At 34.7% G+C, this 72,089-nt stretch overlaps 4 protein-coding genes across 8 annotated transcripts; 1 reads left to right on the top strand and 3 right to left on the bottom strand.

The window, feature by feature from the left end:
- Nucleotides 1-34,691: 34,691 nt before the first annotated feature.
- On the top strand, nucleotides 34,692-40,609 carry LOC114760724 (translation initiation factor eIF-2B subunit delta). Its single transcript, XM_028950019.1, has 7 exons — nucleotides 34,692-35,448; nucleotides 36,057-36,203; nucleotides 36,514-36,857; nucleotides 38,490-39,234; nucleotides 39,318-39,414; nucleotides 39,499-39,553; nucleotides 40,074-40,609. Exons 1-7 carry the CDS (start codon nucleotides 34,920-34,922, stop codon nucleotides 40,134-40,136), a joined length of 1,980 nt encoding a protein of 659 aa, XP_028805852.1. The 5' UTR covers nucleotides 34,692-34,919; the 3' UTR covers nucleotides 40,137-40,609.
- Nucleotides 40,610-41,786: 1,177 nt separating this feature from the next.
- Nucleotides 41,787-45,424, bottom strand: LOC114760713 (probable transmembrane ascorbate ferrireductase 2). The gene is made up of 4 exons (XM_028949996.1): nucleotides 45,184-45,424; nucleotides 44,447-44,495; nucleotides 42,386-42,585; nucleotides 41,787-42,280 (listed from the first exon to the last, which is right to left on the bottom strand). Exons 1-4 carry the CDS (start codon nucleotides 45,328-45,330, stop codon nucleotides 41,990-41,992), a joined length of 687 nt encoding a protein of 228 aa, XP_028805829.1. The 5' UTR covers nucleotides 45,331-45,424; the 3' UTR covers nucleotides 41,787-41,989.
- A 2,827-nt stretch (nucleotides 45,425-48,251) lies between these two features.
- On the bottom strand, nucleotides 48,252-56,056 carry LOC114760718 (uncharacterized). Of its 2 annotated transcripts, XM_028950008.1 has the most exons (10): nucleotides 55,977-56,017; nucleotides 55,628-55,825; nucleotides 54,654-55,296; nucleotides 53,572-53,653; nucleotides 53,175-53,250; nucleotides 52,684-52,764; nucleotides 50,992-51,128; nucleotides 49,948-50,200; nucleotides 49,508-49,571; nucleotides 48,252-49,354 (listed from the first exon to the last, which is right to left on the bottom strand). In XM_028950008.1, the coding sequence occupies exons 3-10, from the start codon at nucleotides 55,195-55,197 to the stop codon at nucleotides 48,711-48,713; spliced, it is 1,881 nt and encodes a 626-aa protein (XP_028805841.1). In that variant the 5' UTR covers nucleotides 55,198-55,296; nucleotides 55,628-55,825; nucleotides 55,977-56,017; the 3' UTR covers nucleotides 48,252-48,710. The 2 variants fall into 2 exon arrangements, with proteins under 2 accessions (XP_028805841.1, XP_028805840.1); XM_028950007.1 differs by having other exon boundaries at nucleotides 55,628-56,056.
- Nucleotides 56,057-57,341: 1,285 nt separating this feature from the next.
- LOC114760697 (3-isopropylmalate dehydratase small subunit 3) lies at nucleotides 57,342-64,199 on the bottom strand. 4 transcript variants are annotated; one of them, XR_003742076.1, is made up of 4 exons: nucleotides 63,987-64,199; nucleotides 59,896-60,788; nucleotides 58,507-58,883; nucleotides 57,342-57,645 (listed from the first exon to the last, which is right to left on the bottom strand). XR_003742076.1 is itself a non-coding variant. In XM_028949981.1 (3 exons), the coding sequence occupies exon 2, from the start codon at nucleotides 60,684-60,686 to the stop codon at nucleotides 59,910-59,912; it is 777 nt and encodes a 258-aa protein (XP_028805814.1). In that variant the 5' UTR covers nucleotides 60,687-60,788; nucleotides 63,987-64,199; the 3' UTR covers nucleotides 57,342-57,645; nucleotides 59,903-59,909. The 4 variants fall into 4 exon arrangements, 2 of the variants coding, with proteins under 2 accessions (XP_028805814.1, XP_028805813.1); XR_003742077.1 differs by having other exon boundaries at nucleotides 59,903-60,788; XM_028949981.1 differs by lacking the exon at nucleotides 58,507-58,883 and having other exon boundaries at nucleotides 59,903-60,788.
- Nucleotides 64,200-72,089: the final 7,890 nt, after the last annotated feature.

The following is a 72,089-nucleotide window of genomic DNA, read 5'->3' as shown; positions in this document are numbered from 1 at the left end:
TTTTAAATATGGATAACTTTGAAATTTTATTTTAAATTTTTAAATACATTTAATGACTAAACCATTTTTATAAATTTTGATGAAAGGGTCGGAGATGCCTTGTAAAAAAAAATTAAAAGGAGTTTTTTTCCCTAGAGAAAATGTCTCAAAACATAGAAACAAGGGAAGTATACCTGTGTATGCCCAACACGAGGATGAACAAAAAAGGCCATCAAACTAATAGCTCAGTAACAATAAAAACCCTAACCCTAACAACAATTCTAAAAATGGTTGACTAGTTCACCAAAAAGCATGAATCTGGAAATTCTAAAAATTCCATGCCATTAATTGGTTTACTTTAGAGTTGATTAGTACTACATCTGATCCTTAACATAAGACCTTATTCAACTTTTATTTTGGTTTTAAATATAATATCCCAATCCACTTTGTCTCTCATATTTATACATTTTTTCATAAGAAAGTCTTTCTAATAGTAATATTTTTAGTCAATACACTTGATTAATAATAATATTTTAGAAAAGATAACACCTATTTATTACAAATAACTAATTTAACTTATTTTCTTAATCTCCTCAAATTAGTTAACTGACTCTTATGATTAGGACCATAAGTAGAGGTAGTAACATCATAATTTATGAATAATATGATTATATATGATTTTTCATTATATATTCCTTTTGATTTTATATATTAGACTGTTTTAATTAGTTTAAGAATTAAGAAAATTAATTAAATTAGTTAGTAGTAATAAGTGTGTTAGTAAACGCCAGGTTTGCTCCAGCCAATGAAAGGAAAGAAGGTATGGGACACTTACGTCCGGATCTTTCTCTTTGATGTTCAAACCTGGCGTCTACATAGCGCCCTTAAGTGAAAGGAGTCTGATAGAAGCATCCAATCAATTAAAAAAAAATCTCACCTTTCTGATTATTCATTTGTTACTGTTAAAGTGGTAATTAATATAAAAGCTAGATAGTTAATTATACTAATATTATCTTTAGTTCTTAATATAAGAGTTAGGTAACTAATTTGAAGAAATTAAGAAAACCAGTTAAGTTGGTTAATTGTAACAAATATGTGTTGACTTTCTTAAATTACTATAATTAATGATGTGCATTAGAACTACCTCTTGTTGAGAATCTCTTACCATCAATAGGGATATTTAAAAACACTATCATTTAAGAAGACATAATGGATTGAAGTTTTATATTTAAGATTACATCCAACCTCATAACTAACTCTTATACTACTTTCGATCCTTAACATAAAAGCTACTTAACTAATTTGGATAGAATAAAGAAATTAGTTAGGTTAGTTACCTATAATAAATATGAGCTAGGTGATTTTCTTAAAGTATTATTTTAATCATGACTACTCTTAGATAGATAGAAACCCCTTAGTATATGTAATGGGAATACTTTAGATAATCAACTATAAATTTAGAAAATAAATTGAATTGGGATCTTATATTTAAAACCAAATCTAATTCTCATTTATTATATTAAAGAATGAAGACAGTATAAAAGAGTATTATTTATTACAAGTCATAGTCAAGGCTCACTTTCATGTGTGCTGCTAATAATAGAGAGCAGGAACCTTAGTACAACGTATGACTACGCATGCTTTAAATGATACGTTGATATTTTCATGTGTCCTAAGCTTACAACCATACGTCAACAAATGTGTTACAGTGAAAAGAGGAAAAGGTGCGACCTTTTATTGAAAATTACTAAACGCTCCGAGATAGAAGTACTAATGTACGATCCTTAAGCAGTGATGGCCATAGACAGCATGCCTTGTATGAACGCACGCGTCATCGTGATGGCCATAGACAGCATGCCTTGTATGAAAAACTTGACAATTTTTTTTTTTACGAGTCTGAAATTTATTTATTTATTTTTAACCAAATGTCTGAAATTCCCCACTAAGCCCTTACGTTTCTCACCTTTTTTGGGTCGCGCACACAGACCCCACCATCGTCACTTCCTCTTCTTCATCTTCTCCTTGTACGCACAATGTTTTATTCCAGATCTTTAAATCTAAGATATTTTTGTTCTCCGGAAAACAACTTTTTTCAAGCCGAAGATATTTTTTTGGCAAAAAAAAACCGAAGATATTTATGTTATAAAAAAAATTTTAACATCTCCCCTATGTGACGTGTGAAATAATAATTCAAAATTTGCCAAAAATAATTATATATCTTTTGAAAGATACACAATGGAATAAAATAAGGTATTATTGTAAACCATGCTGGCGTATGCAAAGTTGGTAATTCATAATTAAATATAATGATGATAATTTCAAGATTATTGAATGATCTTCCCTTCACATTTTTTTATATTGATTATTTTTCAATTTTCTAACTATATATATGGTTTTTAAATAATATTTTCATGTAGTCCGAACCTTCGATTTTTCCTTCAACTAGTTAATACTACTATTTAACAATCAGATATATTTGTGGGTCCCGCAGGGCCCACGCTATTGCTCGTGGGAGCCCTATAAGAAGGATCCGGGGATGGCCAGGCCTCGTCATCAGAACCAATCCACAGAACAGAAGAGTTTGTGGGGAGATAGAGAACGTACAGTAGACATGTCAATGAAGATCAATGAATGCGTGAGAGCTTCAAACTTGAAGGAGAAGAAGAAGAAGGTAAGCTCCAAGAAGCTTCGACGCTTTCTCGCCCAGCAGAAAGCAAAGCTCTACATTATCAAAGCCTGCCTTCTTATTCTTCTTTCCCGGGACCACCCTTCCTAACTCTCTTTCTCTCTCTCTCCCCACTTATATTAACTCGATTTTTAATATAAGATTTAGTTTGTAATATACATAATATTATTTTGTCTTAATCATAAGATCTCGTTTGTAATTTATAAATAAGGTCTTATAATTAGAATCGGAGACAGTATATATATCTATGGACAATCATGTACCCTGAGCCTTTGTATCTTTGCATTGGTGATATGTAAAAGCTTAAAGCTTTTACTGATATGTGCACTATTGAAGTGAGCTCAAGCTTGATGCTAGTCTGCATTTAGTGTGTTTGAAGAATAGCTTTGTATTTTTTTTTCCCCTCTTGAATAAGTATCGGAGTTCATTATTATTCATTCAAGAAGGAGGATCAAAGTGGCTGATCAAAGATGACAAAAATTACTTTCCATAATGTTGTGTGAATTTGGATAAGTAATCAGCAGCTAAAATACTCTCCCCATGAACAACAACAACAACAACAAGCTTTATCCCACTAGGTGGGATCGGCTATATGAATCACACAACGCCATCATACTGTGGTAATTATGAAGATATGATACCTCAATAATATTATTATTACTGATATAGTGATATTAGAATATTATTGCTAGAGATATTATTATTATCATTGGGATCATATCAGATTTGATTTAATTGTATTTATTAAAGATTTGATTGTATAGCTCATATCTTGGTGTATCTCATGCGATCTCCAAGACCAGTGTATATATTGGTGCATATACCTTAGTAATAGATTATCGAACTGTTCAAATCAGCCTTGCTCTACATGGTATCAGAGCGGCAGGCATTCTTCCACTAAGTTCGAGCCTCTGTTCACGTCATAACCTCCAGCGACTTCATCTATGTCGCTCTCCGGTGCCGACGACACTAAGGCCGGGGCTCCCTACGGGTTGAGTTCTGGCCAGGAAGGTTCTGCTGGTGTTCCCGCATCGATCGTCTCCGACAAACTGAGCCTCACAAATTATCATGATTGGGCTCAAGCGATTAAACACGCTGTTGGAGGCAGAGGGAAACTTGGTTATATTACCGGTGATACAGTGAAACCCAAAGATCCGAAATCTCCTGAGATGAATCAATGGACTATCGACAACCATCTTGTATCTTCGTGGTTGATCAACTCCATGTCTCCCAACATCAAACGGAGCTTCATGTACCTACCGACGGCCAAGGACATATGGGACGCAGTTCGAAACTCATATTCGGTAAGCAAAGACCATTCACGCTTGTTCAATATTCAACGAAGAACGTGGCGTTGTGTACAAGGGGCGAGGACGGTGCATGAGTATTGGCTGGAACTTGTGGCTTTATGGCAGGAATTGGACTTGCTCAATGATGATAAATGGGAGACCCCTGCCGACGTTGCACTCAATCAAAAGAACACTGACAAAGGTCGTCTCCTTCTCTTTCTTGCTGGATTAAATGACGAGTTTGATGCTGCCCGTGAAAGAATTCTTGGCACTACCACCTTGCCATCACTACAAGAAGCATATTATGAGGTACGTAGAGAGGAATCTAGACGAGAAACTATGCCTATTGATTCAAAACTTTCTGCTCCACCCTCCGCTGCCTTTGTTAGCAAACCTATTGATTCCAGCTCTTCAAGTACGCCAAAACCTACTTGTGAACACTGCAAAAAGGTAGGACATACCTGTAACAAGTGTTGGGATATTCATGGAAAGCCTGTAGATTGGAAGCCACGAAAGAATAAGCCTCGTGCAAATCAGGTATCACAAGAATCTGATTCAAATTCTAATCCCTCGACTGATTCACCCGCTTTGTTTAGCAAGGATCAAATGAATCAAATAGTCCAAGTCTTCAGAACTCTCCAAGCCGAACAGAAACCTATTGGGGCTGCATCTATGGCCCACAAAGGTATACCACATGTTGCTTTAAATACCTCACTTCTTCCTTCAAAGTGGATTGTTGATACAGGAGCATCCGATCATATGACTTCGAATGCAAAAATGTTTGTGACTTATCATCCATTGGCGGGGAATAAGAAAATAACTACGGCCACGGGCACACCTTCCTCTATAGCAGGAATCGGTTCTGTTACTTTATCTGATTCTTTGCACCTTGACTCTGTGTTACATGTTCCCCATTTGGCCTGTAATTTGCTGTCCATTAGTAAATTAACTAAACAAGCAAACTGTTCGGCTCACTTCTATTCCACTCATTGTGTTTTTCAGGATCTCGCATCGGGGAAGACGATTGGTTCTGCTGACGAATATGATGGTCTCTACTACCTAGATATGTCCACCGTGAGTGCATTATGTTCCCGGATCAGCAACTTTGTTTCAACTTCTCAAGAAGATAGTCTTTTATTATGGCATAAGAGAATGGGTCATCCTAGTCTTTCATATCTGCAACAATTGTTTCCAAATTTATCAATGAATAAAAATTCTTTTTTTTGTGAGACTTGTGTTTCTGCTAAACATCATCGTGTTCCCTTTACTTCTTCCCCGTACAAACCCTCTCATCCTTTTTCAATTATTCATAGTGATGTTTGGGGCCCTTCACGCATCTCTAACCGCACTCGGTCCAAATATTTTATCACATTCATTGATGATCATACTCGCATGTGTTGGGTCTATCTTTTAAAAGACAAAACTGAGGTTCCCAGTGTTTTCATCGACTTCTATAACTATGTTAAAACTCAGTTTAATACTTCCGTACAAGTCCTTTACACAGACAATGGCACAGAATACTTCAACCACTCCTTAAACACCTTTCTGGCTAAAAACGGGGTTGTTCACAATAGCAGTTGCCCTCATAGCCCACAGCAAAATGGAGTAGCCGAACGCAAAAATAGACACATTTTAGAAGTTGCCCGAGCCCTACTCTTTCAGTGTCATGTTCCTCTTTTTTTTTGGGGCGATGCCGTCTTAACCGCCATCCAACTCATCAATCGCCTTCCTAGTCGTGTGCTCTCGTTCACTTCCCCACTTGATGAATTACAGAAAACTCACTCGACTACTCACTTGCAGTCTACTCTTCCACTTCGAGTCTTTGGTTGTCAAGTGTTTGTTCATCGGCACCATCCCTCTTCTAAATTTGACCCTCGAGCCACCAAATGCATCTTTTTAGGCTACTCCTCATCCCAAAAAGAGTATAACTGTTTCGATCCGGTGTCCCAACGTTTGATTGTTAGTCGTGATGTTACCTTTGTCGAACATGAGCCATACTATCTTAAACCTATTCAGGGGGAGTACTGGAGTGAATTTCAGCCTATGGAGCCATGCCTTCCTGAACCTATTCCGCCATCCTTTCCTGAGTCTTCTTCTTCCTCACATGTGCCAACTGAAGCTCATAGATGGGGAAAAATGTACTCACGACGACATCACTCGAGAGGTAACCATCATATCTCTGAAGAAGTTCCCATCCCTAAACCGGAAGGTCCTGAAGGTGGTACAAATAATGAGAATGAGGTCAGTAGTACTGTGGATGATCTTGACCTTCCTATTGCTCTGAGAAAGCGGCCAAGGGTATGTACTAAACATCCTATTGAGAATTATGTCTCCTATGCTTCTCTATCTCTGAGTTACCATGCACTTGTGACTAATCTCGACAGTATTACCATCCCTAACAATATTCATGAAGCCTTGGCTATTCCTAAATGGAAACAAGCAGTGATGGAGGAGATGACAGCATTGCAAAAGAATGGAACTTGGGAAATAGTAGAGCTACCTAAAGGGAAGAAACCAGTGAGTTGCAAGTGGGTGTTTACTCCCAAGTACAATGCTGATAGCACTCTAAACAAGTTGAAGGCTAGACTTGTTGCTCGTGGATTCACCCAAACACATGGGATTGACTACAATGAAACATTCGCGCCTGTAGCAAAACTTAATACTATACGGGTACTACTCTCGATTGCTGTGAATTTAGATTGGCCTCTTGAACAACTTGATATTAAAAATGCTTTCCTTAATGGAGACTTGAGAGAGGAAGTGTATATGTCACTCCCACCAGGTTTTGATGAGGGAAGAAAAAATCAGGTATGTAAACTCAGAAAATCTATTTATGGCTTGAAGCAGTCTCCTCGTGCTTGGTTTGACAGGTTTTCCAGTGTTCTCAAGGCTGAAGGGTATAAGCAAAGCCTATCTGATCACACTATGTTTGTATCTAGACATGATAATCTCATCACTATTATCATTGTCTATGTGGATGATATTATTGTTACAGGGAATAATATGAAGGAAATTGATCGGATAAAAGGAGCCCTGAATAAGGAATTTGAAGTCAAAGATCTTGGAAAACTGAGATATTTCCTTGGCATGGAGGTTGCACGGTCTAAGGAGGGGATATGTGTGTCTCAACGAAAATACACACTTAATCTTCTTAAAGAAACTGGTATGCTTGGGTGTAGACCAAGCAAAGTACCCATTAGCACCATTAAAAAAGGGAAGATACCCACAAAGAATAAAGAACAGGATGCGGCCAAGAGGAAGAAGCAAGAGAGAGAAGAAGTGACAACAGATAAAGAAAGATATCAAAGGCTGGTGGGAAAACTCATTTATCTCTCCCATACTCGTCCAGACATAGGCTTTGCTGTGAGCGTTGCCAGCCAACATATGCATGATCCAAGGAAAAAGCATATGGATGCAGCCTACAAAATATTAAGGTATCTCAAGGGGACCCCAGGCCGCGACTTATTCTTCAAAAAGAGTAACATCAGATCAGTTGAGGTTTATACTGATGCTGACTGGGCAGGGTCACAAGAAGATAGCAGGTCAACTTCAGGATATTGCACATTTGTATGGGGAAACCTCGTTTCCTGGCAAAGCAAAAAGCAAAAGGTTGTTGCTAAGAGCAGTGCAGAATCAGAACTTAGAGCTTTGGCCCAAGGAATCATGGAGGGACTATGGCTAAAGAGAATATCTGAGGAAGTTCATATAAAAATAGATGGTCCACTCAAATTATTCTGTGATAACAAGGCTGCCATAAACATGGCCTTAAACCCTGTGCAACATGGCAGAACAAAGCATGTTGAAGTTGATAGACACTTTATTCGTGAGAAAGTGGAAGAAGGGATAATTTGTCTATCCTACGTGTCCACGAAGGTACAAATTGCAGATGTGCTCACCAAGGGGCTATCAGAAGAGAAGTTTGAAAGATTTGTGGGCAAGTTGGACATGGTGAATATATATGATCCAACTTGAGGGGGAGTGTGGTAATTATGAAGATATGATACCTCAATAATATTATTATTACTGATATAGTGATATTAGAATATTATTGCTAGAGATATTATTATTATCATTGGGATCATATCAGATTTGATTTAATTGTATTTATTAAAGATTTGATTGTATAGCTCATATCTTGGTGTATCTCATGCGATCTCCAAGACCAGTGTATATATTGGTGCATATACCTTAGTAATAGATTATCGAACTGTTCAAATCAGCCTTGCTCTACACATACTCTGTCAACAACCCAATCTTTAGATATGTTGTTGACTAGGAGGTCTCGTTCAATAACCTCATTAAGCGTTCTTCTCGGTCTTCCTCTGCCTTTTTTTATAGGACTCTATATTGTTTGATTCACCCTCCTTATCGGGTCTCTCCATGAACAATCATCCTAATTTTTGTACAAAGCACAATTTCTCCGGGCTAATCCTTATCCAAATTGAGCGGGCACGAAACAAGCTGTCATTAGCGTCTACATTATTGTTCACTGGCATATAAACACCTACCGATAATGGTTTTTTGTTTTTTTTTGGGTCTGTGGGAGAGAAATTAAGGATATGCCCTTCTTTTGGTTAAACAAAAAACCATCATCGTTCTGTTTCAATAAAAGTTGACAACTTGACGCATATATTATATTGATAAGTTTTTTTAAATAATAGTTAGAATGAAAATTATACTGAAATATTTTTATAATATGAAAGAATCATAAGATAATAATAACTTAGAATTATTATATGATATTTTAACCAATATTATGTGCAAGTTAAATAATGAAGACAAATTCATTTTAAGTAATTATTTCATTTTTATCATAATACTAATTCATTCTAGTAACGTCTGTCTTCAAAAAAAAATGTAGGAAAAAAACTAACCTGTACAACATAGACACTAAAATTTCACTCTTTTTAGAATTTTCAGCATGCCTCAATAACAACGGTGTATTTATAAACCAATATAATATCTATTTTATTTCTATTTGATATACAAATAAGATATTATATTTTTACAAAGCAATATAGCAAATATGCATATATTATTTGTGTGACAGAGAAGGGTGTGGGAGAGGATAGCTTGTTTCTTTTCTTCTCTTTTTTTTTGGGAAAAAAGTTCTTGTTCAGTGCTTAATGAGCTCTTAAGTCTTAACATATACGTAGCCTGTGCCTTTGTTTACATATTGTATACCCCGCATATAACAAAATTCTACTTGGGGAAGTGTGAATACTACAATTTTTTTATACATGTAAAATTGAGTATGCTTTATGAAAAAATTGCTGGAACTATTCCTCATGGTAAAATTTATTGTCTAAAATTATCTGAGGATCCAAATTCTTGAATAGATATAACTCATTTATACAAAGTTGAAAATATGTTTAGCCGAAAAAAGGTTGAAGATATGTTGCACACACTTAAAAAATAATTGCACCCACTGAAAATAAATTGTGCTTGGATGCTTAAACAAATTTCAGATACCTTTAGACAACAAAATTTTATAATGAGAAATTTTCACAAATTTTCCCATGTTTTGTTAAGCCAAAAAGCGTTGTAACTACTACCTCCAATTCTAAGTATCAAACTCACTCTGTAGATTAGTACTAGCAGCATCAAATAAGTAAGTTTGAGAGAGAGGAGAGAGTGTTTCTAGAGTTTAAACATAGCAATGAGAATTATAGAGGGCTAGGCTTGTCAAAAGTCCAATAAGCCTGGCAAAAGTTTAGTTTAAAAATCTGTTTAATGAAATTTCAACAAATTAACAGGAGATTAGGTTCAGCAGAAAGAGCTAGTCCCTTATAACATACTGAATTAGTGGTCTACAATACTTTGAAGAGGACTATCTCCAATAGAATGATAATACATATACTTATAAAAAAAATTAAAATTATTTGCTTCATTATTATTTACTAATTGAAAATTAGGAAATAATTAATGCCTGTCAGCTTCTTTCGACAGTGATCCTCAACTCCCTCACCATTAACATGGGACTTTGTTCCCACAGCCGTGTTTTCTGTTTTTTGTTCTTTTCGGTATTCCAAATATTCATCTTTAATGAAGTGGGTCCAAGAAACAAATAATATATCAATTGCAATATATATATATATATATATATATATATATAGATCAAGAAACTAAAGAACAAAAATGAAAAATATAAGAAATAAATATTATCTAAATATACGCATGTGTATAAACAGGCTTGCCTAATATTCAAATCCAGCCATTTACTTAATTGAAACAAGCTGACCTGTAGCCTGTAAGGCTTGAGCATGGTCTCTTTATTTAAACAAGTCAAATTCACCCAGTTGTGCCCAAAGTAAATGAGTAAGTTTACTTCAAAAAAAAAGCGAGAGGAAGCTAATTAAAAACAAGTACGGAATAGATCCAATTTACCTATTGAAAGATTTGCCACCAAGGAACTTTTTCTCCAAAATTTGTGTGTCGTTATGGAGACACCCCTGGGGGCATAATGAAAGATCTTCACTGTACTACCGCCATGGAAAGAAGAAGGAATTCGCACGTGGTGAACGAAACTTTCGTTTTGATATTTGTGGATATGATTGCGTACGTAGCAGCTCAGACATATATAATCACAAAAGCGATAATATAATCTATAATGCTCAACCAAACCCAGATCAAATGATGGTGATTTCTCTTTATAAATTTGAAACAGTAGCGAAGAAGATTAAGGTTACGCTAATGGAATCACCTTTTGGAGTCACTATAGGGTGATGGGAAATTAATTAAATCAAGTCACTGAGTTTCCGTTTCGGTCTAATGGGAATGAGAAACCCAGCAAGGTTCCTTCATTGAGCAATATGAACATGGCAAAGGGCGCGATAGCCATATCTAGACTTTAATGGAGGATATTTTGGTAGGTTCAATACAATATTGCGGGCTTCACCCTAACGGCAGTTAGGACATTTTAACGGTGCCACTCATTTTTGCACTTATTCTGAACTTGCATGGATAGATTTGCATCCGATAAAAATCTATAGCATTTGGCATACAGTGGGTTTAAGTTGATGGGTATTCTTATACCTTGACCTTTTGGTACTCTTGTTCGGTATGGGGCATTGAGAATGAAAGGTAAGCATTAGAATTGTGATTGAAAAAACCTATTAAAAGAGTGTTTAGTATGAGGAATTGCTTCTTACTTAAGATTGGACAAAGATATACGGGTGGAATTGAAGAATACCATGAGTGGAGATGGTAACATCATAATTTATGAATAATATGATTATATATGATTTTTCATTATATATTCCTTTTGATTTTATATATTAGACTGTTTTAATTAGTTTAAAAATTAAGAAAAATAATTAAATTAGTTAGTAGTAATAAACGTGTTAGTAAACGCCAGGTTTGCTCCAACCAATGAAAGGGAAGAAGGTATCAGACACGTACGTCTAGATCTTTCTCTTTGATGTTCAAACTTGGCGTCTACATAGCGCCCTTAAGTGAAAGGAGTCTAACAGAAGCATCCAATCAATTAAAAAAAATCTCACCTTTCTAATTATTCATTTGTTACTATTAAAGTGGTACTTAATATAAAAGCTAGATAATTAGTTATAATAATATTATTTTTAGTTATTAATATAAGAGTTAAGTAACTAATTTGAAAAAATTAAGAAAACCAGTTAAGTTGGTTAATTGTAACAAATGTGTGTTGACTTTTTTAAATTACTATCATTAATTATATGCATTAGAACTATCCCTTGTTGAGAATCTCTTACAATCAATAGAGATATTTAAAAACATTATCATTTAAGAAGACATAGTGGATTAAAGTTTTATATTTAAGACCACGTCTAATCTCATAATTAACTCTTATACTACCTTCGATCCTTAAAATAAAAGCTACTTAACTAATTTAGATAGAATAAAAGAATTAGTTAGGTTAGTTACCTGTAATAAATATGAGGAAGGTGATTTTCCTAAAGTATTATTTTAATCATGGCTACTCTTAGATAGAAACCCCCTAGTATATGTAATGGGAATACTTTAGATAATGAACTATAAATTTAAGAAATAAATTGAATTGTGATCTTATATTTAAAACCAAATCTAATTCTCATTTCTTATATTAAGGAATGAAGACAGTATGAAAGAGTATTATTTATTACAAGGCATAGTCAAGGCTCACTTTCAGGTGTGCTGTTAATAATAGAGAGCAGGAACCCTAGTACAACGTATGACTACGCATGCTTTAAATGATACGTTGATATTTTCATGTGTCCTAAGCTTACAACCATACGTCAACAAATGTGTTACAGTGAAAAGAGGAAAAGGTGCGACCTTTTATTGTGATGGCATGATAGGGTTCGAGCCCACCAAAGGAACACAGGGGAAAGGCCCCCCCTCAAACGCATGTCGCTCATCTCGCTTTATCCGCTCTCCCCCGTTTTCAACAAAAACAAATAAATAGTTGGCAAAAAAAAAAAAATAAATAAAAGGAGAATGCCGCACAAAAAAAAATTAAAGTTGCTAAATTTTAAATCAGGTTTAGTAACTATATTTAATAAATTTTGATCATATTGGACTTATAAATAACAACACGTTTTTATAAAAAAAGTTTATTTAAAATTTAGTAGTTTTAAAAAAAAATTGCAGGATTTTCCCGCGAAGAAGCCATTTTGATATCCTCCTATCCAAAATCATTTTATTGATTTTTTATTTATTTGGATTCAAGTCAAATCGTAACCTCAAATAGAGAATAATTCTCTTAAAAATATTTTTTTCCAAGTTCAGAGACTTGACTACCATAACAACTGTTTCCCACATATCCCCCGGTTTCCATATTAATGCCCGTTCTTTTTTTGTGCCCGCGGGGCCCGAAACCTTGTCCTCTTGACACTGAGTTTCTTTTTGACGTCATATCTTCTCTTCGTTTCATTTGATTCCGTCACTTGTCGTTTTTTACGCATTAAAAATAAGAAGGAAATAAAATGAATTAAATGATTTTCTTTTTTATATTGAGAGGCACTTGATTTTGGTGCAATAAAAAGAAACAGGAAAAGGAAATAGGTTTTACGTTTACAACATGGCAAAATGCCAACTCAATCCGAACATTACCAAATGCCTAAGGGTGTGTTTGGGATAGCGGTGGCAGAAGTAACTTTTTTTCAATCTGACTTCTACAGAAGTGAGATTGAGTAAAAGTCAGATAGGATAATATGATTTATGTTTGGATTGGATTTTGAAAAAAAGTCAGTTTGAGAAGCTGAAACTTGTTGGGATGATAAATATAAAAGTAAATTTGGATGTAAAATGACTTAAAAGGACATGAATTTTATTAAATAGTATATATCTAATATTAGATATATATAATTTGACTATTTTTTAAGAAGTAAGGAAGATAAAATTATTAAAAATAAAGAAATTTAATTTATTATAAGAAAAAAATTATATATATAATGTGAACATTTTAAATGAAGTATTAAAAATTAAATTATTAAAAATAAAAAATTTAAGTTATATTAGAAAGAAGTTGAAAAATAATAAAATACTTAATTAAATATATGTAATGGATAAAGATATAAATTATAAATCAAATACGATACATCAAATAATTAATTAGATGCCACCGGAGTCACCGTCCTGGGTCTCCTCTTCTCCAAACCCCCAAACATCCCATTTCTTCACCGTCCTGGTTACTTCTTGAATGCACTGAGGGTCGCGAATTTGAGTTTCGTTGAAGCTAGTCCACCTAATTGCACCCAGTTCGCAATGCGGCGGCGGCGGCAACAACCGACGGCGATGCTGGTTTGCAACGAAATAGAGGAAGAAGAAGAAGAACAACCGGACGAACTGGAAGAACCAAAACGATGAGACGGTGGACCACGGCGGGAGACGGAGAGCGCACGACGGAGTTATGGTAGAAGACGTCGCGAGGCTCCGTTTAGCTTCAGATCGTGTTCAAACAAGAAGACCAGACGAATTGCAAGAACAAGAACACCTCATCGACCCACTCCCACACAAAGACCCAAAATGATGAGACGGTGGACCACGGCGGAGACACTGCCGGAGACGAAGGGCGCACGGCGGAGCTATGGTAGCAAGTCGCGAGCCTCCCTGTTTAGCTAATGAGAGTGCGTGTGTCGTTTTTTTTTTTAGCTAATAAGTGAGAGAAAAATCATGCAGAGGGTCAGGTAGGTAAAAATATTTAACACTCTAATAAACATTCCAACGGTTTTCTCAAACGCACCAGCATCCAAAAAAAAAGCACCCGAAATCAACTTCTCCCAGAAGTCCATCTGAGGCTCAGAAGTCAGATTAGCCCATTGTGAATCCAAACATGTTAAAAACGCAGTCACATGAGAAGCCCGATGGGAACGCATGATTGGGCCTCCAAACGTGATGCCAAACGGGCCCTAACTCACTTTTTTACCCAGCCGGCATTAGCAAATGCTCTATTTACTCTCCATCGCTTAGCTCATAATTTTAACAGTTTAGATTTAATATTTTATAAAATTACTAGTAGTTATTAATATAGAACCTAATTAAAGATTAATGTTGGTCCTATATGTAAGACCTATCTCATATGTTTATCATTTTTTTCACAAATTAACCTTATTAATATTTTTTCAACAATAATCAAGTAGGAGGAGAGTGAGAGAGTTAAGAAAAATGCTTATAGTATTTTAGAAACAATATGTTATCTCTGGTTCTAATTATAAAACCCCGTTTGTAATCTACAAACAAGGTCTTATAAACAGGACTGGAAGTAGTATCATATTAATTAATTTAACGAACATACTTAATCTACTCAAATTAGTTAATTAAGGCTTATATTAGATATCAGAAAAATATTATAAAAAAATACGTTAATAAATTTACATTGTTCAAATATGATCTAAACAAAATAGCGGAATGACGTGGTTATTCCGTTTTGAGTCTCTTGATGTTTTCTGCTCTCTCCGCAGATATTTCCCATGAAGTGATAGTCCAATGCAAAAATAATCGTTGTTAGTTGTCAAATTATGTGTGAACGTCAGCATCAAATGTAAATTTATGGTATTCTCCATTATTCATAAATATTGAATTGTTCATTCTTCATACAATCTTTATATAGTTTTCAAATATTTTTGTACCTTGTGTTGGATGACTGGGAATTTTGCACAACCCCATGATGGCTGCTCTTGCACAAAGAAGAGTGGGATTGGGTGTTAATGGGTAAAACATTAGTATTTGATGATATAAGTGCACACACTTATGTATGCAGTAGTATGTTATAATAAGAACGCTGTTATAGTCTAATGGTATGAATATTCTCTTAAAACTAGCAGCTTTATTTGGATTAACGACAATAAACAAATTCACGTGAACGGAGATTAAACTCCTTTCATATATTTATCTCGTACTCTTCCGGTTATTAATATAAAACCTAATTTTTGAGTTGGTTTTGGTCCCAAATATAAGATCCATTTCTCATATTTATTAATTTTCTCTAAATTACCTCTATAGATACTCCCTTAACCATAATCAAATAGAAGAGGGTGATGGTATTAAGAAAGATGATTATGGTGTTTTAGGAAAAATGTGTCGCTTTTCTTATAATTAACTAACTTACCTAACTTCTTTAATCTAATCAAATTAGTTAAATGAATCTTATATTAAGGACCGGAGGCGTATTTCATAAATCATGATTGAAAAACTATTTATAAACTATTTATAACTCATAGGTCATTCCAAATAAGACCTAATATTGATATAGTTCAATCTATTTTATAATCCCAACTGATAGTACTTGTCCACCTAATAAAAAACATTATAATAGGATGAAAGAAAATATTATTTTAGAAGATAAGGCCCCTTTAGTTTTGATTTGTTTAATAAGTTGCTAAAAAAAATGCTAATAACTTCCAATATTACTTTTATGGCTTATTATAATTATAAGATACTTTCTAGAAGGAATAGACGGTCCATACAAGTTACCATATGAGTATTACCGGTAGATTACCCACCCCGCCCTTTTTTACTTTTTACAATGTAATTCATGATTTTAAATATGGATAACTTTGAAATTTTATTTTAAATTTTTAAATACATTTAATGACTAAACCATTTTTATAAATTTTGATGAAAGGGTCGGAGATGCCTTGTAAAAAAAAATTAAAAGGAGTTTTTTTCCCTAGAGAAAATGTCTCAAAACATAGAAACAAGGGAAGTATACCTGTGTATGCCCAACACGAGGATGAACAAAAAAGGCCATCAAACTAATAGCTCAGTAACAATAAAAACCCTAACCCTAACAACAATTCTAAAAATGGTTGACTAGTTCACCAAAAAGCATGAATCTGGAAATTCTAAAAATTCCATGCCATTAATTGGTTTACTTTAGAATTGATTAGTACTACATCTTATCCTTAACATAAGACCTTATTCAACTTTTATTTTGGTTTTAAATATAATATCCCAATCCACTTTGTCTCTCATGTTTATACATTTTTTCATAAGAAAGTCTTTCTAATAGTGATATTTCTAGTCAATACACTTGATTAATAATAATATTTTAGAAAAGACAACACCTATTTATTACAAATAACTAATTTAATTTATTTTCTTAATCTCCTCAAATTAGTTAACTGGCTCTTATGATTAGGACCATAAGTAGAGGTAGTAACATCATAAGTAGAGGTAGTAACATCATAATTTATGAATAATATGATATATTTTTCATTATATATTCCCTTTGATTTTATATATTAGACTGTTTTAATTAGTTTAAGAATTAAAAAAACTAATTAAATTAGTTAGTAGTAATAAATGTGTTGGTAAGCACCAAGTTTGCTCCGGCCAATGAAATGGAAGAAGATATTAGACATGTACGTCTGGATCTTTCTCCTTGATGTTCAAACTTGGCATCTACATAGCGCCCTTAAGTGAAAGGAGTCTAATAGAACCATCCAATCAATTGAAAAAAATCTCATCTTTCTGAGTATTCATTTGTTACTAAAAGTGGTACTTAATATAAAAGCTAGATAGTTAATTATAACAGTATTATCTTTAGTTCTTAATATAAGAGTTAGGTAACTAATTTGAGGAAATTAAGAAAATCAATTAAGTTAGTTAATTGTAGCAAATATGTGTTGAGTTTTTTAAATTACTATCATTAATGATGTGCATTAGAACTACCTCTTGTTGAGAATCTCTTACCATCAATAGAGATATTTAAAAACATTGTCATTTAAGAAGACATAGTGGATTAAAGTTTTATATTTAAGACCACATTCAATCTCATAATTAACTCTTATACTACCTTCGATCCTTAATATAAAAGCTACTTAACTAATTTGGATAGAATAAAGGAATTAGTTAGGTTAGTGACCTATAATAAATATGAGCTAGGTGATTTTCTTAAAGTATTATTTTAATCATGACTACTCTTAGATAGAAACCCCTTAGTATATGTAATGGGAATACTTTAGATAATGAACTATAAATTTAGAAAATAAATTGAATTGGGATATTATATTTAAAACTAAATCTAATTCTTATTTATTATATTAAAGAATGAAGACAGTATAAAAGAGTATTATTTGTTACAAGTCATAGTCAAGGCTCACTTTCAGGTGTGCTGTTAATAATAGAGAGCAGGAACCCTAGTACAACGTATGACTACGCATGCTTTAAATGATACGTTGATATTTTCATGTGTCCTGAGCTTACAACCATACGTCAACAAATGTGTTACAGTGAAAAGAGAAAAAGGTGCGACCTTTTATTGTGATGGCATGATAGAGTTAGAGCCCACCAAAGGAACCCGGGGGAAAGGCCCCCCATCTCGCTTTATCCGCTCTCCCCCGTTTTCAACAAAAACAAATAAATAGTTGGCAAAAAAAAACAAAAATAAATAAATAAAAGGCCCGTTGACGAGTTGAGAATGAGTGGCCTTACCTGGACAGAGCCTTGAATATCAGACTATGTTAGCCAGACTATGTTAGCTTGGTTTGTTTGAGCTAACACCCCCGAGTGGTATCAGAGCCAGCACAAATCTTGACGGAAGTGAGATATCATTAGTGAAGGTGAGTAAGAAGATATCGTTTTATCATGAGTGAAACTTCAAACAGTCTCGAACCTATTCGCCTTTCTTCTTCCTTTACCCCACAGAGACTTCCTTCCTCTGTTCGTAGAACTCTTTCCAGAAAAATAGAGAACCTTGTTGAGATAGATCATCTTCCTGAAGATGCTAGAGTTCAGGAAACAGATCTACCTCTTCTCAGTCCTTACAGTCTTTATCATCGTACCAACTGTGTCACCAGAAATGTTAGAAACCTGATTTCCACCCGAAGACCCCATGTTAAAGAAATTGTTCAGTCTACCAGACTAGAAAACTGTGGTCTTCCTGCCTCTTCCTCTGAACAATATGTCAATATTGACATACCTCAACCTTTGATCAATGAGTGGATAGCTCAAGGTTATACCCATCTCCATATTGGTGCTATACGTCTTATCCTTACTCTCCATGGGAGAAAAGGAATCCCAGCCACAGCTAAAGTTGCTCTAGTCGATACTACTTATACTACCCACAGTAATGCTTTGATTGGTGCTGTACTGACCACTCTTAGCAACGGTAGTGTCATCCTTACTATGGCTCCAGACTTTAACATCAAGCTTTCAGATCCAACTTTGACGGACAGACTAAAAATCCAAGTCCAGATAGTTGGAGCAGAACAAGATCCCAGAGCTATTGCAGCAACTCTTCATCATCAAGTCATTTATAGACTCCAGAATCATGCTCTTGATCTTCATTTTCCAAATTCCACTAAAGATGCCCTTTATGTGGTTTCTGATAGAGCTGATGATACCTCCATCATCCAGATTCCTCGACAGATCCCAAAAGAAGAACTTGCTCAGTTGATGCCTCTTGAGTGGATCACCAACTATGAAAAACACTTTCATGGTGTTCAAAGGGATGTCCATACTTCTACTCCTCCTGAAATAAAAAGGCTTCCAGATGGCACAGTCAAAACTGTCTTCACCAAGCCGGGCCAGGAAGGTTCTTCTGTACCTTCTGGACGTATTTTGACAATCACTCCAGCCTATCTCCCATCTAAGCGAGATCCTCCAATTGCTTGGATAGACCAGAATGCCAAGCCATGTTATGTGTCTCACATAAATGGCCACTTCATTTGGGATCATGCACCAGAAGAATGTGATCCTGATTGTGAGTGTGATACACCTTACTGGTGGGAAGCATCAGACGATGAAGAAGAAGCTGGATGGTCTTACCCCATCAGATATGCCATAAAAAAGAAGAAAAAGGAGAAGAATACATCTCCTTGCTCCCACAAACGTCACCATCGCCACCATGATGATGATGATCATGGTCCGAAGCAGAAAGCTAGAAGCTGGAAGGCTCCTGTCTCTACTGTTCCTTCTAGCAGATTATCTCTATATGATCTGCTTAAGGAAACAGGTCATGAAGACCTCCTGCCTAGACAAAAACCAGATCCAGTGATTCCTGCCATCCAACAATCCATCCTGTGTATAGCAATGATGGATCCCTATGAGCAGGATTTTCCTCCTCTTGAAAGAAGAATCAACAGAGAAACAAAGGTTACAGCAAGACCTTTCTCTGTCCCAACAGAAATCTCTCCCACTGGTGAAGCTAGACCAGTCTCAGCAGCAGAAGAAGTTCTCAACTGGCAGACCCAGAATGCGATCGGCCAGAATAGAACTCTGACAAAGATTGATTCAAAGCTTAACCTGCTGACTCTTAGAACTGATACTCTGACGAGCAGACTTGACCAGGTCTCTGATCAAGTCAAGCAGCTTTATATGACTCTGACTTCTCAGGCTTACCAACTGGATGCAGATTTAAAGCAATTTATCGAGAAGGGATATATTGGACCAGAATTTACCAGAAAAGAGCAAGAACTGTCACAAATCTGAAAGGATTTACAAAGAATCGAGTCAGACATCGCAAAGGATCATTCACAAACCATCTATGACCCTTATCCATCTTATCCGTCTGGTTTCCAACTTCCTACATACCCAACATCACCTCCTTCTTACCCTAGAGAATCTGATTATAGCAAGGTTTTCAAAATGTCTTATCCTATTTTAAGACAGTTGAGAAAATCACGACAACCCACTCTTTCACCTGTCCAGCCAAACCCTCCTCCCAGACCCCCAGTAAGACCACCTCACTTCCCTTCATCTGAAAGACTTTTCTACCCATCATCCTCATATACTAAACCTATTGAACCAACACCGTCCTCTCAAGGAGTTGTAATAAGAACTCCACCATCATCTCCACCAAAACAAACTCCTCCTCCAGACAGAGAAAAAAGAAAAGAAGTTGCAGATCCAAACAAAACCATAGCCACTTTCCAATCTGTGGATAAAGATCACTCATCAACAGATGAAACCTCTGAACCTGAGTCTGACTCCTCTATTGAATACAGTTCTGATTCTGAAGCATATCATGCTGATATCTCTAAGGTAGCAATGGTCCAACCAGACCCTACAGTTGAAGATCCTATTGATGAAGACCCATCTGTTCCTCATACGTCTAAGCCAAGAAGAACAGGTTACAGACCCACTACAGGTCCATGGTTCACTTTTGATGATCTCCCTCCAGAAAAATGGAGAGACAGACTCCATGAGTTCGGAGCATGGATTGACCTACAGCTTGCTAGACATGATGCAACTCTTGAGGAAGTTCTTACAGAATTTCTTTCAAGACTAACAGGAACGTTAAGAGAATGGTATCAAAGTCTCAGTGATTATCAGAAGATAGCAGCAGCCAGAGTTGATAATGCAGGAACTCTCCTAGGACTCATTCATAAGGAATTCATTGGTGACTTCCAGATCATTAACAAAAGGCATCGACAAGAATATTTTGAGATGAAGTGTTGTTCTTTGGACAAAAGAGACTTGCAGAAACATTTCCAGAGAATGTCTGAAAAATACTACATGCTTGGAGGAGCCAATGATGTCAATCTCAGGCATACTTTTATTGCCTCTCTTCCAGATGAACTACTACCAGAACTTCATAGAGCTATCAATGCACTCCATAGAAATATGGCTGACATTTCTATTGGAGAAATATATCAGTTGGCATTAGCAACTGTGGATAAGCTCTGTGAACAACAGAAGTTTTTCAAAGGAATGCTGAAAGGACAGTCAAAGCTCAGGCATGCATGCAAGAAACAGCATCTGAAAATAAAGTGCAAGGATGATAAAGATTGCTCTTGTTCTACCAAGAGAAAATCTCACTATCGTCGATTCAGATATCCAAAGGGTTCTTACTCCAGGAGAAGATCCAGAAAGCATTTCCTGAGATACTTCAGGAGGCGCAGACCTTACTCAAAGAAATCTGACAGGTGCTACATATGCAAGAAAAAGGGGCATTTTGCAAAAAATTGTCCTAACAAGACAAAAAAGGATGTCAAAATGCTAGAACACTTGCAGACTGTTCTCATGATCAATGAAGATGAAGATGTAGAATCTGTGATCGAAGAACAAGATGCTCAGGATGAAGAGACACAATATATTCTTCCTTACTCTGAAGATGAGCAAACTGATTCTGAATCCTTTTCTCAAGAAGATGATAGTCCTCAAGGGTATTTATATTCCCTTGAACAGCCTGTGCATCCGTCTCCTTTCCTTGGTTCCGTAGCTTCTCAGCCAGAACACAACAAAATCACTCCTAAGCCAAATGTCAAGATTCATATTCTTCCAGGAAGATATGAAAAGCCAATTCCTGTTATTGCCTTTATTGATACTGGAGCATGCAGAACCATCATGAATCCTGATATTCTTCCCCCTGAAGCATGGATCCCTTGCGATCAATTTTTCCTTACTGCTGATTCAAAGCCCTTCAAGATTGAATGGATAACTCGCAGGAAGATTGGTATTCAATTCTTTCCAGGATGTGTTCTATGGATGAAAGTTCTTGGTAGTGATCTCCCGCGGAAAGATATTCTTATTGGATTTGATGCTTATAATCATACTAGGAATCTTCAAGTCTTGCCTAAAGGAATTAGATATAAAAGTTTCTTTAGTGCATATACTGAAGTTCCTAATCTCTTTGAGATCCAACAGGCACCACCAGGATATGAAGATATTCGAGATCATCTTCTCAAATTTTGTGCTGATAGTCACCAACAATTCTCTCATCCTTTTCCATTATGGAAAAATCAAGAGTTTTTTATAAAACTCCCCTTCAAGAAAAATGAAGACATCAGTCCCACAAAGGCCTCTCATCCAGGAATGAATCCAGAAGATCTCAAGCTCGCTAAAGAAGAATGTGCTGCACTTCTCAAACAAGGCCTTATTGAACCAACAAAATCTAATTGGGCTTGTCAGGCATTCTATGTTGAAAAAAGATCAGAAATCAAAAGAGGGAAGAAAAGGTTAGTCATTGACTATAAGCCTCTTAATATTTTTCTTCAAGATGACAAATTCCCTTTACCAAAGCCCAGTTCACTTACAGTCCACCTTAGAGATGCAAAAATCTTTTCCAAGTTTGATCTTAAAGCAGGATTTTGGCAATTGGGTATCCACCCAGAAGATCGACCCAAAACTGCCTTCTGTATTCCGAACGCCCAGTACCAATGGACTGTCATGCCATTTGGGCTTAAGGTCGCCCCATCACTGTTCCAAAAGGCCATGACCAGAATCTTTGAACCTATGCTTGATAACCTCCTCATTTACATTGATGACCTTTTACTTTTCTCAAAAGATGAGGACTCCCATAAACTTTTATTGACCCAGTTTGGGGAAATAATTGAAAAATACGGGATTATGTTGTCAGCAAAGAAAGGTGAAATAGGTGTCAACAGCATAGAGTTTCTTGGAATGCATTTTGAAAATGGTCAGTATTATCCCGGACCACACATTGCAGAAGAATTACTCAAATTCCCAGACGATAATCTCACAACAAAGCAAATCCAACAATTTCTGGGCATTATTAATTATCTTCGGGATTTCATCCCTCATGTGTCAAATCATACCAGCCAGCTGTCCAAACTTCTCAAAAAGAATCCTCCCGCGTGGGGGACAGAGCAGACCTCAGCTGTCAAGACTCTTAAAAGAATTGCACAGCAACCACCTCCTTTAAAGATCCCTGACAGAGGGTTACGAATCCTCCAGACTGATGCTAGTGATGACTTTTGGGGAGCTGTCTTAATTGAAGAGATAGATGGAAAGAGATTTTACTGTGGACATGCAAGCAGACAATTCAAGGAGTCAGAAAAGCATTATCATGCTACCTACAAGGAGATCCTTGCTGTCAAAAGAGGAATCGAGAAGTTCAGCTTCCATCTCAGTCCTTATCAATTCAGAGTAGAAATGGACAATACGTCTTTTCCAAGAATGCTTGATCCCAAGGGAAAGACCTTGCCAGACAGCCAGTTACTCCGATGGAAAGACTGGTTCTCTCGCTATAAATTCACCGTTCATCATCTCAAAGGACACCAGAACATCATAGCAGATTTCCTCACAAGACCTCAGAAAGTTTCCCAGCCTCCAAAACTCCTGTCACTCTCCAGACCTCAACCTCTTTTCATCCTAACCATCTCTGAACCAGAAATGCCTCACAGAATGAGAGCCACCATTTTCCCTCCTGGATCCCGTCCTGAATCTCCAGCAGATGTCCAAAACCTTGCCAGAAGTACTATGTTCTACATGCTCCACCGTGTTTTTGTAGATACTGGAATCCACCCTTATCCTCAGCACTTTGATGCCGATGCTCCTTACCTCACTGTTCCCATCATCAAAGGACCCATACCAGAAGAACTTTTATGGTACATCTGGTCTGTTTCAGCCAATTATACCTGTGCCATAGCCTTCTCAGCTGTAATCGTCCATGATCACCTGAATGACATCAGGAATGAAAATTCTCCTCTTACCACACTCTTTGAGATGATTGCTCCTCTTCCCTACTGGAGAGGAAAACTCTGGAAAATTCTCAAGGAACATAATATTTGGGACTTACCAACTCCCAAACAAAAAAGATTTTTCTGTCTGTATACCTTTTTCAGGAACTATGGAATAAGTGCTAACCAGAGGCTCTACACAGACAACCGTCTGATCCTCCAGGTCACCACCCCCTCATGGCCAAGAAGGGAAGCATTGCTAATGGAAAAAATTGGGAAGACATTAACTGCACTTAACCGGCCTGACACGGGAGAAGACACTTCATGTCTTTCTCTCGGACCTTTCCCTCCAAACTCACCGTCTGCCAGCAACACAACACTTGAAGAATTCCAGAGAGATTTCATCCTGAGTGCTGTCAGACCTCCACCAAATAGGTCACAAGTCTCTCCACCGACAGAAGCCACCGAAGACCCTTATGACGGTGACAACGACTCACAAATTCAACTCACTCAGCCTGAAGGACTCTATCTCCCTCAGCCAAGTTTCCAGCCACAACTCCCATTCCTTGCAGGGGAATCCCAGGATCCTAACCAAGAAGACCCTGATCCAGAACTCGAAGACTACTACTACTCAAGAAGCTCAAGGAGACACTATGACTCGGATGACCCTGACCCAGAAGGCATCATGAACCTATCCCCTAGCCACGAGCCTATCTATAAAGACTAGGGAACATCATTATCAGAAAATCTCCTTTTGGGATACTCTGAAGATAATGCGGGACCCGCCAGAATCCTACTTTATGTCGTTATCCACTTTTACTTTATTAAAGTAGTTTGTCCTGTAGTCTATTTCGTCCTCTTGTAATAAGTGGAGTAGTTGCCATTATTAGGTGTCATTATGAGAGTAGTTGGTAGTTAGTAGTTGTGATTATTAAATGTCATGTCATAATGACGTCTACTATTACATCTACCCGTCATAATGAGGTGTACTATTAGGACTTTGTCATGTAGTGCCCCCGAGCGTCTATATAAACCCCACTCTGCCATCAGTTACAGGCAGAAGGAGTTGTATCGACTTCCTTGTATAATACTAGTGTGCTTTCCTCATGAGCTCTCTCTAAATTTCTCTCTTCTTCTGAAAACCTCACTTATGATATCTTTCTTCTGTCTCCAGAGATTCTAAGTATGCTCTGCACTTGCCTCTTTAAGAGGATCCTGTGCATCAGAAAATAGAATCTGACCACGATCCATGAAGGAGTGTTTGGTGACAATCTTTCCGGTTATCCTAGCTCTGGTATTCAAAGCTGAGAGTCCTAACGTGGCCCGTTGACGAGTTGAGAATGAGTGGCCTTACCTGGACAGAGCCTTGAATATCAGACTATGTTAGCTTGGTTTGTTTGAGCTAACACCCCCGAGTGGTATGTTGCTAAATTTTAAATCAGGTTTAGTAACTATATTTTAATAAATTTTGATCGTATTGGACTTATAAATAACAACACGTTTTTATAAAAGAAATTTATTTAAAATTTAGTATTTAAAAAAAAATTGCAGGATTTTCCCGCGAAGAAGCCATTTTGATATCCTCCTATCCAAAATCATTTTATTGATTTTTTATTTATTTGGATTCAAGTCAAATCGTAACCTCAAATAGAGAATAATTCCCTTAAAAATATTTTTTTCCAAGTTCAGAGAATTGACTACCATAACAACTGTTTTCAACATATCCCCCGGTTCCCATATTAATTCCCGTTCTCTTTTTGTGCCCGCGGGTAAGGGTGAAAATAGGCTAGGCGGCCTGTTAGGAGCCTGTGACCTGGCCTGGCCTGTTTCCAAATTAAAACAGGCTCAGGCCTTTTTAAAAGTCTGTTTCTCTTAAAAGGCCAGGCCCAGGCTCTTTAATAAGCCTGTTAGGCGGCCTGGGCCTGTTATATTTTTTTTAAAATATTATAATTATAAATTTATAATTAACTTTTTTTAAAATAATACCATGTTTTGATTAATATTGTAATATGCCTAATACCACATTTTTATCCTGAATAAGACCATGTTTGGATTACTCTTCAATATACCTTGAATGATGATTTCTATAATATGCACTTTGTTATTCGTTCAAATCCTACTGCCCAATGATGATTTCGTGTTTGTCATTTTTGACTTTTATTTACCTATACAAAACTACTTAATTTTTCTAATGTACATCACCAACAAGTGACAACAGAAATAATCCCTCTATGAATTTGATTTCTGTTTATCCCTTGTATTGTGACCATTTTAACTACATCTTCTCCTCAAGTTATTAAATATTTTTCACTTAAATAATATAATTTGAAACATGAACAACAAAATAATATACTACCATTTGAATATTAAATATTTTTCACTTAAATATTTTAGATAATTTTTATATTTGTATTTTAGATAATTTGGACTGAGTTATTATAATTTTGAGTTGATTTAAATATGTTTAATTTTTTTTAAAAAAAATACAGGCTTCTTAACAGGCTTCAGGCCAAGCTTAGGCTGAATATAAGGCCTGTCACAGGCCACAGGCCAGGCTCAGGCCAACAGGCTTCAATACAGGCCTGGCCTGTTAAGGGTAAGGCCTGGCCTGTTTTCACCCCTACCCGCGGGTCCCGAAACCTTGTCCTCTTGACTCTTGAGTTTCTTTTTGACGTCATATTTTCTTTTCGTTTCATTTGATTCCGTCACTTGTCATTTTCTACGCATTAAAAATAAGAAGGAAATAAAATGAATTAAATAATTTTACTGGTAGAATACTGATTTTGCCTATTTTTTCTAAATAAAAACTAATAAATATCGCACATCTTATCTTGTTTATCGAAAAGGAAAAGAAAATCCTTTTTCTCTTTTATATTGAGAAGCACTTGATTTTGGTGCAATAAAAAGAAACAGGAAAAGGAAATAGGTTTTGCGTTTACAACATGGCAAAATGCCAACTCAATCCAAACATTACCAAATGCCTAACTCTCTTTTTTTCCCAGCCGGCATTAGCAAATGCTCTCTTTACTCTTCATCGCTTAGCTCATAATTTTAACAGTTTAGATTTAATATTTTATAAAATTACTAGTAGGACCTAATTAAAGATTAATGTTGGTCCTATATATAAGACCTATCTTATATGTTTATCATTTTTTTTCACAAATTAACCCTATTGATATTTTTTCAACATTAATCAAGTAAAAGGGAGAGTGAGAGAGTTAGGAAAAATGCTTATAGTATTTTAGAAAAAACATACTATCTCTGGTTCTAATTATAAAACCCCGTTTGTAATCTACAAATAAGGTCTTATAAACAGGACTGGAAGTAGTATCATATTAATTAATTTAACAAACATACTTAATGTACTCAAATTAGTTAATTAAGTCTTATATTAAATATCAGAAAAATATTATAAAAAAATACGTTAATAAATTTACATTGTTCAAATATGATCTAAACAAATTGTTAAAACTTGATTTAAACAACTCATAATTGTATATTATTATTGAAACATCTTATAAAAATAAATTTCTTCAATTTTTTTAATTATAGTTGTTGTTCTTATTAAATTTTAACAGTTTAAATTATTTTTATATTTTTATGCAAATTTGTAACAATAATTTTACAAAATATTGAAATTTTCAACTAAATTTGACGGGGGAAAGCGGAGGGGAAGGAAACAGGGACACCCATCTCCCCCACTCGAAGGTCGAAACTAGCCATCTTAATAGCATCTCAATATATAACACAGGTGAATTTTTTTACAGGAAAAAAACGAATTTTATGTAAATACAAAATAAATTATTAAAATATCATAAACATATTAATGTTATATGGTTTTAAAAAAAAACTCCTAAACAGTGATGGGACGGGTAGTAAAAGTTAGTCATGTAACTATATAGTAGCAGTATATGATTTCAATTTGGTTTTTTAATTTAAAGAAATATATTTTTAGTCTTTTAATTTTAAAACTATTAGTTTTAAAATATGTATTTTTATAATAATCATGATTATTTTGAAAACTAAACTTAATACGTTAGTATTTGAGGATATTTAATAAACATTTAATATTTTAATATCATTATTTTGTGTTAACATTTTTAGGATTAAATGACTAAAAATATACGTTCTAAAACCATGAGACCAATTTGAAACATTGTATATGTTAAATAACTAAAAAGTTTAATATAGTATTTGGTTTTTTAAGTTTGTCTTCATTTTAGTTTTGATCCCTCAAATTTGAAACAACAAGTTTTGATCCTTCAAGGAACAAAATAGTCTAAATTTTTATTGGGTTATAGGGATCAATGTTATAAATAAAACGAAATTCGAGGAACCAAAACCTATTATTTGAAATTTAAGGAACCAAAACCAAAATAAAAAAGAAATTTGAGGAACTAAAATTTATATTAACTCTAACTAAAAATATATTTTAGCCAAGATAAAATATGTGTTGAAAAAAAAGCGTAAACTTTGTTAATTTTGTTATGCTTAGACATATATTTTTCATGCAGCGTTTTGATAAATAAACATTTTTAAAGAAAAACAAACCAAAGTAGCGAAATGACGTGGTTATTCCATTTTGAGTCGAACTTTACGACGTTCATGCATGTGAGTTCCCTCTTGATTTTTTCTGCTCTCTCCACACATATTTCCCATGATGTGATAGTCCAGTGCAAAAAGAATTGTTGTTAGTTGTCACATTATGTGTGAACATCAGCATCAAATATAAACTTATGGTATTCTACATTATTCATAAATATTGAATTGTTCATTCTTCATACAATCTTTGTATAGTTTTCATATATTTTTGTACCTTGTGTTGGATGCCTGGGAATTTTGCACAACCCCATGATGGCTGCTCTTACACAGGAAGAGTGGGGTTGGGTGTTAAAGCTGTAAAACATTAGTATTTGATGATATAAATGCACACACGTATGTATATAGTAGTACTCCTCCAGTTCTAAATGTAAGACCCTTATATTAGTGTGTATAAGAGTTTTATATTTAGGACCGGAAGAGTATATTATAACAAGAACGCTGTTATAATCTAATGGTATGAATATTCTCTTAAAACTAAGAGCTTATTTGGATTCACAACAATAAACAAATTCAAGTAAACGAAGATTAAACTCCTCTCACATATTTACCTCATATTTTATAAATCACGATTGAAAAACTGTTTATAATTTATAAGTCATTCTAAATAAGGCTTAAGAAATTGATATAGTTCAATCTATTTTATAATCCCAACTGATAGTACTTGTCCATCTAATAAAAAAAAAATTATAATAGGATGAAAAAAAAATATTTTAGAAGATAAAGCCCCATTAGTTTTAATTTGTTTAATAAGTTGCTACAAAAAAATGCTAATAACTTCCAATATTGCTTTTATGGCCTATTATAATTATAAGATACTTTCTAGAAGGAATAGAGGGTCCATACAAGTTACAATATGAGTATTACTTATATATATTTTAAAGATTACCCCTCCCTTTTTTCCTTTTTAAAATGTAATTCATGATTTTAAATATGGATAAATTTGAAATTTTATTTTAAATTTTTGAATACATTTAATGACTAAACCATTTTTACAAATTTTGATGAAAGGGTTAAAAGGAGTTTTTTTTTTTAACCGGAGAAAATATATCAAAACATAGAAACAAAACAAAAAGAACAGCCAATATCAAACTAATAGCCCAGAAACATTAAAAACCCTGACCCTAACAACAAAACAAAAAGAACAGCCAATATCAAGTTCACCAAAAAGCATGAATCTGGTCATTCTAAAAATTCCACGCCATTAATTGGTTTACTTTAGAGTTGATTAGTATAACGTAAATGTTAAGCTTTTTATGGTTTTTATATTTTCCTACACATCTCCTCATGAATCACATGAAATCCCCAGCTAGGTGTAATATCTTAAATTTTTGTTTTAATGAGTTTTTATAGAATTACTGCATTTTCTTTGTTTTTTTTTTTTTTTTGCCGACTGAAGATTTGATTTGATTGACCCATACAAAACATAACTTATGGTTAATGAGTTTTGGTTTTATTTTTGTACACATCATAAGAATAATATGGATGAACGTATTTTTTAGAAAAATAATTAATCTATAAAGGAGATAAACTCACTTTTTTTTCATTATTAATCATAATCTCTTCCATTACATGGGCGCACCAAATGTTATTGGGCTAGGCCTAGCCCAATAAGTGTACGTTCACTATAACTGGGCCAACATAGAAGTGGGCCTCATTTTAACTATTGTTGAAATATGGCTCTGGGGAAGCAAAAATCCAAAGTCAACGCTAATTAAACTACAGCCTATCCATAACTGAAAGTTTTAGCCACTTAATTCCAGTCCTAAATATAAAAATTAGTTAATTAATTTAAAAAAATTAAAAAAATAATTTAAGTTAATTATTTTTTATAAATGTGTTGTATTTTCTAAAATATCTTTGCTAATCAAGTGTATCGGCTGGAATTACCATTATTAGAAGGACTACCTTGAAAAAAAATGAATAAATATGAGAGACAAAGTAGATTAAGATCTTATATTTAGAACTAAAATAAAAATCAAACGAGGTTTTATATTAAGAACGGGAGGCAGTACTATGAGAAAAAAAAAAGCCTAAAATATCAAATCACAATGGGAAAAAAAAAAAAGGATTAGAGAGAGTTCGTAGCCAAAAAGATGATTTTCTTGCACTATCCAATAAACTCCAGCTTCCTCTGTTTCAGAATATTTTTGGCGCAATGCATAGACTTCCAAAATTGACTTTTTGGCAGCCAATGAACTAGAATGAGATATTTCTAACTTCCATGGAGGTTTCCTGCTTGTAATTTAAGGGGTTACTAATTGCTTTTGTCGTCCTCAAAACAAAGGCAACAAAATTGTTTTGTTCTTTTTTTAAAAATAATTTACCCACCTATCGTACCTCGTGAGTTCAAACTCGTAACCTTGCATTTAAAAAACTTTAAAAGAAGTGTTTGGCATTATTTGGACGACAAAACCCCAACAAAATTGTTGTTTGTTATTTAGGAAGTATTTTTAGGTTTTGTTAATGTGAAAAGTCATAAACCCTTCCAATATGAATGGGAAATATAAGCTTGTTTTTGCCAGGTACAAGTAATATAATTGTAAATATGTTTAGTAAATGGCCGTTCGTGAGATATTACATTTTCTTTATGAGGAAAGTCACTTAATGGAAACTGAATAAATGTTATCAAAGAACAATCTATCCAGTGTAGTACAAAAGAAGGATTCGAATATACTACTTTCCCTTATGGTATTTTCTAATCGCACATGCATATATTTGGCTAGTCCCATATAATAAGCAATCTCTAATGTTAAACACTTTTTTAATAGATTTTCTTAATTTCAATTCCAATCCAAATCCCTAATTTTTAATATTTTCTATCAAACGGGACCTTAAGTGATCCTTATCCTATCGTCTAGTTTGTTCATGATTCTCATTTCAAAATATAATAAAAACGAAGATAAATTTGGTTGAAATGGCCAATCAAAGTATACTCAAGTTTTTCAAATGAAGAAAAGGAAAGTGATTGATAATGGTCAATAATCTCTGGTATTAATTGAAAAATATATTTGAATACTAAAATTTATAAAATTATTATTAGTGTCTCATTCATTTTTTAAATTATAACGTCAATTCAATCATGCTGTAAGAATATTTTGAAAAGGACACTTTATGAATAATGAAAATTAGGAGGACTATCTTTAACGAAATTCATAATTTACAACTGACAGGAAAACTGGTTTATGATCTTGAAGATTATTTATGGCCAAAAAAATTATTGAAGATTATAAGTGTCCACCTTTTAAGAAACTAATACTTCTTTAATTCTAAATGTAGGAACTAATTAGGAGTTAAATTTTATTGTAAATATAAATACTTAATTTATTTTATCTCTCATATTTATAATTTTTTCTCAAATTAATTTATTTACTGTATAAATTAATATATAATCTAATATTACACAAGTGAGTTTTAGGCATGTCTTGTTACATTTTTTTTTAGAATTAAGTAATTTATTTAGTTTTTTAATCTCTCTAAATTAGTTAAATAAGATAAATAATAACTTATTTATATGATCATGAATAGACAGTTTTTGGCCCTCAAAAAATTTAAAATATATTACTTGACTGAACTTTTAAACATTGATTTTTAGTATATAAAAATAAGACACATAACATTTATTAACTCATATATTATTTGAATACTTGTAATTTCACGATGACTTTTTTATTATATTAAATATAATATTTGAAAAATAAATTAATTTTTAATATTTTTTGCCATCTAATTTTAATATTGTAAAAGTTGCTATAATAAGATTCTAGTGATTATTATGCATCAAATTATTAATCTATATTTTATCTATCTGTCTATGCATACACATATATATATATATATTCAAAGATCGATAAAAAAAGTTTGGATAAAATTTAAAAATTTGATAAAAAAATTAATATTATAAAAAATTGATAAATATCCCGACATAATTGTCTAAAATTGCATTATTTTTTTTAATATAAAAACTTGCAGTATTCCATTCCTTCTATGAAATACACACTTGTTAGCAAAAAAAGGCAGCTTGTTAATTTAGTTTTATGAGTAAATAAATTGACGGATATATCGATACTCTTTCTTTGTTTTTTCTTTTTTTTAATCAAGATGGATATATAGATACTTGATGCCTGCATTAGCACTAACATTTGAATTAACGCTAATTTGCATTTTCAATAGTTGGAATATCATTAAGGGTAAGCAAAACCAAACCGAACCGAATTCAATTTTGGTTTTTTAGTTCAGTTATTTCGGTTTTCGGTTACATATTCAGTTTTTATTGGCCATAATAATATCATTAATTTATTGGCCATAATAATATTACTAATTTATTTTTCCATTGATACTAAAGTCAAAGTAAATTTAATCAATTTAATTAATTAATGGGCTAAGGTTGCATGAATCAAGGTGAGCTTAGTATGATAAAGTATTTTGTGATTTATTCACATTTTGAGGTGTTCTTTCAAGTGCGATCATTATTTTAAAATATTTTGTGATGCAATTTTTTTTTAAGAATTTTTTGAGTTAATTTTTCATCACTCCTTTTTTTATATTTTGAGTACTTATTTTTCATATATTTAGTACTCATTCTTAACACTTTAATAATCAATTTTACAATTTTTTCGGTAGTCATGTATGTTTTAGACTCATCTTCCATCTTTTTCAGGGAAAATAACAATAAGGTTATAATTTAATTTTGAAAACTTTAAATAGTCACATCAATTAAAAAAAATTCCATTTTAGCCTCATATGACTAAATAAAAATTTTGAAATCTGCTGGAATAACCACGTTACTTTCATGTTATTTGTGCTTATTCTATAAAATTTTTTTTGAAAACTGACTGTTAATTGCATTAGCCACCTTGTTAATACTATTATATCACTTGTCAACTATATTATAGTGGTTGAAAATTTTCCAAATTTATTAGGCACTAAAAAAATTTTCAAAGCCAAAATACATTTTAGATCATATAGTGAATAGTATTATTAGAGTTGTTAATATTATTTCAAGAATTGTTAACCATGTTACTAAGTTAAAAAAAAAAATCCCACTTTCATAATTTACTAAAAAACAAGTTACTAATTGCATTATCAAACTTATCGATATTATTACATGACTTGTAAACTATGTTACATAGATTGAAAAATTCTTAATTTATTAGGTATTAAAAAATCTTTCAAAGTCAAAATACCTCCCAGAATAATTGATAAATGACGTTATTAGAATTGTTAATACTATGACAAAATTGTTAACCGTGATATTGAAGTTTGATATAACTTGCTTTGTGTAAGTTGTGACAAAATGTGTTTTAATAATAGACATAAATGATATAATTAAACGTATACATGATTATTTGTCCTTTATTTGCATGTCATAAAGTTTTTTAGAGATTGGTGAGTACATGATAAATTGGAAATTTTTTAACTTCTGTAATGTGATTGACAAGTCAGGTAATGCTACAAAGAAGTTTGGTAACGTAATTAACAACCTATTTATTAGAGAAATGTGAAAGTGAAATTTTTTTTAACTCTAGTAACATACTTAACAATTCTTTTAACGAAATTAACAATTTTAATAACATTATTCATTACATGATCTTAAAGGTATTTTGATTTTGAGATATTTCTAAATATCTAATAAATTAAAAAAATTTTCAACTTCTAACATGATTAGCAAGTGATATAACGGTATTAACAAATTTAATAATGCAATTAATAACTTGTTTTCAAAATATTTTTTATTTAATAAACACAGATGATATAAGGGCAATGTGATTATTTTAGCAAATTTTGAAATTTTTATTTAGTCATGTGTGATGCAAATGGATTTTTTTTTATTGAGGTGACTATTTGGAGTATGAAAAATTTAAATATCATTTTATTGTCATTTTTTTTCTATTCTCCACTCTTATCTTTAATTATTTTTAGTATTGAAAATGTGGAAGATAAGTGCCTTCGCTTAACAGACTTTTTGGGAGCTAATAGTGAGATTAAAATTTCACCTAAAAATATTTTAAGGACAAAATTAAACACTAAAATATTTTATGATACTAGATGTATTTATGTTGGATGAACCGTGAAAATATTTCAAGAGGCTATATTCTTTATGAACCTTAATCCTTATGGCTTGTTTGGAGTCTGCTTATCTTAGGTGTTCATAAGTATTTTTATGTTTTATTCGTATTTAATCAATCACGGTTGACAAGCTGCTTTGAAAGTGGTTACCCTGATGCCAAACAAGTCCTTAGTTAATTAATTAATGATTTTCTTATGGCTGCGGCTTGCGCAGCCCAGTCTGTGACTGCTTTTCCTCTCTTTCCGCTTTCGCTCCCCATTCGTATTGAACACGGCGCAGCGAATCCATCCCAACCCCTCCATCTCAATCCTCAAAACCCTTTTCCCTCAGATTTTCCAGAGAAAATTTAAAAAATCCCGTTTTCTTCTTCAAATTTTCCTCCCTTCCAAACACTCTCCATGCACCAATCCCAATCCCTATAACATTAGCTGTACCTCTTACTTCACCTTCAACCCTAAGCTCCTACGTCATCCATGGACTCTCGCCGAGCTCCTCGCGCGGTGATTGACCCCAAGGTCCGCCAAGTAGGGTTCTTTGCTCCCGGAGCTCCACCCGAACGCTCTCACTCGAGTCCGCCCGACCCAGATTTTCCCAAATCATCTTCTCCTCCGGTTTCTGATGTTCCTCCCACTGGCAATTCCCTCTCGCCGGTGATGATCCCGCCGCCACGTCATGCGTCTGACAATATGCTTCTGCACACCCGTCCGGCGGCTTCTCCTCTCCGGGGAGACTCCATTACTGCTGGCAGCTACAACTCTTCATCCGACTTCTTCCCCGCTCCCATGTCTCCATCCCCTTCCTCTTACTCGAACAAGGTGGTCGGTGAAGGAGATTTGTTTGATGGGATTGCATCGCCGGGTCGTGGAGTTAGGGGCAATGCTGGAAAAGTGGCTTCTTCGTTTCCTCGTGGAGGTTTTGACATGACAGCAATGAAGGCTAATAGTGTGCCGGCTAGTCAATTGACCACAGTCTCGGTTGTGAACGACCCTCCTGTAATTGCGGGTGGGTTTACGGTTCTTACTTGTATCTTTATCTTTGTGGACTCTAAATAGATGCGCTATCTCTTGTATGGATTGACAGCGTTGTCCAAGTAGTCAGTTTGAACTTTATTCTGAGTAGTTTGAAGTTTGAAACTGCAATCACTCGCATGTCTCCTTGTGAGAAGCTCTTTTCTTAGAGAGGAGGCTAGTGCGAAATTATGGTCTTTACAACACAGAGAAAAAATAATACCCCTGAATAGTCTGAATTGATCTGCATGGTCATATGATCTGATTAGTAAATAAGTCATTTGATGAGTATAGGAAAAGAAAGGAGTCTATTACCTTTGTTACATTGACTAATGTGATGCAGTTTGTGAACGGACAGGGAGAACGATGGTGCTGACTTAAATACTGCTTTTATTGTTGGATCATTTTACCAATAGTTGTTGAATTGGTCTGATTTGCTTGTTTTAAACGCATGAAATGACATTACACAAATAATATCTTTTTTCCTCCATGTATCAACCTTTTGCTGGAGTCCTGCACATCCAGAAATTTAAGCGTGATTTAGGAATTGAAGCATTTTTAATTTTTAACCTTTTTCCTATCCTCTTTCTCAATTCCTATTAGAGAAAGATAAAGCAGACAAAGGAGGAGGATTGACAGTAGATGCAAAAGAGCAGCCTTCAAGTTCAAAACAGCAGAAGGAAAAACTCTCAAAAGCTGAAAGACGTGCTCTTCAAGAAGCTCAACGAGCTGCAAAGGCTGCTGCTAAAGGTTTGTCAGCATAGTCTTGATTTCCTGTTCAATTGGGTTTTTTTTTTCAGGTGGTCAATCTGAGCAGCAGCCATTTATTTGAAGGTTCTTTTTTGTTAATTTAATATATTCTCTGTGGGCATGATAATCGTTCAGTTCTGTCTGCTGCTGACCTGTTTTCATCTTTAGACTCAAATCTGCCATGCATCAATTTTTGTACTTTGTAATGGTTTTGGCTAGCTTAAATTTGGAAGTTAAATGTTCTAGCATGAGGATTCTTTTCTAAGTGATCCACCCTTACCCTAACAATTGTTATGCTAATTGATATTAGCTGAAGGAAGCAAGGCGTCTGGAGCAGCAGCAAATGCAAAACCTGCTAAAGCTGCAAAGCCTTCTCAAAAGGTTGATAATGCTTCAGTTGCTGGCGCGGAGAAAAAAGGATCTGATCGCCCATCAGAAAAAGATAGAAAGAAGGATGTTCCTCAACCACGCATGCAGTATGATGATAAGAGTCGAGTGGAGAAAGCTAAACGTCGTGCTGTGGTGAAACAAACTGAAGCTAGGAACAGAGTTGAATTGTTCAGGCATTTGCCTCAATATGAACATGGGAGTCAGTTGCCAAATCTCGTGGCAAAGTTTTTTCAACTTGATCCCATGCATCCTGCTGTCTATAAGGTATCTATTTAATTTTATGTCGCTTGTTGCAATTTATATTTGTTATGTGGTCCTGAAGTTTACAATTGTATAGTGTTTGACTCGTTTGTGGTGAAGATTCTTTTTCATTGCCTTTGTTTTTGTTTAGTTGTAGAAAATGAGGGTGTCTACAGGTTCTCTTGTGCTCTTTCTAGCATATGATGTATGCTCTTCTAGAAGTAGAGTTAATTTTTTTGGTTCACACTTAACTTAAAATGGGATTAATGAATTCTTTTTCTGTTAACAAAAATGTTAGTATTAAGATGATTGCTCTTAAAATTACCCTGAAAATAGTCTTTGCCAGATTCAAATAATTTTCTCTGTCTCTAAATGAGGTACATGATGCTTGACAATGGAATGCTCTATATGCTGCATAATAATAGTGCTTAGTATTTATTATGCTTAATGGTTTATAATAAAGGTCATATTTAGATCTCATGGATTATACCAGGGATGGTATGCAGTGTTGCCTTTATCTTAGGCTGTTTTGTATGTAGAATGAAATGTAGTGAAAAAGAAAGGTTGGATGGTAAAAAATGATTTTATAGACAGGAATTATCCCCAGTATTCCTTAGTAAGAAAATAATAGAAAAGGCATATATTATTAAGTAATTATTATGAAGATATAAGCATATCGCTTTTCTTGTTTTGTGCGATGCAAGGGGTGCAATCGAGGCCTAGGTGTCTAGATATCCAGAAGTGAAATATAGACCAATTATGAAATAATATATGTTAGTTATTCTATCATATAGATTTTCCTTTTATTTTCAAAGATCTCTCTTGAAATAAAAAGTTTCTCTTGACTTTTGTCTGATTTTATTTATTTATTAGAATACCATTTATTAAGTTAAACACCCTTTTTCTCCAATTCAAGTTTGTTGAATGTGTTTAATTAAAAAGTAAAGTTGAACTAAAGTTTATATTTGAAAATATGTTAAGTATGCATGCAGAGGAAAGGAGATATTTCTCCAAATAATATTTGGCATGATAGACATAAGAAAAGAATGGAGATAAATTTAAAAGGCCGAAATATCCCGCAAAATGGTGAGCTTATTTTTGTTGGGACATTAGGATATTTTTGAGAATTTCCATCCATTCCGTAGTCTGCATCTACAGGAGCGTCCCATCAACTTAATGATGAAATCATCTTAGCTACCCACCGTATCAGACTCTGGAAAAGCCCTAATTCATTACCTTTCTGTTTCTGTAGCAACCTTTTCTATTAAAGCAAACATGCTGAAATAGATTGATAAAACTCTTGACGTGTTTGAGGCAATTATCAATTCTCTGGGTCGTATCATCATTGAGAGAAGAAAGTAGGATGTCTTCTAGTAGCTGTTGAATTATTGGGGTAGGTACGTGGAATGTCATTAACAAAACTGAGTGGTTATTTCTGAATGTTTGTTGAATTTGTTCTGTTGGCTTAAACTTCAAAACGATGTAGCAAAATTATCTTTGCTCAGCCATAATAGATGTTAAAATACTCAATGTAAGTATGATTAGAATTACTTGCAGATTTTATTGGATATGATGGCGTTTAGGATCTGTTTAATTATATTTTGTGTATTAGGCCTTGATACCGATACATCAGTAACCTTGTGTGGTGGATATCAGGTGGGATTGCAGTATCTGTCTGGTGATATATCTGGTGGCAATGCGCGATGTATTGCAATGCTTCAAGCATTTCAAGAAGTCATCAAAGACTACAGAGTTCCCCCCGAGAAAGCTCTGGCGAGAGACCTTACAGCCAAAATTAGTAGTTATGTTTCATTTCTGATTGAGTGTCGGCCTCTTTCAATCAGCATGGGAAATGCAATTAGATTTCTTAAGAGTCGGATTGCTAAGCTGCCTTTGACTCTGTCAGAGGCAGAAGCCAAAGCTTCTCTTGAGTCAGATATTGATCGTTTTATAAGTGAGAAGATTATCCTTGCCAATAAGGTAATAACCAAGCATGCTGTCACGAAAATAAGAGATGGCGATGTCCTCCTTACTTATGGGTCATCATCGGCAGTTGAGATGATACTGTTAAATGCTCATGAACTAGGAAAACAGTTTCGTGTTGTAATAGTTGACTCTCGTCCAAAGCTTAGTGGGCAACTTTTACTTAGGAGGCTGGTGGCTAAAGGTCTTAGCTGCACTTACACACATATAAATGCTGTTTCCTACATAATGCATGAAGTTACTCGAGTATTTCTGGGTGCTTCATCAGTATTATCTAACGGTACAGTTTACTCTAGAGTTGGTACTGCATGTGTTGCAATGGTTGCCCATGCATTCCGTGTACCGGTCTTGGTGTGTTGTGAGGCTTATAAATTTCATGAAAGGGTACAGCTTGATTCAATATGCTCAAATGAACTTGGTATGTCTATTTAAAACTCTTCATTGGGATGTATTTTCCCTTGCGTGTGGGAAAGTTTGACATATCTATAAACGTTATTGCAGGCGATCCAGATGTCGTTTCAAAGGTTCAGGGTAGAGAGGATGTCAACCACTTGGATGGTTGGGCCAACAAAGATAATCTGCAACTTCTAAATCTCATGTAAGAATTTAACGTAAGTATAATACATCACATTTAAAATTGTCGTTTTCCTACTCTGACCCTGCATTTCTTAATTTTTCTCAGTTATGATGCCACGCCTTCAGATTATGTTTCAATGATTGTCACCGATTATGGCATGGTAAGTGCTGGGCTTTCAAAGAACACAATACGCACACGCGCACATTTGCTGTTGAAGATAGATGCCCAAACCACTCCTGATTCTGGCCCCTTTATAGATGAATTTGTTTTGTTGGCCAAAACCTGTATAGATGGATTTAATGCATATAATTTATCTCATTCATTTTTTGGGAGAAATGTCAAATTTAAAAAGAGCAGCATGGAGTTTGGATATTGAAGAATGCAACCATTAAAATAGAACGAAACAACCAAGTTAAGCATTTAAATTATCTTCATTATCGTTTTAAATAAAAGGAACTTGCAAATGTGAGAGAGAAACATTAATTAAAAGAGGGCAGGGCTAGAAATAATCCATTTCTACGCAAAGTAGATGCAAATCCTGATGGCAAATTCAATTGCATTTATAAACTTCAATCTTTCTTCTCTCTCTCTCTCTCACACACAGACACACACAAATACTTCTCAAGGGCGGTTGTTTCATATCTTTGATGCAAATATGACGGCTTATTCATTTTTTGCAGGTCCCACCCACAAGTGTACCAGTAATTGTACGAGAATATAGGAGAGAACAATTATGGATATAAATGATGAAATGTGGATTATATCAATTTTGTCTACGTGTCGAATCTCAATTTAGCAGCCGGATAAAAATAAGATTGGAGGAGTTTGTTGTTAAGCAATTTTTTTTTTTTAATAGTATTGCCTTTTTCCATCTGGGAAATGGGAATAATGTGTAATGGCCCATTTTGATCATGTGAAATTTTTTACTCTCGTCCATATTGGTCTGCCTCAGGGAAGAGTGCGAATTTTCGCCTCTCCGGGCATTGTTTATCCCATGCATTCAAATTTTGGATGCTATTTCAGTCACAATTTTGCGTTATGTTAAAGTCTATAGTCACTCCTGGCCCAAAAAAAAAAAAAAAGGTCTCTAGTTGATCTTGGCCCTTTTCTCTGGTAATTATTTTTTGGTTGCATCACAGTTTAATCTTTATTCCTTTGTTATGTAGTTTTAAAGCACTTGAGTGGTTTAATGTATGTCATTTAGTGTTTGGGGTTTGCTGTGTTATGGCATGATTATCTTATGGGTCATTTGGTGTGAACAATGAAATAAACTATATAATGAATGAAATAAAAAAATTATAAATGTGAAAATGTCCTTGGTAATTAATATTATTATCGTAATAAATATCGTGATTGTTTATTATCACCTCATTATCTGGATATCTATTCTAAATTTTATACTTATGTTATGTAGGCATTAGGTCTCGGGCAAAACATGAACTTATAATTAAAGAGTTAAGAAGCGCCCAGAATATAGGTGCAAACACTTGACACTCTGAAGTGTATTTTTTGATGTGTAATCAGGACCTTAAAATTGTTTTTTGCTATAATTTTGATATATTTTTTTAAATATATATTACCAATTTAACCATCGCCGTTAATTAATAGTTTAAAATTTCAGCTGAGGTTGAAATGCTGTCAAATTTGTTTCGGTCATAATTTATGATCATGAACTGGCCACTTCACACTTAAGAAAGTTTAAGGAATGTGCCTGATATTCATATATAGAAAGTAAGATATAGTTAATGATAAGATAATCATTTTAACAATAATACTGTACCCTTAAACTTTAGATGTAGAATATCAACCTAATTAGATGATGATTCAAATAATTATAAAGATATTATATGATACGCCTTGATTGAAAATGGGCCAAACTACTTGAGTTTTTATATAAAAATTTCATCAAGTTAATCTCTGAAACTGTAAATAAACTATGAACATCAAATTCGCTAACGGAGGTTCAAAGGCAAATTTAAAAAAAAAAAAAAAAACCGCTAATGGACGTCGGTCTGAAAACAAATTCGCTTGTTAACACCTGCATGTTTCCCTAGCAGCAACTTACACAACAGTGAGTAATGACTTTTCAAGAATCTTATATACACCCTATGATTAATTGGCAATTTAGTCATTTCACAATTTGAAACCAGAATTCATGTACTCCTGATTTGAAAACACAGGCAGTGTCTATTAGTAGTTCTAGACATCTTGGAAGACGTTATATTTTTCCTCTACTAGAAAAGCTCAAAGCCAATTCGGATTTCAGCAAGTTATTTGTGTAACATATGGGAGCTAACAGCATGCACTATTCACAGAAACTTACAAACCAATCAAACAAGTGGTAAACAAATCGATATATATATATATATATATAGAGAGAGAGAGAGAGAGAGAGAAGGAAAACAAATCTTGCATAGTCAAACTTGCTGGCACTTGAGTTTATTTATTTGCTTGAAAAAAACAAACAGAACCACAAACTTGTGTATATATAAATAAATTCAATTGATACATTATGTGAGCTGCGGGGTAGAAACTACATACAAATGGTAATCTTACACAACAGTGAGTTGATAAAGCAGTTTGGTCATTCCTTTCCTCATGAGGTATTAGCTTTTTCATTAGATGGCGCAACGGTTCCAAGAACAACAAAGCCACCCAAAGCGACAATCAAAATGCCCAAGGAATTGACCAACATTGCTTCACTGGAATAACGTGATATTACCTTGTTTGTTTGGAGGAATGTAGCCTTCTCTAAAATACCAGTAGTAGCTGTAGCGATAGCGAGGGCATATATATAGATTCCAAAGAAGACATGCCATGGCAACAGGGTGGCTCTGCTATTTCTTGACCCTCCTGGGTACCAGAAAGTAACAAACCCAGCAGCCCACTGCAAAAAGTTACAGTAAGAAGTTGGACGAATACCATAACCGAATCAGAGTTCTATGCTAGAGCAAAGGAAGTAGTGGAGATTATCAGAATAAAATGAAGGCACCTGAATGAAGAATAGGAGAAGGCAAGCTAGACCCAACCATGAATGCAGGCTGTAGAAATTCTCGATGCCCTTATCATTGTGAAACTTCCAAGCAGCCCAGAGACCAATCAAGCTTAAAATGAAAGAAAGAAATTGTAAAGTGAGATGAACTACTTTCTTGAAGCTTTTTGTTCCTGATATCGTTTTATATGCAAGCATCCCTGCACCATGCCATAAATATTAAAAAAAAAAAAAAAGTTATTGGGCAGGAACAATGACTCGGAAACAATCTAAGAATGAGTGAGTGATGAAATCTATGCCTGGAATTTAGGTAGAAAACAGTTAACTGGCTAGCTGACAGTGTGGTCAATTATGATCATACCAGAAGGACCAAAGCAAGTTAAGAAGCACAGATGTCGTATACAAATATGAAACATAACAGAATAAAGATGCAAATTAAATTGTCACCCTGTCTAAATACAAGTGCCAGACCCATATCGGATAGACGAATACTATACAACTCTCTCTTTTAGTCTGGTACATTTTCTTTTGGAGGAAATGAAGTACTTATCAAGTTTGGGGAAGACCAAACTAGTTCTAGACCTTTGAATGTCAAAGTTACTCTGGAATCAAGATAAGAAATGTTTTTCATGGACACAACATAGCGCTAATACACTGACACGCTCTACAAACATATGATCAGGTTATCATAAGAAAACAAGTTGCCTGTAAGTCTAAAATGAAGAAGTCAAATCACTAGAACAATAAACAACAATTCACCCAAATCTAGTTTTGTTACTTCTGGTTTAAAAGTGTACGAACTGCTTATAATTTTTCCCCTAATCATACAGCATAAGTGAAAACAAAACAATCTAACCATTGAGACTTTAAAGTTGCATGTTCTCATGTCATGCCATTCAGATCTTCTGTTATTTGTCCGTGACCATAGTTTAGAGGCAATAGATATTGCAAATTATATAAGGTCCTACTAAATTTTTTTAATATTCTGGGCGGGGTCAAAGACTGATGACTCACCTTTCCAGCAGCCAATTTCTATCACTAAATACAATATCACAATACATCTCAAGTCAAGTGATTGGAAGACCATAATGTGTTGGAAGACATTATACATCATCAAGAAAATATTTTATAGTTGAACGAACTCCTTATCTCTCGACAGGCATGATAAAATTGATTAAATTTCACAGTTGAATCTTTTAATCAGATGGGATTCAAGTATTCACGTTATTTACAGTGCAGTGAGGTGAAAAGGTTTAAGCATCCTAGCATGTTACAGCCTTATGAACCATGACCATACAACTATAGTCAGAAGATATGGCTACATCTTGCGTGACCATTTGCATATCATGGCACAATTTAGTTCGAATGTGTCAGATAATTGATGCAAAAAAGGTCACTAGTTGTTTTATGGCAAAGAAGGATCGTGAATCAGTCAAGCTTCGTCTAAGAAGCAGAATAACAACCATACACGTCCATCTAGCAATATAGACACTTGGCATAGATTGAAGAATAAGCAATAATGGGATAAAGTTTAGAGAAAGCTGACAAATTTTATTAAGAAAATTCGGGAATTCAAACAAGGAAACACAATTTAAGATGTAGAATCCGGTTGCAGTACCCATAAAACATGCAAGGTTGGCAAGCCTGAAAAGCCAAAAAATATATATTTTTTCGGGGTAAAAGTGTGAAAAAGTAAAAGTGTGAAAAATTAACCAGAGAATGAAACATTGTGAGCTAATCAAATACTATAACTGTCAGTCAATAGCTGTGCCTATTTCATTCTTGCAGTGAGTTCGGGGCCCTCAATTTTTTCCTTCTTCTTTCCTATTTATCTCCTAGCATTTTCCATTATGTTAACCATTCATGTTTCATGTTACCAAAGACAGTGTCATTAAATCTAATTAAAATTTAAAATTCTCTGGGGGCAACAAATTCGTAATTTGTGGAACAAATAATATTTCCAGAACGACAATAAACAGTTGCACAAAAATGCTGATATGCTAATGCCGGCAACAAACTCCGCTTTTTCCCTTCGAAAGAAAAGAAAGAAAGATCATTTACCTTCGCCATTGATTAAAATAAGTCCAACCACCATCAACACCGGATGCACCTAAAGAGGACATGATAAGAAGCCAAAGATCAAATCATCAACTGCCAATGCGCGCATCTTGTTTAAGTAACTAACTTACAATATTCAGTAGAGCGCACAAAAGGTTACAGTCAAACTGAAAAACAGAGCAGAAGTTTTTTACAATAAAGATTTCTATGGATCTTGTGAATTCCAGTCTAATTACTCAAGCAAAGTAACACAATCTCTCAGAAAATCTCGCGACAAGTTAAGTGGAAGAGAGTAATGCATTCAGGACCCGCTTATTCATTCCATTGTGACATTCTTGAAAGCAAAGAAAATGCACTTTTTCCTCTTAGCGCGACTAAATAATAATCATAAAGTGAAAAGGTCCCATCGAAGTCAAACGTCTCCTTCAAGTTCCACGGACGCACATAATAAGATCAATCATAAAGAAACAGACAAGGACCGAGATTCAGTTGACAGTGTCAATAACGATGGGATCAAAGACTATCAGTTATGAACTCGTAACCAACGTCGCTACTTGAACGAGCTCAATCAGGCAAATCGAACACCAAAAAAGACTTCAAAGGAGAGGGGGGGGGGGAACTCGCTCAAGACCAGAAAAAACTATTTTCCGTCAACGTATTGATGAATTCGATTTCCAAAGGAAAAAAGGACTACAATAACTTGGAAAGATGGAAGTGAAGAGCGAAAAGAGTAAAATTACATTGAAAATAAGATCCTTGTTGTCGGAAACGAGAGCGAGGCCTCCTCTGAAACGCTGTGCCCAGACGAAGAGAAGAAGTGTAACCACAATACCGATCAGTCTCACCGTCAGAAAGATCGGGAACCTCACCGCCGGAGGAGACGCCATTTCCGACTTCCTCAACGGAGAGACACAGAGAGAGAGAGAGTGAGAGACTGTGACTATTTTTCTTTTCAACGACTAATGTGCTGCGGCGTGTATGTGTGCAGGGAAGACAGTAAAAAAGAAGGGAGCCAATAAATATATATATATATATATATATATATATATTTATATTACTTGCTTGAGTTGAGCATCCAGATTCCAGGGAAAGAATAGCTTCTCAGCTGTCTTCTTCCTAGTCGCCATGGGAATATCAATTTTTCTTCTTGGACGGAAAAATATCAAACTTTTAGGTACTCAATAAACTCTATTTAAAAAAAATTACAAAATAAGGTTTTAAGATTTTAATAAAGAGAAGAAGTAATATAAAAGAATAAAAATTAATTAAAAGCTTTCAACCTTATTTTTTTTAATTTTTTTAATCAAGCTTACTAAAATTTTTCCTCCCCTTTCTTCTTCTCCATGTCTCTCGTACCAAACCAATCCTTCCTCATTGGTTTTGTTTTCTCCCAAGCATATTAAATTTTTCTTAAAACATGCATAACGAGTATTTCATTATTGATAGGAAGATTAAGGATAGGAAAATTAAGGACAAATATTAGAATCTTTCCCGTTAACTTTATTTGTATATTATTTTTGAGTTAATAATTTTATCGATGAATAATCTAACCAATAAAATCCTCTGATCTTTATTATAAGTAGTTAATAATAACTTCATCTGAATCAATGAAGGTAGTTAAAATTAGTTATTTCTTATGAAATACTATTACCTTCAATAAAAGTCATTAGTTATCAAAATCATCAGTTAGCAGGGTTTAGTAAATTAGTTACGAGGATCTATAATTAGGGATGCTAGGTGGAAAAAAAAAATCAATATTTTACACAAAATATATTATGTTATGAAACATTTTGGTTGTCTTCATAAGGAGGACTAGGAATGTATGAATTCATTTTGCTTATAACCTTAATGTCATGTAATAATCCTGCTCCGAGTTAAGGTGCACATTTGGCATCCTAATTTTTTGTTTTTGAAAATCCGTACCAAAAGTTTAAAACCCTACTAATATTGCCCTCTCTTATTAAAAAAACTAATGCTGGCTATTAAAATAGTGATATTGATCGTAAATATATTTAATGATAGAGTGATATTACTACGATTTTGAATTTTTGAGACAAATTTGCATGTAAAATGGGTATCCAACACTTTAAGTGAAAACTTAACATAATGAATATAAAATACTTGATGTAAGTGTATATATATATTTTTAAACTTGGAAGCTTTAATATTAATATATTACAATAAAAGATAACATACAAATTGAAATGAAGTTTTCCAGATTTAGGTAGCTTGAAGTTGAACATACAAGAAAGATTCCAATATAATTAATTTGGTCTAGTAATTATACCTTTCGTAGAAAGGAAAATCTATTTCCCTACGAAGAGATGACTAATTGACGGTGCCAACCAAAATTCCATGAAAGGAAAACATGATTCCTTATGCACGAGAGACACAGTGAGAGATCTATCAATAGGGAATGCCTTCAAGTTTTTTTTGAAGAGAATTATTATCACATTAGATTTGTAAAGACATACCAAACCAATTAGAAGCGGAAATACAGCGGTACCTCCTCAGCGCATATCCATAAAAATGACTTTATAATCCTGCAGCATTGCATTACTATGTTTTTCCCCAAAAAATTGCAAATAACTATACTTTTCTCAACTTTTAATTTCATATTTACATTCTTTTCTCTTTTTATTAAAGAATTTAATTTTGTTCTTTTAAAGCCGTGAGACCTTGATCAAGGGCTAATTTCACCGATCAATCAAAATTATAAAGACTAACTGACAGCAAAATTAATAAGTTTAATCAAAAGAAAAGAAGTATAGACATCAAATTCAAAATTGAGAAAACATATAGTTAATTACGAAATAATTTTTTCATTAAAAATATGACGTAAAATTATTTTTGAAGTATTCCAAATGGTATCCCGACAACATTTTTTTTTTTTCAGAAATACCGATCACAGTTGACAGCAAAAGATTTTATAAATAGAATTGAATAAATTAAACGCATTTCTCATTGTTATTTAAATAATATATTTATCAAGTCTTGATCAAAATACGAAGGACAAAACAAAAGTCCTAATCAAAATATTCTCCATGACAAAAAATGAAAATATTTAAACTGAAAAAGACATGGACTTAGGCACCTAATGCTATTTCAGTTTCTGAAAATGTTAAAATTAAACAAAGTATTACCTCCAATCCTTAATATAAAACCTTGTTTGATTTTTATTTTACTCTTAAACATAAGATCTCAATCCACTTTGTCTCTCATATTTATACATTTTTTTTAAGATAATTCTTCTAACAATAGTAGTTTTAACTAATATATTTGATTAGTAAAGATATTTTAAAAAAGACAACGCATATTTATTATAAATAACTAACTTAACTTCTTTCCTTAATCTCTTCAAATTAATTAACTAACTCTTGTAATTAGGATCAGACGTAGTAAAATATACCTTGTTGGCCCTCCATGTGCTTGAAATGAAAAATAAACTCACTCCCAGAAACATTTGAAAACAGACATACAATTTCCTCATCTTCAAAGGAGTAAGCACGCACAATTACAGCATAAGCCTTATCTTACTAGATGGATTGGGCTATATAGCTCACCCAACATTATTATATTTTATCAACAATCAAATTTTTAGAGCAAACATGCACAATTGAATTGAAGAAATTCAACTCTTTCAAATACCATCTCATATAAATATATCCTCCCCAAACCAAAAAAAGTGGCACGAAAACAAAACAAAGTAAGAAATCTTTTACCTGCTAAACACACTTGGCTTGTTGGATGCAACATCTAAAATGCATTTACTTGACACGGACACTGGAGAGATACAAAATTTCTGAAGTTAACCAAATTCCAAAACATCACATAATATCAAATGACAAGCGACAAACATTTCAAATATCACGACCTTTTATATCTGAATGTCTTACACCAAGAACTATAAGAAAGTATTAAATACTAATATTAATAGCGTGTTTGGTTTCACGCACTAAATTGCTTTCTAATGTCAAATTTGTGACGGACTCGCGGACTCGCAACAGCCCAAGATTATAAGCAAGCTGTCAAGAAAAAAGACGAGCAAAGAAGGAAGGGGGGGGGGGGATGCTTCGAGCCTTCATAATGACAAAAATGTTTGGTCAATAAAACATCACATTATCATTTAGGGCCAGCAGGAATGGATAAAGTCTAAAACCAGCCAACTTCTCTAGAACTGTACAGACCCTACTTCTAATTGGCAAGGGTTAGAGGTAACTTCAACTTAACGAAAATGTACCCTCACAAACTACCATTAATACCACTTTTACCTCCAATTGCGATAGTGACGGCCTTCTGATATATCCTTCATTCGATAACGATCTGGGTCTCTGTCATTCAGGCTTTCAGTCCGGTGAGTAGGTCTGCCTGAATCATAATCATGAGGAGAAAGAAGCCTCTCTGCGTGTGAGTAGTGTGCATAGTGAAAAGAACCATAGGAGTCAGGGTTCGAGTATCCTTCATTGTGCAGAGGACTTCTCCAACTTCTGTCTGATTGGGACCTCCCATAGGTAGGGCTTCCTGTATTGTACTCATCATCATATTTACTGTACCTTGGATGAAAACTATAGGAAGATGAGCCATATCCCGGGTCCCCTGGAGGACCATCATCTCGGAAATCCATAGATGACCTCCGCTCACGATAATTTCCCCTGCTGACATAATCTGTACTATAATTTGATGATCTGTGCTGAGGCCGGTTTCTGAAAGTATCTGAGCTTGAAGGTCCAGCAGCCCACAACCTTTCATCTGCATTTTCTGGAATGGGTGCGTTTATTCCTGGAAATTTAACAGCCATTTTTCTCTTTGACTTTGAATAATCTGCCTCCGTGATTTCCCCATCCTCCTGTTCCCTGATTTCTTCTTCACCATATATGGTAATGCCTGACGGCTGATCCTCCTCATCCACATCTAAAATCCCAAAACATTAATTAGGCGTATAACTTCGACAAGTTCAAGAGGTAAATTGCAGACAGGATGATTAGGTTTATGTAAGAACCCATGAAAGACAAATTTAGCCTTCTAAGACTAGCAAGCGGAAGTCTGTTCAATGTGGTAATTCACCTAAATATCCAGGTGGGTATCCAATTTCTCGCATTCTGTTAAGCCAAGGTGGCGGATCAAGTTCCTGCACAGAAGGAGGGAAAAATCTATAATCTCACAAAGAAACTTAGAGAATTCTGCCACAACCTCAAGTTTCCATCCTACCGTCATACATCAAAAACAAAACTAGACAAGCTATAAACAGAATTTCCATCTTATCTTCCAAAATACAAAGGAGAATCAGAAAACAAAAAGACAACATTGCAGCTTATTGTTAAAACCCTCAAGCCAACTGCAAGTAGTAAAATGATTTTTTAGGGGAAAAAACATTGAGAGCCAACTGATGCCAAGGTCATCTTTGAAAGATCAAAATGGGGTTGCGCTAAAAACATCAGTCAAAATGTATTAATAATACATATAGCCACTGTCAAAATATCACTTTGAATATCAATTGCTCTTACCCCCAAGCCCAAGAGTTGACGTGTTTCAGCATCAAGAGCACCTGGCCTCAAACCATCATATTTTCCAGCAGAAGAATTCTGATAATATCGAGTTGGGTTCCGAGAAGCAGAATTCTGGTTCTTCTTAGACTTGTGTTGCTTACGAGCAACATTGACAGCAGCATTGTCACGGGGCCTTCGACATTCTCTCAAAGAATGATCATAGGCACCACAATTGAAACACCGGGGAGCATCATCAATGATCTCTGGACCCCTTTAGTTTTTGGGGAAAAAAAATCAGATGAAGTAAGGAAATCTATTTTGTTTTTCCCAAAAAAAGAAAATTATACTAAATACTTAACTAACAGTAGATACAGTAATGAAAATTGAAACGGATCAATCTCTACAATAAGCAACAAGTAAAAGAAAAATATCAGAAGTACAAGTAAAACAAAAGGCCTAGGAAATCCCATTTAGAAGGGATCTAGAGAAGAGTCCATAACCCTCAAATTTCCAACCTCAGCGCTCACTTTTCTTACTACTATACTGCTACTTCCATGCCATGTTAATTGTTTGAAATTTTTGGTAAGGCATTATCCTCAAACACTAGAGGCATTCCAATTCATAACGTACAAAGGGTTAGGAAGGAAATATCCACAGGGGTATAGTACTTTTATGGCGAGCAGAGGAACACCTACAACCCTTTTGAGAAGTACCCCAAAAAAAAAAAAAAAGCACACTCTAGAAAGATTTGGAGCCAAGTTCCTTCCAAGTTAGGAAAGGATATGAACATATGCTATGCAACACACCCAAATAACTTTAGTGGAAGGTGAGTGATTATGTGTGTTGAAGGGAAGACTTTGAGGAGAGCCTGGCCAAGAAAATCAAATTTAGGAGTTAGTTTATGTGCATTTAAATGCCCTAGCAATTTCAAGGCATCAATTTTATTTTACTTGTACCATTTTGTTGAGTACAGACAAAAGAAAACTTTGATGAAAAGTATCTCTTCAAGGAGCAGCACCACAATTAATCTAAAATAACAAAAAGCAAGAGTATAGTGAATACCCCTCAACATTACTTGAACCACCAGCTGAAGTCAAACCTAAAGCATATCCACGATCATACAAAGGCACAGAATTACCATCTACAGGAGTGAAACACTTATTCTGCTCCTTTGTTGTCTGGTTATCCATCCAAAATGACTGCAATAAAAAAAAAAAGGGAAGGAAATAATATATCTGAAATTGATAACAATGAACTTATAGGATATATAGTCCTGCCACAATGAATCTTGAGTCCTCATAATGCAACAGAGAAAAGCAAAGAGAACATGGCAAAAGGCATCATTCATAAATAAAATAAAAAGGGAAAAATAAAAAATTGGTAAAACAACATTAAAAGACAGTGCCATCAAATATCAGAGTCTAATTCATGGATATTGATCATACGAATGCTTAGTTTTGATGGTAGTAATAAGCACTTAAAAGGATTCCAACCATTATAACATTCATATTCTATTAGACATATTTCATGGCTTATAAATAGTGTAGCTCGCTACAACTTGATATTTGACACACATAATTAAGGCTTCAAAACTTATATTTGAATTCCATATCTTATTAACAGTATTGTTGGCCATGAAAGTAAGCAATTTTTAAGTAGCTAGGCAGGGCAACCCAAAGCCAACAGGCAGGCCATTTATCACTATGATGAAAACAGACATTCCACAAATTTTGGCCAGAAGACCCCAACTGGCGGCAAATTTGCAAAAAGAAAGGTCATAAGAAGACCTGTGCTTCCCCCCCCCCCTTTCTTTTTTTGGGCGGGGGTGGTCCAAGGAGTCACTGGGAGATAGAAGCCGCCCACTTCACAGATTCTATGCATAGAGTTTCCACCACCAATGAAAAGGTTGTCATATGCTATATGCTTACTGAAAAGTAAACTGTATGTACAATTGAATGTGACTTTCAATCGTTTGAAGGTAAAGATGTAGTAACATCAGTGATCTATAATATACAAGACAGCAACAACTTTAGCTTTTGAAACAAAGCTCACAAAGATACTAACTTCTAAAACATGTAATTCATCGACAGGATGCTACAAGGGAATTCTCTAATCTGCAAGCTCGCTCATATATGTCAGATTGATAGGATAGAATAAGAAAAGAGGAAAGATAGAAGAGAGTTCAGAAATGAGTAGAGGCAGAAATGAGAAAATGAGAACCAGAGGGAAAAGAGATGAACAGGGAGAAAACGAGAGAACATATCTGGCTAGCGCACTATTATTCCTGAGTAATCAAATCTGCACAGGAGAATATCCCTCCATATCTATTTATAGGCCTAGGTGGAAGTATGAAACTGTCAAACAACTAAAGCTACTAACTAACAGAAATTCTTAACAACCTATCTAATGGCTGGTGCCCGTTATCTACCCTAGTATTTAAAAATAATTATAATAATACAACACAGATCATCTGAACTCATGCTCATTAGCATAAGCAGACATGTTAAACTTTTGATAAGAAAATTCTAGAAGTATGGCGTTAGTGAAGTCAAAACAAACTGGAATGACAAGCACATGCTGCTACAACTGTACAGCCAACTACAACTGAAGATGACCAGTAAAGCCTATTCTAGGAACACCATTAAGAATAAGACAAGGAAAGAAACCAAAAATCCAAAATTAACTCAAGAAGCAAAACTGAGACCTCTCAATCTGCAGATTTCCAAGTTTACCTATACAGACTCGGAAACTCACCACTGCAGATGCCTTTTCCATTCCAATCTGTAGAGCAGGAAAGAATGTCTCCTCACCACATTCTAACACTTCATTAGGATCCTGAACAGAGAGACATATTGTAAACTCCCAATAATTCTTTAGAAAACATGAATAGGAAGAACTGTATTACTTAACAGCAAAATATATGACCAAAATATAGCATTTTTTTCAAGAACTTTCATTTACAAGCTCCAGAAAATGAGAACTTCAAGAAAAACCAATGCAAGAACTTAACAAGACGTTTTCAATAAAGATAGCAGAAATCTAAACCTAGTAGCAAAACCATTTATTTTCTGATTTAAAAAAAAAAAAAAAGACATTATCAGGAATCGATGGAAGATAGTGACAAACAAGCATGACCAAAGGATGAGATACGGTCCTAGTTAAAGCTGGGGCGAAAAAGTCAAACTTAAAAGAGAAATTTTCTTAGCACCATTATTCTTTTAAAAGAGAAAACCAATCATCTATACCTTGGATAAAGAAACATGCTGAGCATGCCATTCTGACCATTGCTGTAGCAGTCCCTCAAGTTTTTGTTTACTAGCTCTGAAGACAGAACACAAAATATCAAAATATCAACATCGCATAGATGTATACTAACCAAAAAAAGTAGCATGCATTTGCATATGCGTATATTGACCAAAAAAATTAGCATGCATCATGATAATTTTTGTCAGGAAAAATCATTATACACATTTTTCTCTTATTATTCCCCTTTTGTTCATCCTTCTCACCACTAATTAAAATATTCACAGTATATTAGTCAATGTTTCACGCTTATATTGGCAAAAACATGAGTCGTGTCCCATTGTAGTTTTACAGAATTTTACTTAATAGTTCAAAGAAAAGAATAACACTAACACTAACCTTGTTAGGGAATTATAGACAACATGCACTGAAGGTTGATGTTCATCAAAAGTGGCGCGAGCTCTTTTAGCACCCCCTTGAGCTGTGTGTCATAAAGGACAACAATTTGAAATCATATATGTTTTAGTTGCAGACTCGGACGTGTATAATTGTGAACAAATGCATGAAGTTTTGAGACAGTTAAGACAGGAAAACCACGTATACAGCAATGAATTTAATAAAAGTTTAGGCAACAAAAATGGGTTAAGGTGTAAATCTACTTAAGAAGTATTCGTGTATTTATACTTGGCACAATAAACTTTACGTGAGTCCAAAAATATACATAAACTTCTTCAAACGGGACAAAAACGCCACCATTGTTAATTTAACACAACATCTGTTACTTTTCCAAATGGAAAACATCATGAGCCTCACCCCAAAAAGTAACAGACGTCAGGTTAAATTAACAAAGGTGCCATTTTTGCTCTATTTGAAAAATTCCGTGTATATTTTTGCACCTAAGTAAAGTTTATGATGCTAGGCGCACATTTGCGAATATTTTATGAGTAGATTTGCAACTCAGCCATAAAAAAAAAAAAAAATTTAGAAGACATCACACAATATTATTCAAAGCCAATTTACCCATTATACTAGTACAAATAAAACTTGGAAGAAAAAACTGTACTTGTCCACCAAGTACATAATCACAATTTACGAATATTTTGAATGGCTCCTACTGCAAGAAAGAAATTTTATAATCTTGCCCTTTATCATATGAATCCTCTCTATGGCACATGTATAGCACATAGTATCTTTTAAACCCCCATCCTACTAAGAGTATTTATCATCCAGAATTCGCATCTTCTTTTTTTTGTTATAACACCCAATGTAGTGTGTTTAGGATTTCAATTCCAAAGTTCTTCAAGGAGAAATTGAATCCAGGTTGCTAAAGAGAAATTGTATCCTCTTCGCAGGTTAACTCCTTTGGATATATGCAGGAACTTCTACACAGTAGAGATCAGTTTGCAACCTATTAAGTAATATAAGCTTGAAGAAAGTAGGCAAAACAACAAGCCTTAGATGCTAAATTCAATAAAGGATACAACTTCTATTATTGCTTCTGTTGGAACTTCCATCCCTGGGAGCTTGGCTACCATTCTCAGCATTTGCTCCTGAGTTTGAAGATTTCTGTTCGCCAGAGACCATAATAGTTTCAGTCAACTCAAAATTCACCTGCAAGGTAGATTGACCATCTTCTAAATCATCGTCAAGTTTTGCTTCAGTAGGGCAATGGGCACCGTCAGGCTGAATGAAATTCTCAGTCTGGCACAGTTTTTCATTTTCCCTTTTGTCTTCGTCCAAAATATCACCAGGTTGAATGCCTGAATCACTAAAGTTTTCTTTGTTCTCGTGCTTACAGCCAGTATTAATTAATACAGGAAGGCTAACAGTATCTTCAGTTTCCATCAGTGAGTGATTGTTAACATAATCTTTTCCCAAACTTTCCCCACTCAGCATGTCTTCTTTATGCTCAGAATTGTTAGGTTGAGAATCAATGCTACTATACCCAGATTGGCTTTTGCTCTTTTCACTTTCAGAAACAGAATCAACCATGGATGGAAGTTTGTTTATATCCTCATCTTCCATATCTAACAAATTTAATAACACCCTTTGACAGCAACTTCACCAGGAAAACCACAGAAACGGTTTTAATAGCGACTTTGATAGGAGAAACATGGCAAGGGACTGCAGATAGTGACCAACTTTTAGTGAAATGAGACTAGTTAATGAACGAGAAAACATGTCTACAAAGAAGGTTCCAGCGAAAAAAAAAATAATTGCTAAATAAATTTAAAATATCAAGATAAAATTTAAAAATGCTTGCTCAACGTGATTATACTCAAAAGTTGGGCAGTTCATATATATATATTCAAGATACTCCACAACTTCAAAAGAAAAAGTGAAAATCTATTTGTTTCCTTGAGAGAAGTAAGATCCCGGATGTTGACATTGTCAAAGAAACCAGAAAACATACCATTTAGATCAAGTATTTCAGCTAAAGATGCAAGGAAGCTACCTGAACAAAGAAGAAACCCGAGACCTCACTAGAAACCCGAGACTCATAAGCCACTAAATTGAGGAATTTGAGCGGCCTCCCAACAAGCTTCTTGGGTTCGACCCAAAAATTCTCACAGCACAGGATATTGACATCCACACCAGGGACCAGCTTGAGCGATCGTATGAGCTTCTTGGCCGATGCAAAATCTGACTGCACCTGGCGAAGATCATCGAGCATAAAACCGCAGGCGCATGCCGACCCCAAAACAAAGTCCGCAGCAGGAGTTGGGATGCAGCAGTAGTAGGTGCGAAGGGACGCAGCCCCTATAGCAAAAGAAAGAGAAGAAATAATTGAGAGGAGAACCAACCCTAAATGAAATCCAGTACTTGTTGCAGGTTGCTCCGGCGTCCTCTGGTATGTCGGGATTTGCACGGTACAGAAACGGAGACCGAGAAGCGAAAACCCTAGACGGAAACGGAATCCCGCTAGTTGACCTGATTTCCTTTGGGTGTCAAACCAAAACACGTTGCGTGCTGTTATCCCTGTTAAATTTTCCCAGACGGCCATTGAGATCTTGAGCTGCAAGCGCGATAATTTTTTAAAGGAAAACCTTTATAATTTAGAATAAGTTTTTTTTCAAAAGATGTCCAAAAAGAATTCAATATCAGTGTTAATATAAATTAATATTAATATTAATTTTTAAATTTTCCCAGGTTTTGTTTGTTGATTTTGAGTTTGCTTTCTTCGTTTGTATTTGGATATTGGTATCTGTTCTCTAAGAAATATATTAATATCAAGTAATATAACTGGTTATGTTTGAATAGAATTTTAAAAAAGAAATAAACAAAATGGATCCCAAATATGCACATCCGGCCGAAATGGTCTAATCAGTATAAAGTTCCTAAACACTAGTTAGAGATTAAATTTTGAAGCAAAATACAATTAATTTGATGAAAAATGAGTTTAAAATTACTAACTATTAAATCAGATTTCATAACAATATTTATCAATTCCTAAGAATATTTTTAAGAAAATGAGTTCTTTAACAAAATTATGGGGCAATATAGCAATTTTTTTTTAAAAAATTCAGCATAATATTACTTTAAAAAAATTAACTCATTTATTAAAAATAATTAACTTTTTGAACCTATCCAAATTTAGTTTGGTAGCTATTATATTAAGTAATGAAAATGGTGTTGTTTATTTCTTCTTGCCTAGCTTTTGATATTGATACTTTTAACTTATTTTTTGAGAAATGATCAGTTCTTTAACAAAATCATGGAGCAATATGACATTTTTCTTTTAAGAAAATAATAATATTGCTTTAAAAAAAATTAACCCACATTTATGACAAATAACTAAATATTTATTTATTTATTCAAATCTAATTAAGTAGCTCTTATATTAAGTAGTGCTAGTAGTATTATTTATTACTTCTCATCTAACTTTTGATGTTGATACTTTGAACTTCTTCTCAGAGAGATTATCAGTTTTTTAAACGAAATTATGGAGCAATGTAGCATTTTTATAAAAAAAAATCAGTGTAATATTACTTTTTCTAATATTCGGCGTTGGCTTAAAAAAGGCATATCAATCTAATCTCATAGTTAGTCAAATATTGATTGTTGAATGGCAACGTTGCAAATATGTTGCTTGAAAATCCCCACGCATATTTATTAGATGAAGTTCGTTTGGTTTGTCCCAACTCATTCCAACCCTCGATGATTCTGTCTTCAAAAGAAACATGTTTAAGATTATTTGATTCCTAAATTTAAACATGTTTGATGAACTAATGAAGGGCTACAAAATATAAAACTACAAAATTAATAGAGGGGTGAAAAAAAAAACTAAAAACAGTAACGTACTATTGGCAAATCCATAAAAACACCTGGAGAGAATAGTCAAGCGAATTTATTTTGTCAACATAATATGAAGATAAGTCTCAAAGAAGACAATACTTAAATCAAGAATCCTACTTCAAAAGCAGGCGGAGAAGGATGGCCACAGGGCTGAGCTTCGGCATGTTAGAAGTATTGCTGCCAAAAAAAAAACATAAAAGAAAAGTAAATAACTACTCACACGCATAACTACAAATACAGAGGGGTGTGTGTGTGAGAGAGAGAGAGAGAGAGAGAGAGAGACTAAATAAAGCAAGAGTTCATTCTTTCTCATTATCCATAAGAAACTCTTGAACGATCAAGCAAACGAACAAGAACTAATCATCTATTCATCTCAGTTGTAATATCTGTTAGTTTATCAGCCAGCTTCTATTATGCTCAGCACAAACCAAGACACAGCGTATGAAGATATAACTAGATAATAGGTAAATTTACACCTTCTATATGCCCAACATTCACTACCATATAAGACCAGCTATGTTGTATGGTAGTGAATGTTGGGCAATAAATGGAAAACAAGAGCACAAAGTTGGGGTAGCAGAAATGAGGATGTTGAGATGGATGTGTGGTCATACAAGAAAAGATAGGATTCGAAATGAAACTATTAGAGCAAGAGTTGGTGTGACACCTATCCAAGAGAAAATGGTTGAAAATCGCTTAAGATAGTTTGGACATGTGTAGAGAAGGCCATTGGAGGCCCCGGTGAGGAGGGTGGATCAGACAAGATGGAGTCCCATAAAAAGGAACAGAGGAAGACCAAGAAGAACGCTTAATGAGGTCATTAAACGAGACCTCCTAGTCAACAACATATCTAAGGACTGAGTTGTTGACAGAGCACGATGGCGTCGTGTGATTCATGTAGCCGACCCCACCTAGTGGGATAAGGCTTGTTGTTGTTGTTGTTGTATCCTATCCAAGCAGCAAGGGACATTGGAACCTCCAAAATCACAGGATCAACACATAGCAAGCTAACTCACGCATCAAAGTACATGCACATACCTTGCCAAGTTTGGTACATGAAAAAGTCCCTTCTAGAAAGGGAATGGGAAAAGAAAAGTTAGGCTTATGTGTTCGGAACAAAGGGTGAATGAGAATGAGAAAGGGTCTTCAAGGAAGTCCCTTCTCCATTACTCATTCTCATTTTATACCAAACACACGAGTCTAACTTTTCTTCTCCATTCCCTTTCTAAAAAGGACTTTTCCTCATACCAAACGCAACACAATGGTTTCAGACGCATAACAAAAACCTTTATGACTTTACAGTGCACATAACCATTCAGAGAATCAATTTCCAAGCCCCAGCACAAAAGTGAGATGCTCAATAATGTTAGCTCAGCATCAAAATAAAGCAGAGCAGAATAATTGAAGAATAGAACCTGCAGAGAGTAACCACTTAAATTCATAACAGCAGTTCATCTTGGCCTATTGAGACAACTGAACTAAGCATACAAATGGATTGGTAAAAACTCCTTTACAGCTAATAGATGCCACAACCAATCATATCTTCCATACTTAAAAATGCTCTATCACGATCACCTATATAAATCTCAACAACAAAGAATTGATTAAAAAAGTCTAGGCAAATAGAAGTGATAAAAAGAGTTTTCTGAATAGACAGCCTGATACACCAACAATTAAATGAGCAGATAAACTCTACAGTTCCAATTTCAAAGTAGAAACCTGCCCACCAATGAAGAAGTTAGCAAATTTAACAGAAGCAGCTACCTACAAAAACTATCAATTCAAATGGGTAGCCATGAACAAAAGCTTGGAGTTGGGGCAATACTAGTTATTTGTTCAGTTTAATACAGCAGACAGATATTCCAACCATAGTGTTTTGGTTCTCTAAATACATAATCTTAGGGAGACTTTGCCACAGCTCATTTCTTATGTTGAATGCGCACTCTCTCCGTCCCGGGAGAAAGCTAATAGCTGCCAGCACATGACACACGGAACCAGTAATTTATAGATATAGATTCTTGAAGTGAATAGAAAAATGAGATCTATAAAATGTTGAAAGCCTATCTTGCGAACAATCTTTTCCATCATGCTTCCTCAGTATAGTCTTCATAATTTCAAGCACAAAATCATAATTATTTCCTACATAAAAGACATGGAGGAACAGTATAAAACTTTGTTCTCTTTTGGCACATGAAGAAATTTTAAGAAATTCATCAGCACAAAAACATGGCCTAATTTTGATATCTTTCGAGTTTCACAATTCATATGGCTTATGTAAGTCACTGAAGCGTCATAAAATCATCCAAGTAAAGAGCCGGCACCATTGCTAGAAACAATCACAAATGCAAACAAACATCCAAAATCAGCCCATTAATTTTTTTTCCCATCATTTCCACAGTAGAAAAACTAGATAAAATTTAGACGAACCCAATACCACCACTTCAAGCTGAATGAGAGGGAATCATCCCAGTCTGTCTTGCATATGCAAAAATCCCACCAGCCTCGATGACAGGTCCAGCATCGCCAATGGGCTTCAACTTGTACTCCTTTCCAGTCGAATGATTGATCAATCGGCTCTCACCGAGCTCTACTGTAACCACATCTCCTGTTTTACACTCCTCACATATTCTCACCTCCGACTCCAATGGGTAAACTTCCCCTGTGGCCACTGAATTTCTAAAAAATATTCGTGCATAAGACTCAGCCACCACAGCAGCTACACCAGAAGCACCCAGTGCCACCGGAGCATGCTCGCGAGACGAGCCACAACCAAAGTTGGATCCAGCAATGACAATTGAATACTTGGTTTTCATCTGGTTGGGCTCTATAAATCGAGTGGTGTAAGATGCGGGAAGGCCAATAAGAGCATATGATCCAAGCTGTTCATACTCATCAGGTTTAGAAGGGACTAGGGTTAAATACTCAGCAGGAATTATCTGGTCAGTATCAATATTGTCACCGACAACATAGCAGAGGCCATGAAAGGTCGTGGAATTGGCAGTAGGGGAAGGGCTAGGGGCAGGAGAAGCACTCACACGTGAGAGGAACGAAGCTGTGTGGGGAACAGGCCCTTGGGTGTGGCTGGTAAGGGGCTTTGCTACAATCGAAGAAGTGGGTAATCTAATGACCTGACGACCTGACGAAGGTGAAAGGGAAAATGAGAGTTTGGGAGAAAAAGTGTGGCTAAGGTTCTGAGATACACTTGCAGAGGTTGCCATAGTCGAATTCAGAGAGGTTGGAGCTGGACTGTAAGAAAACTATGCGATATCAACTTCACCAAGAAGACCACAAAAAGGGTTTTAGATTGGGTTTGGCTCAACCTGCAATGTATTGATGATGAGTATATAACACGACTTGAGTATGTAACACACTTTGCAAAGTTTGGCAATTTATATATATTATAGGGATAATTCATATGTAAGTAATTATAGTTTCAACTTCTTGGTCAAAAAAAAAAATTATAGTTTCAACTGGTTTTTAATTAGGTCTTTATAAATTTTTTTCTTTTTATCAGGTCTTTATACTTTCATATATTTTTAATCAAATCCTTATAATTTTTTTTCTTTTTATCAGGTCCTTATTATTTTACTTTGTTTTTAATTAGATCTTTGTAGTTTTTATTCTTTATTTTACAAATAATAACATTTTAAAAATAATAAATTATTGTAACAATCTCATGTTAATATTCCTTTAAATTTTTAGTTAAACAAATATATTATTTATTTTCAATTTGAATTTTTATAATGATAAAATTCAAATTAGGGATAATTCATATATAAGTCCTTATAGTTTCAACTGGTTTTTAATCAGATCCCTATAATTTTTTTTTTATCAGGTCCTTATACTTTCATATATTTTTAATCAAGTCCTTATAATTTTTTTTCTTTTTATCAGGTCCTTATTGTTTTACTTTGTTTTTAATTAGATCCTTGTAGTTTTTATTCTTTATTTTACAAATAATAACATTTTAAAAATAATAAATTATTGTAAGAATCTTATGTTAATATTCCTTTAAATTTTTAGTTAAACAAATATATTATTTATTTTCAATTCGAATTTTTATAATTATAAAATTCAAATTATAATAATAAATTTTTCTAAAATTAAAATATGATTAGAAATAATTTATATTTAAGTATAATTATTATTCTGATTATTTATTAATTACTAAATGATTATATTAATTATTTTGTCCAATTATATAATTATTAATTTAAAAATGAAATTAATTTTAAAGAATAAAGTTAATAAATAATTTTTCAAAAACTACAAAGCACCTAATTAAAAAATAAGTGAAACTATAAGGACTTGATAAAAAGAAGAAAAATAGAAGGACCTAATTAAAAACACACGAATGTAAAAGGATTTGATAAAAAAAAAAAAATTTATAAGGACCTAATTAAAAATCAGATGAAACTATAAGGACCTGGAGATTAATTATCCCAATATTCAAAATACTCCACAACTTCAAATTTCAAAAGAACATGTAAAAATAAAAAATAAAAAATCTAGTTGTTTCCTTGGGAAGAAGTAAGATCCCTGATGTTAATATTATCAAAGAAATCAGAAATGTACCATTTAAATCAAGTATTTCAGCTGCAGATGCGAGGAAGCCACATGAACAGAGAAGCAACCGGCAATGTCAGCGAAGCATGAATGGTGGAATTCAATAAGTTAAACTAAAGACTCACAATAAGACTCACCCCAAAAAAAAAAAAAAAGAACTCATAACGGGAAATTGAAGAGAAGAAACACAAATATAACAATAAATAGTAGAGTAAGATATAAGAACAGCGGAGCAATAGCATAACAACCATATGAACACGTCAAATAGCTAATGTTAAGCTCAATTATTAGCAAATCACAAGAATACTAAGAAAGCGATTATAGTTAATCCTAATTTAATCCTCAAGTATCAGATATCACCACGCATAGCCCAATGTGTACAGCAAAAGAAAGCAATGAAATAGTCAAGAGAAACCAACCCTGAACGAAATCAGCTACTTGTCGTAGGTTGCTCCAACGTCCTCTGATATGCCGGGAATTGGACTGCATAGAGATAGAGACAGAACGCCTAGACGCAAAAACCCTAGACGCAACCCCATTAGCTGATTTGATTTTTTTTTGGGTGCCAGACCAAAATTCTTTGTAGGTCATTCTCATTGCAAATTTTCCCAAATCGCCATTGAAATCCTAAGCTGCCAACACTTTTTTTTTTTTGTTTATATATAATGAGGTCAAAAAATTAATTATTGGGTTAAGGTACATATTTTTCTCAAAAGTTTTCAATTAGGACGGCCGGGTATCCAGAATTTTTTTTTCTTTTTTTTTGGGTGCTCAATGTGGCCTTGGAAGTTTCCAAATTGTAGCAATGTCACTCTGGCCATTATCTAGGTTAAGTTTAACCATTAATTGACCAAACATGCTGAGTTGGCAAGTCAACGTGTCATCCATGTCATTTTCTTTTTTTCTTTTTTAACCTCATTATAATTCTAAAAAAAAGTGATGGCAATTTAGGATCTCAATGGCGATCTGGGAAAATTTAGGGTGATAATGACCCGCAACAAATTTTAGTTTGGCATCCAAAAGAAATCAAGTTAGCTAAGGGGGCTGCATCTAGGGCTTTTGCTTCTAGGCGTTCTGTCTCAGTCTCAGTCTCGGTGCAGTGCAATTCCCGGCATATCGAAGGATGCCAGTGCAACATGCAAAAATTAGTTAATTTCGTTCAAGATTGGTTTCCCTCCTGACTATTTTATTGCTTTCTTTTACTATACACTCGGTTATACATGATGATATTTGATACGGGGGGATTGAATTAGGATTAAATATGATCATTTTCTTAGTATTCCTATGATTTGCTGATAATTGAGCTTAACATTAGCCATCAGTCGTGCTCATATGGTTGTTCTGCTATTGCTCCACTACTCTTATATCTTACCTTATGTTATATTTGTGTTTCTTCTCTCCAAGTGAGTGTTTTCTTTTTTCGGTGGGTCCTATTATGATTCTTTTAGTTTAGTTTATTAAATTCCACCATTGGTTTCTTATCAGTTCATGTAGCTTCCTCCCATGTTCAGCTGAAATACTTGATTTAAATGGTATATTTCTGGTTTCATCAGGGATCTTACTTTTTCCCAAGGAAACAATTTCTTAAGTTTAGACGTGTACAGACCGTTTAAGCCCTTGTTAAATAGGCTGGTTTAAATGGGCGAATTTATGCAGGTTATGCGGAATCCGTTTAAGGCAAGGAGATTTGGAACCTGTTCAAATTTAAAGACAAAAATTTTTTCTCATATTCTCATTACTACTAAACTTTTTCAGCTTAAAGGCAAGACATATAATCAGATTCAAACAAGACGAATCTCACTTACAACTCACTGAAATCAGCCAATAAAAGTATTAAACTAATCAAATTGATCTCAAATCTTTCATAGTTGAAACTCCAGCTTTTCTTCTACATATAAAAGTCGAACTGTCGAAGATGAAATGAAATGGAAAATGGAAGATTTGAAGCTTACAAGAGACAAGAGTGAGACTGAGTGACCGCAAAGGGGACCGTCGGAGGTCGAACCGCAAGAGGACCGTTGGACAGAGACTGGCTGGGCCGCGAGACACCGACACCGGGACCGAGTGAGCGTGAGACACCGAGGAGGGGAGAAGAGAAGGCGAGAGGGGAGAGTCGTGAGCCTGAAAGAGGGAAAATCGTAACCGAGTGTGAGTGAATGCCCCAAGTCTCGCAATTTTCCCCCTTTTCTTTATTTATTTTGAACATGTTATACCTAAAAATTATCTAGAGCGTGATCAAGTTTAAACTTGTACAGAACTCATTCATACAGAGAACTAATTTAGTGGGACTCACATCACAAAACAACAGAACTTGTTCAAACTGAGAACGAGTTTAGTGAGACCCACATAAAAAAAATGAATATATTTATCTTTTACTTACACCTGTCACCATACACTTCACGTGCTTCTTTCTTTTTATTTTGACTAGACTCTACATACTTTTTTTTTCTTTCAACCACATGCAAAGCTACTGCTTATGGACATGGTTAATTTCCTTTCCTAGATACTCTCATTAGTATCGGGGCGTAGGGAGTAGTCATTTGAAGTATCCTCAGCTCATGCTTGGAAAGCATTTTTTTTGGCATGTGAGTGTGTAGTGTACATTTCATTATGGGAAAATTATTGTAGAGTCCCAAGCAAGAGATTTTATCACTCTAAGGTCCCTGGAAATGCTAAAATGAATCTGAGGTCCCAAGGGACTTAATTGTGAAAAATTCCAATTGTGCAATTACAAAATTACCCTCATTCATTTGAAAGAAAACGCTGAAGAAAAATATAAGGGTTTTTTCATTCGCACAGCTCCGTCGCATCTCGCCTCTCTTCCTATCGCGTCTCGCCTCTTTGACTGTGATATTCTGCTCTGCTCCTTGCCTCTCTAACTCCGTCTCTACCTCACACCTATTGCTTCTCATTGTCACTACCAACTTTCTTGTTTTTTCGCTTCTCATTCTGTGAAGTATAAAATGATGCTCTGTTTTTCGCTGGTTCATGCTCTGTTTCTGCTGAAAATAAATGAATATGACAGTGTTTTTTTTTGTTATAATCCCTGTAATGCGATGGTTCAATGTGTTGTTAATGGATACATCGAAGGTTGTCAATCTAACTATATGACTTGTCAATGACAAGTGATTGTGACAGTTTGATATGAAGAATGGCAAGTTCAAGTGGGAAGCATTTGTTCTGCTATATCCATCCAGGGAGACAATTTATTAATGATGTAGAGGATGAAATGCAATATGTTGGAGATGGTAGCATATATAGTGTTTTGTTTTTTCATTTGACAATATAATGACATCTAAATGTAAAGTTAAGTTAATGTGTATTGATATTATTTAATGGTTACAAAGTTTTTTTAATGCCATTTATGTGTATTGATTAGCATGAAATTCTTCATTAATATCCTTATCATGTCTATAAATGATAAGGGTATTAATACTAAAAAAACGAATGCTAACTATGATGACATGATAGGTACATATCACAGTCTTCTCTGTCAGATCTATTGACAACCTCAACAGTGAGTGTTGACAACCTGAGGAGAAGTCATTGACAACTTCAACAGTGTCGCTAACAACTGACTCTATGGGATAGGACAGCCTCTAACCAAATAGTATTATTATCATATATAATGACTTTAACAATAAAATGGGAAGCTCTTTCAAGTCATCAATAGCTTTAAGTGAATCCAATTTGATTATAGCAGAATTTTATTGCAGAAATTCATTAACAACCTCAATAACGAGTGTTCACAACCCAAGAAGAATCTGTTGACAACCTCTGCAGTGTCACTAACAACTGACTCTGTGGGATAGCATAGCCTCTGATCAAATAGTATTATTATCATATATAACCACTCTAACAATAAAATGGAAAGTTATTGAAGTTATTAACAACTTTAAGTGAATCCAATTAGATTATAACAGAATTTTGTTGCAGAAATTCATTGACAACCCTAACAACAAGTGTTGACAACCTGAGGAGAAGTCGTTGACAACCTTGGCAGTGTCACTAACAACTAACTCTGTGGGATAGGACAGCCTCTAACCAAATAGTATTATTATCATATATAATGACTTTAACAATAAAATGGGAAGCTCTTTCAAGTCATCAATAGCTTTAAGTGAATCCAATTTGATTATAGCAGAATTTTATTGCAGAAATTCATTAACAACCTCAATAACGAGTGTTCACAACCCAAGAAGAATCTGTTGACAACCTCTGCAGTGTCACTAACAACTGACTCTGTGGGATAGCATAGCCTCTGATCAAATAGTATTATTATCATATATAACCACTCTAACAATAAAATGGAAAGTTCTTGAAGTTATTAACAACTTTAAGTGAATCCAATTAGATTATAACAGAATTTTGTTGCAGAAATTCATTGACAACCCTAACAACAAGTGTTGACAACCTGAGGAGAAGTCGTTGACAACCTTAGCAGTGTCACTAACAACTGACTCTGTGGGATAGGACAGCCTCTAACCAAATAGTATTATTATCATATATAACGACTTTAACAATAAAATAAGAAGTTCTTTCAAGTCATTAACAACTTTAAGTGAACCCAATTGGATTACAGCAGAATTTATTACAAAAATTCATTGACAATCTCAACAGCGAGTGTTAACAACCCAAAAGAAATCTGTTGACAATCTCAGCAGTGTCGCTAACAACTGACTTTGGGGGATAGCACAACCTCTAACCAAATAGCACTATTATAATATATAGCAACTTTAGCAATAAAATGAGAAGCTCTTTCAAGTCATTAACAGTTTTAAGTGATCCCAATTGATTACAGTAAAATTTTATTATAGAGATTCATTGACAACCTCAACAGTAAGTGTTAACAACCCATGGGGAATCTATTAACAACCTCGACAGTGTTGCTAATAACTAACTTTGTGGGATAGCACAACCTTCAAATAACATTAAATTATAAGTAAATAATATCATATCACAGCTTTAACACTAAAATCATATGTTAAGAAATCATGAAACATTGCAAGTACATGAAATTGTCATATTATACCAGTAACTTAATTCAGACTGTCAATGACAGCCTCAACAGCATGTGATAACAAGTCTATGGCAATCTATTGACAAGTACAGCAAAATAGAAATATGATATTATATCAGATTACTTCCAAATATCATTTATCACTTTATATATATGTATACAATTTAACTACACCAAATTCACAACCCACTTAAAAAAGCATATCGGTTGCATGTGTACATAATGATCAAGAACTTGAGGGGTGTGTAATGACATTTACAAAATAATATTTTCACATACATTCACAAAATCCTTCCACTTTTTTTAATTCATTTTCGAAATTGGGGTTGGTATCATTTGTGAACCACATGACAATGATAGTGAGTCTTCACTAAACACATTGGATGAAGACATGGACAATGCATTTGAATCTCTGAGCAAATCTTTCATCCTGCATAAGAGGACAAGTCATGGGGTTGTTAATGACAACCTTTGATCATTGCCATAACAATTTAAGCAGAACAATTGATAATTGATGCTACCATTGTTTTAAAATCTTCATATGATGTGTCTTTCTTTATCATTCTTGTTCTCACACCACCTTCAACTATTGCATTTCATCTTCTATACCATTAATAAATTGTCTCCTGGATGGTTGTCAACACTCACTGTTGAGGTTATCAATAGATTTGACAGAGAAGATTGTGATATGTACCTATCATGTTATCATAGTTAGCATTCGTTTTTTTAGTATTAATACCCTTATCATTTATAGACATGATAAGGATATTAATGAAGAATTTCATGCTAATCAATACACATAAATGGCATTAAAAAAACTTTGTAACCATTAAATAATATCAATACACATTAACTTAACTTTACATTTAGATGTCGTTATATTGTCAAATGAAAAAACAAAACGCTATATATGCTACCATCTCCAACATATTGCATTTCATCTTCTACATCATTAATAAATTGTCTCCCTGGATGGATATAGCAGAACAAATGCTTCCCACTTGAATTTGCCATTCTTCATATCAAACTGTCACAATCACTTGTCATTGACAAGTCATATAGTTAGATTGACAACCTTCGATGTATCCATTAACAACACATTGAACCATCGCATTACAGGGATTATAACAAAAAAAAACACTGTCATATTCATTTATTTTCAGCAGAAACAGAGCATGAACCAGCGAAAAACAGAGCATCATTTTATACTTCACAGAATGAGAAGCGAAAAACAAGAAAGTTGGTAGTGACAATGAGAAGCAATAGGTGTGAGGTAGAGACGGAGTCAGAGAGGCGAGGAGCAGAGCAGAATATCACAGTCAAAGAGGCGAGACGCGATAGGAAGAGAGGCGAGATGCGACGGAGCTGTGCGAATGAAAGAACCCTCATATTTTTCTTTAGCATTTTCTTTCAAATGAATGAGGGTAATTTTGTAATTGCACAATTGGAATTTTTCACAATTAAGTCCCTTGGGACCTCAGATTCATTTTAGCATTTCCAGGGACCTTAGAGTGATAAAATCTCTTGCTTGGGACTCTACAGTAATTTTCCCTTTCATTATTGTGCATATAATGCATGCAATTTCTCACTCAAATCTACCTTTCTTCTCATTACTTCTCAAGTTCTCCAGCTTTTTTCATTTTTCTTTCTCCTTCCACACTTTTGTTTAGTGAAGTTCGTGGTATGTGCGGTCTTGCAAATATTATATACATTTTATCTCAACTTGAAGCTTAATTTTTCTTCTGACTAAGGTACATTCTCTTGATTAATTTTTTTAAAAAAATTTTGTGTGTGTTTTGCTAAATGATGGATAAGAATTTTATACTTAGTCATTTTTATATGTTGAGTTTCTTTTAATTAAAAAATATAGACATATAATTAATTTCATATAAAATAAATTGTGGTTAAATTTTTTATAATAAGATTAAATATATATTTTTTTGAGTAGATAGTGTTTAAGTAAATATATAGTCAGATTAAATATGTATCTATCTAATTAGATGGTATTTGGTCTTGAGCTTAGTTTGATTTTTTATCTAGCCAATGAAAACTATCACTAAATGGTGCCAAAATTTTTCTGATAGAAAGAGTACTAATGGTGAGATTAATAATGATGAAAGAATCGTCTAATAGAGCTCTTAGTGGGTTAGGATTTTCTCTCTCTTGGGATTTGCGCCAACGTGTAAATGTCTGAATCTGGCCAACGTAAGGTCCCATCGGACTGTCCGCTTGCCGATGATCAAAGTATTGAACGAAAAAAGAAGAAGGTGGAGGAGGTCCCACAAGCCATAATGGACGATAGGATGGATGAAAACCAAGATTGCGATCAAGAAACGCAAAAAGATATGGGCAAAGGGGAAAGAGAACCAGAAGAGAAATTGCCAGAAAACTCAGAAACTACGACCCAGAAAATTCCGTCGTATCGGGAATCTCTAATGGGTTTCAATGGAGTTGCAAATGGGTCTAGTGTAATGGAGGAAGATGACCTTCTTAAAGGAGATGATGACTTTTACTGGAAAATGCCAGAGCCCTTAGAGGAAGTTAAGAAACTCATGGAAATCTACCTAGTTGTGCCAGCCACACAAGATGAGTTCAATGAGTGGTGTGAACCGTGGAATCATTCTCTGATTCTGACTATTCTGGGCAAGAGATTTAATCTATACTGGTTGAAAGATTTCTTCAGGAAGGTGTGGGGATTCTCAAGTTTTGAACTGATCGACCTGCCAAACAACTATTTCCTGGCCTGTTTTATAGATACAAAACAGTGGAAAAACCATTACAGGAAAGTCTTATGTGAGGGGCCGTGGATTGTCAGTCAACATTGCGTATTAGTGCAACGATGGAACCCTTACTTTAATCCTTGCCAGAACCCGCTAGGGCGAGTGGCAACATGGGTTAGAATTCCAAACATTCCAATGCATTGCTATAATCACCATTTTATATCAAGATTGGGGGACAGGATAGGAAAAACTCTGAAAGTGGATCTCAAGACCCTCGAAGATTTCAGCACCAGAAATGCCAAAGTTGAGCGAGGCAGATTTGCAAGGATTTGTGTGGAATTAAACTTGCAAAAGCAACTGGTCCCAAAAATCATTTTTGCCGATTTGGTTTTTAACGTGGAATACGAAGGTTTGGGATTCGGACATAAGCGTGAAGCATGCCCTTGGAAAGGTAGTTCGGCCAACCCCTCTGAAAGGAACCCCTCTCCGTCTCAACCCACACCACAACAAACATATAAACCGGAAAACCCAGAAACGGCCGGTGGGGAGAAATTCGGTGAATGGATGATAGTCTCCCGTTCAAACAAAGCACGACTATTGAGACAGGCAAATCAGAAGGGACTGCAAAATGCGGCGGGAAGGACGGAAAATCGTACTAGAAGAATCCCATCTTTTGGACAGAGCACCAGATTCGCTGTGTTTGGTGAGATGCAGGATGAAGAAGTAGAGGGTATAGGGCAAGGAACTGATCACAAATCAAGTCCCACCGACCCTGACAGAGATGGAAAAGCTTTGGTGGTAGTAGAAAAGAGGAAAGCTCTGGCTGCACCATCTGACAAAACGTATGAAGTGAGAAGAAGAATAGGGACGAAGGAAAAGGCTAAAATAAAGGTCAACTCTAGGCCTAAAGGAAAAGAGAACCAATAACCGGGTATTGGGCCAAACTTCAACGCTGGACAGTCCAAAACTTCTGGGGAAGGAAATGAAAGGGAGCGGGCTGTTACTATCAGCCAGGAGCCCAAAGGTGGGAAAGCCAAAAGTAAAAACTTAAGGACCCACGTGGTGGTCCAAAGACACCTGGACAACATTGACTTGCAACGGGAAAAGGACCAAGAATTATGTAATAAGCATGAGGTGAAAACTATTCGGGCCTCAGAAAAACCAGACTTCGCACAACAATACGGGGATATCAGAAGCATAAAGACGTCAAATAGCTTGGTCATATGCCAACCAAAGGCCCCAGATCCTCTACGACCAAATGTTGATGATGGCGAAGACACTATGGATGAGCAAGAGTCAGTAGTGGCCAAAACCCAAGATGATACTGGTGTTGCCGAGACTCCTGGCATGCAACGTCAGTAAGACTTTTCCTCTCTCTCTGATTTTATTTTATAATTATGATAATGGCAACATGGAACTGCAAGGGGGCCGGAAGCCGTGCCTTCCCAATTGTAGTTAAAGACATTGTTTCTAAATACGGGATTGAAATCCTCTACCTCATGGAACCTCGTATTAGTGGAAATAGAGCCGATAAAGTGGTGCACAAATTGGGTTTTGGAAGATGGATTAGAATTGAAGCAAATAGATTTACGAGTGGTATTTGGATGCTCTGGAACGATGTAAATTTTGAAATAACTTACATCACTTCCAACACTCAACTCCTACACTGTCAGGTCTTAGATTGCCGCACCAGAAAACAATTCAGGCTTACTGCAATTTATGGAGAAACAACAATCAAGGGGCGCCTATCCCTATGGGACTCTATCCGGACCTTAGCAGAAAGCACAACCAATCCATGGATTCTTTGTGGTGACTTTAATGCTTTCCTATCAGCCAGGGATAAGGAAGGAGGGGCAAGAGCGGATGAAAACTCAATGGAAAATTTTCAGGAATGTGTTGAGGATGCGGGGCTTATCGAAACTCAAACCCAAGGTGACCACTTTACTTGGGGGAGAGAAGGTCTAAAGGAAAAAATCGATTGGGTCTTTCATAATAGCTACTGGGAGTCTGCTTATCCAAATACAAAAGTCGAACATGGCCTGAAATTTAAATCTAACCACAGAGTCATCATTATAACCACAGAGCCCTAGATCAACCAACTTGTAAACAAAGGCTTGAGATTCTCTTACCAAGCAGCCTAAAGCCTAGAAGAAAGTTTCAAACATTGTGTGACAAAAGCTTGGGTGAACAGAAACTGGCTGGAGGGACTTGGGGTTTTTCAGAAGTCATCTAAGGAATGGAGCGATAATCAAGTGGGAAACATCACTAAGAAGAAGCGAGAAGTGATTCGAAGGTTGGAAGGGATAGATAAAAGC

This window comes from Neltuma alba, unplaced genomic scaffold, assembly GCF_004799145.2.
Source record: "Neltuma alba isolate B1F8T4 unplaced genomic scaffold, ASM479914v2 tig00011013_pilon, whole genome shotgun sequence".
NCBI lineage: Eukaryota > Viridiplantae > Streptophyta > Magnoliopsida > Fabales > Fabaceae > Neltuma > Neltuma alba.
The sequence above is the reverse complement of the archived record's forward strand: the minus strand, read 5'-3'. Positions and strand labels throughout refer to the sequence as shown.

Coding starts and splice junctions, on each gene's coding strand:
- LOC114760713 (XM_028949996.1), bottom strand. CDS start 45,330: ATGGCGTCTCCTCCGGCGGTGAGGTTCCCGATCTTTCTGACGGTGAGA. Junction 44,496..45,183: donor ACAAGGATCTTATTTTCAAT/GTAATTTTACTC, acceptor TGTCCTCTTTAG/GTGCATCCGGTGTTGATGGT. Junction 42,586..44,446: donor TATTTTAATCAATGGCGAAG/GTAAATGATCTT, acceptor GGCATGGTGCAG/GGATGCTTGCATATAAAACG.
- LOC114760718 (XM_028950007.1), bottom strand. CDS start 55,197: ATGGAAGATGAGGATATAAACAAACTTCCATCCATGGTTGATTCTGTT. Junction 50,201..50,991: donor GGTTCAAGTAATGTTGAGGG/GTATTCACTATA, acceptor CAAAAACTAAAG/GGGTCCAGAGATCATTGATG. Junction 49,572..49,947: donor GTCAACTCTTGGGCTTGGGG/GTAAGAGCAATT, acceptor CCTTCTGTGCAG/GAACTTGATCCGCCACCTTG.
- LOC114760724 (XM_028950019.1), top strand. CDS start 34,920: ATGGACTCTCGCCGAGCTCCTCGCGCGGTGATTGACCCCAAGGTCCGC. Junction 35,449..36,056: donor CGACCCTCCTGTAATTGCGG/GTGGGTTTACGG, acceptor AATTCCTATTAG/AGAAAGATAAAGCAGACAAA. Junction 36,858..38,489: donor TGCATCCTGCTGTCTATAAG/GTATCTATTTAA, acceptor GGTGGATATCAG/GTGGGATTGCAGTATCTGTC.
- LOC114760697 (XM_028949981.1), bottom strand. CDS start 60,686: ATGGCAACCTCTGCAAGTGTATCTCAGAACCTTAGCCACACTTTTTCT.